Raw genomic sequence first — 72,089 nt, 5'->3', positions numbered from 1 at the left:
GGTAACTCAGATTGCCCAGCCAGACCAGAATTGCCTTTGCTTTCAATTCTCCAATTGAACCATTTGGAAGTAGCCGACTCACCAACCAGGTACTAACGGGCAGCTGCCAAACCTCTGCAGAAGTTCATCATCTGTTTGCCATGGTTACAAAAGTGAGCCGAGAGTAAATAATGTGCAACAGGAAGTAATGAATTGAATCATGGCTTTCACCAAGGACTTCACACAGAAATCTCACAATAAAGCAGGGGTAGATGAGAGGGAAATTAACAAGCTGTCATTGACATCAAAGATTAAGCCGCTTTGTGCAGTGACGCTCAGGTTGTGGTGTCAGGGTTTCACGGCGGCTGCATGAAGAAGAAGAGAGAGTCGTGACTCAAAAGTCATTGTTGTGAGAAGACTCAATGTTGTCTCCAGCACATTGGTCACTGCTTTCAATAGGACACAAATGACCCTGTCAGGTCGCAGATGAGCTGGACAGTGAGTCAAGCTGTCATACTCCAAGACAATTGGATTGATTTGTGTTTTTGTTCCCACTGTGGCTCTAACGTGTGTGGAAAATAAGGAGATGCTTGCCCACTACTCTCAACTGCAAGAGGCCGCTGTGCCTCACTGTTTTATGGTTACTCTTGGAAGTCTTGTGTGGATGGTGGCTGGGAGCTAAGGCTGTCCAGACAGGCCCATTAGACCCCTAAGACAGTTCACAGACTGCTCTGGCTGCATTGACTTGAGCAGTCTGTGGCGTCCTGCTAAATATTTTACAACCACCTCCCTGGTGGTGGTGGTGGTGGGGAGGTGGGCAGGGAATGCATCTTCAGATTTGTAGTGTTTCCTGATTTCCATGGTGTAAATATCTCTGTCAATGCTGATTTCAAGCTGCCAACCTGATGTCACTGAATGTACAGCTAGGAAGAGTGGTGCCAGTTGTCTCCTGGGGGCTGGTACCGGCAGCTGCAGCATGGCAACAAGCCCAACACACACACACACACACACACACACACAGCAATGGGTCTTGGCAAAACTGGGAGCTGAAAACATGCCATCCCGATCCCCGGTCATTGTGAGGTCAGGATGAGGGTATCTGTGCATGTCTTTCGTGCCTTTAGGGACAAATATTGATTACATTTCCCAGGCAGCAAGCTATGTGGTCCCTTTAATGGAATTAAAGATAAGTTTGGGGTGGGCATTGGCAGAGACGCTGAAATGCTGTTTGGGAAGCTCGCTTCTCAAATTGAAGTGTCTGGGTCCCAGTCCTGGCTCTGCTGCTGCTGCTGCTGCTTCCCTTTGAAAAGTATTCATTTATTTGGAAAGAAGAAAGAGGAGAGAGATATTAATTTTCCCTCTACTGGTTCACTTCTCAAATGCCCGCAACAGCTGAGGCTGGGCCAGACTGAAGCTAGGAAGCAGGAACTCCATCCAGGATTCCCACAAGCGTGGCAGGAGCACAAGCACTTGAGCCATCAGTGCTGCCTATCACACGCATTAGTAGGAAACTGGATTGGAAGTGGAGGAGCCAGGACTCGATGCTCTCCTCTGGTGAGCTCCACTTCTGATTCCAGCTTCCTGATAATGAAGCAGGTGATAAGCATTTGAGTCTTTGCCACCCATGTGGGAAACCCAAATTGAGTTCTGGGGTCCTGGCTAAGCCTGACCCAGCCCTGGCTATTGCAAGCATTTGGGAACTGAATTAGCAGGTGGAAAAGCTATCTCTCTGTGTCTCTCTGTCTGTCAAATAGATTTTTAAAAATTAATAAATAAGTAAATAGCTTAAAAGGCTTTTTGGTGTGAACAGTTTTTGAAATCCATGCATAATTTTAATAATATGCATTTCCATGAACTTTTTGAAGATCTTTCATGCACTTTATCACTTTACATGATAGTTCATTTTAAGCATCAAAGTGATGGCTTAAGAGCCACCTAGAAACTTGGCACTGCATTATTTGGGATGTGTCTGTAGGTGTGTTTCCAGAGGAGGTTGGTATGTGAGCCTGAGTGGATGAGGCAGGGAAGACCCAGCCACCCTCAATATGGATGGCACCATCCAGTCAGCTGGGAGGCCAGAGAGAACAAAGGCAGAGGGAAGGAGTGTGTGTCTATCCATAGCCTGGAGCTGGGGTACACTCCTCCTCCCCCACACAGGGGTGCAGAGCTCCAGGCCTTTGGACCCTAGGACTTGCATGGCACCCCCCAGCGCCCTCGGGCTCCTGATCTTGGACTGAGCATTCCCATCATTGGCTTCCCTGGTTTTGAAGCCTTTGGACTTGAACTTAGCCATGCTACTGGCATTCTAGGCTCTGCAGCTTGCAGATGACCTGCTGTGAAACTTCTCAGGCTCCATCATTGTGTGGGCCAATTAATAAATCCTCTCTCATCTGGCTATACACATAGCATACAGGTTCAGTCCCTCTGGGAACCCTGACGAACACAGGGATACTTATGAGATAAAAGGGGGATGATATTCACAGTTATCCCAGGGCAACAGAGGGTGTGCCTGGATGAACTGGGACGAAGAATGAACACCCAAGGGAGCAGGCCGCGTATCCATCTGCAGCACCCTCTGCATACTGCACCCCTGAGCTTGGGTCTCTGCTCCCCAGGGAGAATGGTGCTGAAGCCCCCACTCAGCCTGAGGCTGCAGCCAGTCTGGGAGTGGCAGGGTCTGTATAACCATAAAACAAAGTGTGCTTTCAGGATGATAGCTTCCCTGGCTGCAGATTTTCAACCACGGCAGATGTCCCTTCCTGACCAAGCAATTGTGTCAGCAGCTAAATGCTTTTTTTGTTGGTCTCAGTCCAAACTTCCTGTCCTTCTCATAAAAAATACAAAATATCTGAGATTTTAGAGGAGGAAAATAAAAGAATACAGTAAATAATCTTCTACTTACCCCACTGTGAATTTGCTTCTAGTCCTTGCTGATGCGTGTGCAGATGTAATTATTGATGGAGTTGAGATCAGTGTGTGTAAACTATTGCATGTTGTGCTTGTTTCCATTTAACAGTATTTCATTTACTCATTTCCATATATTGACACACTCCCTATAGTTATCATTTTTTATGGCAATATAGTACTCCATCATGTTGACATGCTTTGCTTTTACATCCTGCTCGCCTAAGATGTAATGACTTGGCTTCCTGCAAACTGGTTGTCATTGATGCAGGCTGGCAGGGAGAACTCCAGCTGGCTCACTTTGTGGGAGGTGCAGAGTGCAATGGTGAACAGGAGTCGGGGTTATCAGTAACTGGTGCTTCAGTTTTGGAGGTCAAACTAACTGGTCACTGTGACATGTGTTGGCACATGTCAACATTCACCAGTCTTCTGCTTTTATAAGTCATCTCTTCTAAGGTTCCAGATGACAAAATGAACCACACACCATTGGACACATTTAAGAAAGGGGCTGTGATAATATTAGTGTAGGCGCTGGGGTGACTTCTGAGTAACGTCCAGAAAGAATGCAGGCATTTAAGTTACACTGCAGCAGGAAGCGCCTGCCAAGTCTCTGTGGTTTCCGAAGGTCATCCAGGAGTCCAGGTGCTTCCTCAAAGGCCGCAGCAGCTGAAGGTGGAGGCCTGTGCCCCAGAGGCACAAGCTCTTAGCGTCAGGGCTGGACTGGGGACCCTGGGCTTCCGGTTGGTTTCCCCTTCATCCAGAGTTCAGGCCCAGGTTGGGTTATTGGCTTGAATGAGTGTGGCAAGACCAATGCACAGCATAAGGGAAGGGGGTTACCATAACGTACAACCTTTGGCTTTGAACCTAAGGCTGAGTGAGTTAAATTGCATTATCTTCTTATTGGGCTCAACGTCTTCTCTCTTGTGTACTGACCTGGCTTCTTTGGGGGTTTCGGAAGAAATGCTTGACTCACCCTCCATAGTGCTTGCGAGGTACCTGCCTCTGTTCTAAGCATTTGAGCACATTAACTCATTCATCCTCCAAACAACTATACAATAATTCCTGCTGTTATTATCCCCATTTCACAAATGGGAAAACTGAGGCACACAGAAGTCACAAAGCTAGCATGTGGTAGATCTGGAATTTGATCCCAAGTGGTTTGGCTGTAGCATCTACGCTGCACACTTCTGTGAAGTCCCAGTCCCATTCCCTTCATCCAGGGCTGGGCCTGATCTCCCCCTGTCTCTGGCCCCCTTCTGCCGTGGGCCAGAAAAGGCCACTTTCAGCCTCAGAGGAAGAGTCACAGACAGAGTGGGCCGCTTGCATCTATCTGAGCCTTGTGGCTTGAACAATAGAATGCACAGCTAAAAGAATTAACCCCAATTTTGCCTCCAATTTCCTTCCTAAATAGATTTTTCCCCTGCTGATGAAATCTGTCTCAATTCATTGGTGGGTGGGTTGGTGGGGGAGTCTGGACTGATTTGATATCAAAGTCTTACATGTCTACAGGGAAAAGTATGGGGAGGTTCTATTCTCCAAATATGTTGGGGAGACCACAGCTCCCATCAAGGTTTCCTACCTATCTATGTATCCGTCCACCCATCCATCCATCCATCCTTCAACATCACCTATCTGTCTATAGTCTATCAGTTGCCTGTCTGTATATGAATCTATCTGTCATTTTCCCAGGAGGTTGATAACAACAGCATTGAGAGAATTGAGCAGGATGATGCAGGTGTGCCGCCTGCCACAGCCCTATTTCGAGCCAACATAAAATGTCCGTGGCTAGTCCAACAGCTGATTTTCCAGGGTCTTTTTCTACTGTCTGAAGGATCAGAAAAAAAAATCTATCAGCTGGAGAAATTAAGCCATTTTTCTTCAGGGGAGAGAGATGGAGTAGCAGGCTTTCCACATTAAAATGCTACAGTGGATTCCAGATGAATGAAAAATTGGTCTGCATAGTAATAAGGCCAGGGGAGAGATTTGGGAGGTCTGTAACTGGCTCCCGACACAGGCCCCGGGTGGACTGGCACATCTGGCCGGGTACAGTCAGGCAGGCCTGGATCCTGGGACTCCCCTCTGGGGAGCAAGTCCCAGAGCATCTTGTACTTTCTCGTCCCTGCCATTTGTTTTTCCTAAAGGCTTCTTGTCCAGGTGACTGTGAGGAAGGGGAGGGAGCAGAGGCTGAGCTCCCCTCCCAGTCACACCCTTTGTTCCCATGGACGCCATGAACCTGGTGTCTGGCAAACCCTCCATCGCTCCACACCTCCCCTGGGCCAAGTCCATCAGAAAAGGGGTTCAGCCTTTGGGAGGGGAGGAGCCTGTCAGAGAGGGAGGACATTCACCCAGCCTCATGCAATGAACCCCAACACAATCCAGGCAGAACATGCTGACGGGCTGGAAACCTAGTCACGGGCTCCCTAAGGAGGCGGGGGCGGGGGTGGGGTTGTGGATGACTGCAGGAGAGCGGGCAGCCACAACAGTGAGAATCTGTGAGAGGATGCTCACCAGACCCTGCCCTTGCCAGGGATTAGCTCCTGCGGGGCTCAGGTTCCTCACCTTCCTGATTGGTCCTGCGGTTCTGGCTCCAAAACACAATCTCTCACCCATGTGGGTTTTGGGGACAGAGGCTACTTGTTGTTGTTGTTGTTGTTTTTAAGATGTATTTATTTATTTATTTATTTGAAAGTCAGAGTTACACAGAGAGAGAAGGAGAGGCAGAGAGAGAGAGAGAGAGGTCTTCCATCCTTTGGTTCACTCCCCAGATAGCCGTAATGGCCAGAGCTGGGCTGATCCTAAGCCAGGAGCTTCTTCCAGGTCTCCCATGTAGGTGCAGGGGCCCAAGCACTTGGGCTGTCTTCTACTGCTTTCCCAGGCCACAGTGGAGAACTGGATTGGAAGTGGAGCAGCTGGGACTCGAATTGGCACCCATATGGGATGCCGGCACTGCAGGCGGCGTCTTTACCCACTACACCACAGTGCGGGTCCCAGGCTACTTGGCTTTGTCCTTGTGTCTTCAGGACAAGTCTTGTGCTTCCAATCAGTGCTCACTTCCCAGTGAAGGACCCCACCACGGTGAGGGAGCAATGGGAGCTGAGGGACCGGAAGGCTAACTTTTTCCACTGTGCAGTGTACTTGCTCACCCCGCTGCCCTGCAGGTCAGTTTTATGATAGGCGAGGTGCAGATGGCCAGGCCACGCCTGCAGAGACGCTGCACAGACCTAGTGTGAGCTCAGTAAATGGCAGCCGCTGGTGCTTGTCTGCCTGGAAAAGGTAAGGGCCCTGAATTCCCACCATTGCCAGACATTGCCTGACACCATGTCTACAGAGCCACCGTGGTTTTCATTAATTTATCTCACTTAACTGCAGAGAGGTTCATGTGCTCTTGTCCCGCAGGTCCTCTTAAAGGACATGTAGTCATGGGTGAGGCAACAGTGCATCAAACTTGCTGCTTTGCCTTTCCACCAATGCATGCCTGTGGCTGTGGGGAGTGAACGCTACATCAGGCGGCTGTGTGAGTCTGGCACAGCCCAGCGGGTATGAAATACCTTTGAGCTTTTTCTCATACATTCATGCAAATCTGAAATGTACTCTGCAACACAAGCAGACACCAAATACTTTATTTATTATTATTATTCCTGGCACTGCAGGAGATAGTTGAGAATGGGGCCTCCCAGCTCTGCTCCCAAGCTCAGTAGCATCAGAATCACTGCAAGACTGTACATCTAAGAGCCTGACCACGGGTCTGGGCCAGACTCTGAGAATTTAGGCATTAGAGAGTGTCCCTAAGTGATTCTGAGTTGAGGCCAAATTTGGGGTCAGTTGTCCAGTGAATATCCCGTGAGCACTCAGAAAGGAGGCGAGAGAAGGCTCAGGTTTGTCAAATGAGGAAGGGCTGGCACCGGGAGATCAATCGGAGGGGCCCATGGAAAGCAGTTTCTGTGTCTGTGCGTTCTGTCTTAGAATCATCTGTACTTGTCTTAGTCCTGGCGGGCTGCTATAACAAAATGCCTTAAAAGGATCATTTTTAGATAACAGAAATTCATTGCTTTCAGTCCAGGAGGCTGGAAAGTCCAGATGAGGGGGCCAGGAGACTGTGTAGTGAGGGCTCATTCGTTGCTGTGTCCTTACGTGATGGACAGGAACAGTAAATTTCAACATGTAGATTTTAGAAAAATGCCAACATTCAGACCACATCAGTACTGGAATCAAGTTTGATCCAGGGCCGGCGCTGTGGCTCACTTGGTTAATCCTCTGCCTGCGGCACCGGCATCCCATGTGGGCAGGTTCTAGTCCCGGTTGCCCCTCTTCCAGTCCAGCTCTCTGCTGTGACCCAGGAGTACAGTGGAGGATGGCCCAAGTGCTTGGGTGCCTGCACCCGCATGGGAGACCAGGAGGAAGCACCTGGCTCCTGGCTTCGGATTGATGCAGTGCCAGCCATAGTGGCCACTGGAGGGGGAGGAGGGTGAACCAACGGAAGGAAGACCTTTCTCTCTGTCTCTCTCTCACTGTCTAACTCTATCTGTCAAATAAAAAAAAAGTTTGATCCAAGCCTTTGGCTTCTTGGAAATCTGAAACCTGAAGATGCACATTGTGTACGGGACCAAAAGGCACCTGAGCTGGGCTTGGGCCTTGTGCCCTGGCCCTGCTCACCATGACCCAGTCTAAACTTGGCATTTGACTCAGCCTCAGTGTGTGTTGGTCTCAAACAGCACCACTGGTCATACCAGCACTGCAGGGGCCACGTGGTTTTTCTTTTGGGGAGAGGAGTGGGGCACAGATAACACTACCTCTCAAAGGATAGCATTCTAGAAGTTTCTGTAGAATCCAAGTCCAGGATAGAACTTCCTAGAATCGTAGTCACAGCCTATGGGTCCATCTCTAGAAACTGTCCCATCTGGGTCCCCTGTGGGTGCTCCCTCCCATCCCAGAGCCCCCCATAGGCAGTAGTCCCCAGGATTGGCTGCCCCTTTTCCCGACAGTCAGACCAAGGGAAGATGAGGACGCAAGCAGGCTGTCCAGGAACTCCCATGTCAGGTTTTCCAGTTTGCCGAGCAGCTAGGCCCCAGGCTGGATTTCTGCTGAGGCAGGTGAACCCCTGGGACATGACCTCTGCCCCCTTGTCCCTCGGCAGGGCCAGTTGTCAAGGAGATGACAGGATTGGATTCCGAGTTAAGGGAACCAATCTTGTCTTTCTAATTTTATCTTCACTCACCCTTTCTCCCTCTCATCTTCTTCTTCTTCTTTTTTTTTTTTTTATCGCATACAGCTGTTAAAAGAATGGTCATTTTCTAAATTGTGGCCAAATCATTATTTTATTAAGGCAAGACCTTTTGCTGGATTTTTGGAAATCTCTGCTGTAGGTTTTAATTTGCATGAAGTGTATTTACTTTATCGATAGCTTTGGAGCACTTGGACCACCTCACCTGTAATCCTCACAACATTCTAGGCAGACTTTATTACTTCCCATTGTGTGATGCAAAAAATAGAAATCAAAAGGCAAGAGCCACAGCTAAGCCAGTGGGTGAGCTCAGTTGGGATCCCAGGTCTTCTGACCAGTGGTTTGGAGCTGGTCAGAGCTTAGGACAGGAACATCTCATCACGGGTGGGCTCCCAGAGGCACCATGCCCCTGGGGACAGCGTAAATACATTCAGTGAGCTGCAGACAGCTGAGCATTGAGCTCATTTTCATGCCTTGTTGAGACGACGTGGTGGAGGCGGAGAAGGAGGATGCTCAGCTTAAGGGACATGACATCATCTGTGTAATTCGTCAAAGGTTGTCACTTCTCACGACTAACCTGGAAACGGCTTTTGTTTCTCCTTTCAAAGTCCCTTGCTCCTGTTCACTCTAGGACAATAAAAATAGGAGACGTCACTAAAACTCCACTCATGTAGGAATTAACTTAGATCCTTGCAAGGAAATAAACACTCATCATGGCTGTGGGGGAGGGCTTAGCTTCTTCCTCCTGGAGGGAGATGATGGATCAAGTCCACAGAACCAGGGTCCTCATCTGTTTACCTGGAACTCTCTAGAATAAAACCCTCCTTATCTACCATCCTTCCACCTTGCAGCCCAGAAACATTTGTTTTGGTTCTTCCTCACGTTGTAAAGGATCATCAGCTGGAAAGAGCATGGCTATCCCAGGGCTAAGGAGGGCCGGCCCCCAAAGACTCCAGGCCAGGGAGGGAGGTGTCCTATTCTTTCTTGTCCCCACTCAAGCCTGCTGGTTGAACCTCCTGTCTCTGGCTTCCCCCCAGCTCCAGCCCCAGCCCCCAGCTGTCCATCCCTTGGGTCCTCGTTCCTGCCATGAGTCTCAGGCAGCCAAATGCCTTCTTCCTCCCCATGGAGGCTTTTCTGTGTCTCTAGTGATCTTCAAGAGCACAAGGAAACTTCTCTGCGGGAGTTTCTCTGCGGGAGCTGTCACAGGGCACAGTCGTCCCAGCACTGTCGCGAGCGCATGTTCCTGCTGTCTCAGTAAAGTGTGCACGATGGATTGCAGGGTCCCCCATGACTGGCCTCTTGAGGCAGGCCACCCTCGCCTGCGTCACCTATCACGAGTAGACCCTCGACGACATCGTGGCGAGTCACGTGCAGTGGGAGAGACGCAAGGAGGGGACCTCGCAGGCCTCTCGTGGGGCTTGGGGGTGACAAGCTCCCTCCTCTTGGTGTCCTCCAGCCGAGCACAGAGCTGCACACTCACCTTTGACCTCAGAACTCTTTTGTCTTCCTATAAATAACAGAGGGCTCCAAAGAGCTTCTGCGTATGCGGGTTACATGGGGGCATTGAAAGCTCCTGAAAAACGGGTACTGCAAGGAAAACCACGCACGGATTTCAAAAACGGCTCTGCACCAAATCCATTGCGTTTTTCCATGAATTTTTTGAAGTACCTTTATATCTAACGTACTTATGCATTGGAAATGAAAACACAGAAACTTTTAAAGTATGTTTTTTTTTTTTATTTGACAGATAGAGTTAGACAGTGAGAGAGAGAGACAGAGAGAAAGGTCTTCCTTCTGTTGGTTCACTACCCAAATGGCCGCTACAGCTGGAGCTACGCCGATCCGAAGCCAGGAGCCAAGTGCTTTTTCTGGTCTCCCATGAGGGTGCAGGGCCCAAGCACTTGGGCCATCCTCCACTGCCTTCCCGGGCCACAGCAGAGAGCTGGCCTGGAAGAGGAGCAACCGGGACTAGAACCTGGTGCCCATATGGGATGCCGGTGCCACAGGTGGAGGATTAACCAAGTGAGCCACAGTGCCGGCCCCTAAAATATGTTTTTAATTTATTTAAAACAACAATAAATGCATATTCCATGTCAAACTTGATAGCATTTTAGGGAAAAATAACTTATTCTCTGATATAAAGGACTATAGTAAAGAGACTGACTTGACTTAAATGAAGGATAAGCGTAGCATGGTTCACATTTTTGTCAGTCTCTTTGGCATCTGGCTTAATATCCATGAGCTAGATTCCCATAACTGTTTCTGTACTCCACCCCCATCAACACCCATCCCGTGGCCTCTGCAACACAGCCCCATGTGCTCCAGAGAAGATGAGAGTGAGGAAAACAAATGAAGCCCGGTATTAGCATGAGTGTAGATTTGCTCCTGTGGGCTCTGGGAAACATCGCAGGGACTCCCAGGGACCACACTCTTAAAACTGCTGTGCTGGGTGTCCGGCCAGCACGCGTTGAATAAAATGAATCTTAATGTGAAAAAATATGAGAGAACCACGGAAGCTTCTAGTGTGTGGGAGGAGGGATTACGGACACTTGCTGGGTGTTCCTACGAAAGCAGCTACCCTAGATGTCAGGTTGTCGTTCAAATGTTGGGAGTTGGGGAAGCCTAGGCTTGGTGGGTTTCACAAAAAAAAGAAAAAAACAAAAAACATCACGTAAAGAAACTCTTTTCTATGGGAAAAGGTGAAACGAAGTCCAAGCGAAGTCTGGCACACTTTGGGACGCCTTGACGTCTCTGTGACTCTCATCGCCGTGGGGAGCGGGAGGTGGGGGATATTCCGCCTCTTCCGGTGAAATGAGAGTGCGGAGCACACGCGGAAGGTGAAGAGCCGAGCGGAGCTGTGATCAAACACGGGATGCCCGCTGGGCTGTGGAGCCTCGGCCTGCAGCAAGAACCGAAAACTCAGTAATTTCCAAGCATCGAGAGCGTGTCAAATTGCTAGTTTGTACATATTAAAGAAAACACATCATTAAAAATGAATTTCACAACCAAAAGGTCCTTCAGCAGGGAAAAGAGATTTTAAAGATGGGCTCCATCCAGGTCACAGAATGTTCGGCACAGAAAAGAAACGGGCGCTCCAGCCCTGGAGACACACAGAGGACCCTTCCGTGCTGGGACTCAGAGGAAGCAGCAGCCCCAGCAGGCTGCACCCTGTGCATTGGAGGAAAGGCAAAACAGTGAGGACAGGAAAAAAGATCAGTGGTCCCCGGGGGGCAGGGGAGGGAGGAGGGGAGGGGTGAGCAGATGGAGCACAGGGCATCTGTGGGGCTGGACACCACCGTAAGGGTGACAGGAGCCGCTGACCCACGTGTCAAGCCCACGCACCTGGGCAACACTGCCTGAACCCTAAGGGGAGCTCCGAGCATCAGCATTGCCTCATCACAGGCAACAAAGGACCGCACTGCGAGATGTGCAAGACGCTAATAGGGCAAGTGTGGGGCTGTCAGGGGAGGGGGAGGGGGGAGGGGACTCCTACCCACTGCTCAACTCCCCTGCAAACCTAAAACTGCTAAAAAGAAAAAGAAGAAAGAGGAAGAAAGAGAGAGAGAGAAATAGGACAGGGTTCGAAACCTATTAAAAATCAATTTCAGCTGTTCATCGGTACTTTGACTAATGCGGCTACTAGACAACAGCCTAATCCCATAAGGCTGATGTTGGCGGCCTGCGCTCTCCGTTCCCATGGGACTGAGCTGCCGCCTCTGACAGGCGCTTAACAGCCGCTTGGCGACCAGGGGCAAGGCCCAGAGAGCCGGCCAGGCCGAGGGAGCTCCAGTTTTCAGGGCGCCGGTTTGGGGAAGAGGGGCGCCGATGCCAGAGCGTCCAGGGCCCCGGCTCCCTCCCCGCGCGGGGACGCTCTGCTGGGGCAGCGGGGTGGTCCTCTGCCGCTCACACCAGGTGGGGCTCCCGGATCCCCTCCCACTTCCCAGCCCCCACAGCTCGGGGCGCGGGTAGGGGAGCGAGGGGCATGCGCCCCCGGACCCCGGGCGTCCGGTAGGGGGTGCGCTTTCCCCGACTTCCCCTTGAGAATTCGGGACCGACCCAGGCCCCGCCAGAAATCTCTCACCCACCGGCTGCAAGACACACCGCCAACAGGTGTGTTTAATGGAGGATCCGCGCCTGTGCGGAGGGTCTCCGTTTTTATAAATCCCCAAACAGGCGGAAACAGCCTTCCTTCTGCCCGGGAGCGCCCTAAGGCTCAGCCCCTCTGGGCCAGTCGCTGAAGCTGTGACCCCTACTCTACTGCCCATTTCTGCCCCCTGCAGCCCAGGGCCGTGATGGGAAGTCAGACGTAAGATCAGGAGAACCTCCAGGGCAGGCGCTGGGATTCCGGGCCCCTTTCCCTCTGCAAGTGTCTGCCTTTGTCCAGTTCGACTTCAAATACTCCAGACACATTGGAGAGCACAGAGAATTCCGTAGGACTCCCGTGTACCCACCACCCACATGGGAAATGCATCCATGTTTTGAACAGGGCTTTGATCATTACTTTTTGAGAGGCAGAAAGACACATACAAAGAATGAGAGCAAGGCAGGCAGACAGATAGATCGGCTACCCATTGGTTCACAACTCAAATACTGAAAGCAGCTGGGGCTGGGCCAGGTCCAAATTGGGAACCTGGAACTCTGTCTGCGTCTTGCACACAGGTGGCAGGGACTGATACTTGAGCCATTACCTGCTGCCTCTCGAGGTGCACATTAGCAGGAAGCTGGCACGGACAGCACAGCTGGGACTGGAATGCAGACACTCCAGTATAGGACACGGGCAGCAGCGTAGGTGTTGTGCCAAGTGCCAGTCCATGATCATGTTTAAAGATATAATCAGGGCCGGCGCCACGGCTCAATAGGCTAATCCTCCGCCTGCGGCACGGGCACACCGGGTTCTAGTCCCGGTCGGGGTGCCGGATTCTGTCCCGGTTGCTCCTCTTCCAGGCCAGCTCTCTGCTGTGGCCAGGGAGTGCAGTGGAGGATGGCCCAAGTGCTTGGGCCCTGCACCCCATGGGAGACCAGGAGAAGCACCTGGCTCCTGGCTTTGGATCAGTGCAGTGCGCTGGCAGGGTAAACCAACGGAAAAGGAAGACCTTTCTCTCTGTCTCTCTCTCACTGTCCACTCTGCCTGTCAAAAAAAAAAAAAAAGAAAGAAAGAAAGAAAGAAAGAAAAGAAAAGAAAAGAAAAGAAAAGAAAAGAAAAGAAAAGAAAAGAAAAGAAAAGAAGACATAATCAGGAGGCTGGCGCTGTGGCGCAGCGGGTTAATGCCCTGGCCTGAAGCGCTGGCATCCCATATGGGTGCCGGTTCAAGACCCGGATGCTCCACATCCAATTCAGCTCTCTGCTGTGGCCTGGGAAAGCAGTGGAAGATGGCCCAAGTCCTTGGACCCCTGTACCCACGTGGGAGACCTGGAAGAATCTCCTGGCTCCTGGCTTCGGATTGACGCAGCTCTGGCCATTGCGGCCATCTGGGGAGTGAACCAGCGGGTGGAAGACCCCCCCCCCCCCGTCTCTCCTCTCTCTGTGTAACTCTGACTTTCAAATAAATAAATCAATCTTAAAAAAGAAAGACATAATTAGCAGAGTTGGACAGTGTCATCACCACCTAACTGCATGCTTTGCCTCCTCCCTCCTCCCAGAGGCTGCCTCTCTCCCGATGAGACTGGATTCCTTGGCTGCCCAGATTTTATACATTATCTGTGATGGAATCATGAGCACCATGTGTTATGCTGTCATCATGTCCAATAAATACCCAGTGGATGCCCAATTGGCAGTAGCTTCTGTTCTGGGCACTGAGGACAGAGCAATGAACAAATAGAATCCCAAAACTTGAGCATCAATTCTATAGAGAGAAACTTGAAAAACAAGAGGAAATATGGCAGAGAGAGGAGGTACCAGGTCAGCTGTCTGCCACCCTCATCAGCATGGGCCTTGTCCTGAGCTCTTGATCTCTCCTCAGTGGAGGTGGCTTTTCCTGTCCTCTTGCCCCTGGTGGATGGACATGCACAGACAGAGAAGTTTAGCATTTGCTTCTGTTACCAGCACCAGAGCCTCCTTGGTTTGGAGTGTTTTTGTATACATTCCTTAGCTTGGAATTTAGCCACCTTATGCTTGGTTCACTGGAGGACTTCATCCTTGTAGGAATTGGTCTTGGGGACAGAGTTTTCCAGTCTTTGCTTTAAAGAGAAGGCAGGTTTTCCACGGGCCTGGGTTGAGGCAGGGTCTCAGGTCTGCTCCTATGTCAAGTGAACTTGGGATGCAAGCCACGTGTGCCAACTTGAGCTCCCAGGCAGCTGTGGCATCTCACTCCGGTTTTGAGCGGATAAGCCCAGAGAGTTCCAAAGAAAGATGAAGCTCCATTGCCCATCTCTTACACAAGAGACCTTTTGCAGGATGATCAGGACCTTGCTATGTTCATTCTTCAAACTTGACTGAACCCCTCGAGCTTCCTTCCTTTCCGTGGCCAGTGTTCGCTCAGGAGGGTGGTGGGCCAGCTAGGGGATCCCCAGGTAGACAGTGGAGAGAGAACTGCTGATGGGAAAGCTTAGGCTAAGCCCCATTAACCACAGGGCCGTTAGTAAAACCTTTTCTTAGGGTCCCCTCTCTGGTGTTATTGTGAGAAGTAACTGTTTATTACCCAAAGGAAGCCCAGAGCTTTGCTGGGGCTTGAGCTGTTCAGAGGAGACTGACCTGTGTGCAGGCACCACGCGAGGCCTGAGCAGCCTGGAGCCACTCCACAGACCGGAAGTCCTTAATCTTTCGGCGATTGGCATGAATGACTGGTGGCAAAAGAACAACTTAGTTAATGAAAGACTACTGCTGGTTGTTAACGGCAGTGTAAACATAACCTAAATTTATGAACTTTGCTAAGAGATTCTTCTAAAAATATTTTAGCTCAAGTTTGGGCTGGAGTCTAAAGAGATTACAGGGGATGGGGAAGTTGGGGTGTAGCACACACAGGGAAAGAGGCTGGGTCCTAGCTCGGAGATGTGACTGCCCTAGACTGTATGAAGTTGAGAAATGTGGAGGATTAGAATTTGAGGTTGTATGGAAGCATCTTACCCTACTCAGGAAAGTCCCTCCTTTTATCTGAACCTTAATCCATCTTTTAACTGATTTGTCATCATGGCCAGTCTTGTTTTCCTTAATATTCAGGTTAGGAGGAATCTTGTCACTCAGAAAATCATAGCCTAGGACAAGCTCTCAGGTGACTCCTCATGATGAGGGCTCTCTCTGCCTCCCGGCCACGTTAGACAGAGCCCCTGGGGTTTGGCAGGATGCTGTCATCTTGGTCACATGGTGTTATGCTCAAGCCTTGAGACCTCCACCTCTAGGACCTGGTATCCTCCTGAAAGAGACACACCAGAACATTCTTGGAAGCTCAATGTTTGGGCATTGGTGTCAGCAACAGACTTTCACACTGTAGCTATTGCATGGAGCATGACTGTTGTCACTTCTAGTTTCTTTATCTGCTCCTGCCCCTTTTTTCCCCATAGGCATTGAGTCTGTGATGCCAACACGCCCTTCTCCCATCCTCCCTGGTTGTCTCTGTCATCCTGTGCTTACAGACACTGTGGCCATGAGCCCATGGGGCTGGCCTTCCGGTGATGCTAATTCTGGCCTCTCTCCTGTTAACCAAGCCCGGATGCCGGGCTTGGAGCCTGAGCCTTTGGAAAAAGAACCCCCACAGCACTCGCGGAGGGTCAAGCGCTAGCTTTTGAAGGGGGCTTCTACTGGGGCTGAAGGTTCTTTGTGCAACCCTAGCCAGCCTCTGCCTGGCTTTGTAGCTTTGTTCTCCTCACAGCTTCTCCAGCTCCTTAGACTCCCCTTCTCCTGGCTCTCCTTGCTGGACAGTGTCACCTGCTGGTTAACTTTATTTGCCGTGGAGCGTGGGTAACCTGGAGCCCCACCTGTGCTGACCTGTGCTGTGTGAAGCTAGCATCTAGCTTTTCAGCTCGGCCTTTCTCTAACCTCTGAAACGGCCCAGCCCTGCTTCATAAGGTGTCTGTGGGAGTGGAGGAAACTTTATCTCTCTCGCCTTCATGCTTCCCTTTGGTGGAGCAGTATAAGGGTGAACTCCTGGTCTGAGTGCCACCTCAAGGCCGTATCGTGGGATCAGCCGGATCGCAGCTCTGTCAGGCCAGTTTCCCGAGACAGGATCACTCCACTGAAAAACAGACAGGACGGGCCCATCTCTCGTGCTTCCTCCTAATCCTTCCCACTCTCCGTGACATCATGCTTCCCTTCCTGAAGCTTGGGGTCTCCACCCAGACCTGAGAATGTCAATTGAGTTTGGGTGGCAGATGGGGTGCCCTGGGGACCCTTCAGCCAGCCTTCCAAGAGCCTACTACTTTGGGTAAAGGAGCCACAACTTTTTTGGCAAATTGGGTCTAGTAGTCTCTTGGGCAGGACCTGGAAAGGAGTTACCGCTAAAGAATGGGGTCTCCTCGCTGCCTGTTACTAGCCAGAATTAAGATACCAGGGCTCGCTTGGTTGTTCTGCTGCTAACCCCCAGAGCTTCCTTTGTTTAACTCCCTCTGACGCCCTTCTGGTTGCAGCCCCCAGGACAATGAGCCTTTGACTTATAAATCCTAGTTTCTTCCCAGGGAAGCCTTCAGCTACCCCTTTGGGCCAGGGCCCTCTCCAAGGCCCACATAAAAGATGCTGTTGCTGGGTTATCTTCTGCAACATCACAGGCCCGCTCCCTCCCTCCCTTCTATTTGCCTGGCCCTCTGGAGCACAAGGTACCAGCAAGCTTTGGTCCCGAGGCACCTGCCATCAGCATCCCGCTGGACTATGACAATCACTTGTGCCTTCTGGGCGCTTGGTGTGGATGCAGGAGCAGGTGAATTGACCTGGGAAAGGTGTGGCTGCCAGTGCCACCAGGTCTCAGCCTGCCCTGTGATAACCTTTCCCACTGCTTTCCTGCAGACACAAAGCGCATGTCCCCAGAGACATCTGACAACCACAGCAGCCACCTCGGGGAACTTGGCCCTGGTTTTACAGGAGAGATTTCCCCTGCCCCAAGGCGGTGGCCAGGAGGGGCTGGCAGGGTCCAGGGCTCCTCTTTGTCCTCTCTTGTTGCTGCCTTTTCCTGACTTTGTTCTTTGTTTGAAAGGTCCAGGGTGGCAGAAACAGTGGCTGCTGTTGTGCAAGGCATGTAATTTTGACCCCCTCTGCTCCTAAAAAATCAATACTCCTTTTGAGTCTCTGTGAAGAGTGTTTTATAGACTCCCTTCTGAGCAGCCCCAATCTGTAAAAGCTGATATTATCTGATGACCCTTCTCATACTTACACATTTTTTTTCACAAAAATATTTCCAGAGCCTCGCCTTTCTCTCTGCACATGTCTGCTGTGTTGCATGTCCTGTGTCGCTCTGTGACAGACAAGTGTCGCCCGTTATATCCCTTTGGTTTGGAAGGAGAAGCTCCTCATTTGCATACCCGAGGGCACTGGGGTAGGGCAAAGGTCACAGGCTGATGGGAAGCCTTCAGCGAAATGGGGCATGAAGTAGGCCATCCGCATTACACATCAGGAACCCTGCTGCAGGCTGGACCCATGAGTGGAGAAAAATCCATCTCTTGAGCATGTCAGTCACCTGTTGTTGGCCCCAGCCCTTGGCAGTGTTGTATCAGATACAGAAAGCACCTGGGTTTGACCCCTCTTACTGTGCCTGTCACATGACAAGAGCAGAAACAACAATCTCCACTTGACTGCAAACTCCCAGAGCTAGAATATACTCCAAAGGTCATGCTATACAGCAAGGGTGTTGTGGCACAATGGATTGGGCCACTGCTTGGGACGCCCCCATCCTGGGGTGCTGGTTCTGGTCCGTTTTCATGCTAATGCCTCCTAGGAGGCAGCAGAGATGGGGTCAAGTGCTTGGGTCCCTGCCACCCCTGTGGGAGCCCCAGAGGGAGCTGCAGGATCTTGACTCTGGCCTGGCCCCACTCTGTCTCTTGTGGGCATTTGAGGAGTGAATCAGACGCTGGACGTGCTCTCTCTCTTTCTCCCTCTCTCCCTGTTTCCCTGCCTTTTTAGTAAGTGAAATACATAACATTTCTAAAACATAAAAACGGTCGTGTAATTCAGTTGTTGTGAATGCGTGACCAGGTTGGTCTCATGATGGACATGTCTTTTACATTTATTATTTTTTTTCTTTGAAAGGGAGAGAGAGAGAGAGTGAAAGAAACATGTACGTGTGAGCACTCCAATACCCTGCTCACTCCTCTAATGCTCATCATGGCTGGGGCTGAAGCCAAGAGATAAGAACTCAATACAGGGCTCCCATGTGGGTTGCAGAAACCCAGCTACCTCAGCCACCACCTACTGCCTCCCAGGGCCCGTCTTAGCAGGAAGCTGGAGTCAGGAGCCTGAGTTGGGCATTGAATCACTCGAGAGTGGGTGTGGATGACTTCACCACTGGGCCGCATGTCAGCTCCCAAGGCAGTGTCTGTTTTGATCCAGGGCTCTTTGTCATGCTGTTTCTGCTTTGTTCTTGGTTTGCTCTAAGCTGAATTCCTTGATGATATTTAAACACCAGAAGACGTCAAATAAAAATAAAGTTTGAGAAGATGTCTTGTTGTATTGGAAGCACTGGCAACTTCAGGCTCCATTTCCTAATGGGAACAAGAGAGACGTGGTTGCCCCCTTGCATTCCCCAGAGTCTGCAGCCCCTACCCAGCTGCCACGCTCGCTTATCACACATTCAGATACTGAAGGCACTTGGGTTGGGGATCCCTCACCCACAACCAACCCTCCCCATCTTCCCAAATGAAGAGACAAGAACCTGGAGGGTGGAGCGACTCCCAGGCTCTCCCACAGACTGAGAGGCAGGGCCCTTGCCACGTTTCCTTTGGTGGCTGGGAGCTGTGTCTGGTCCACCACGTGGGTCCTCCCTGTGCTACTATTTCCAAAGCAGTGGTTTCCAAGCCCTTTGATGAAGTAGCCTATGGGGCTGGCTTTTTATTCTTGAAGTCATACCCATACACTGAAGACAATCAAGTCTGCTTTCCGTGTTTGCTTTACCCCAAACACTATTTTCTTAGTGCATTTGGAAAGCAGTGCTAAGAGTTTGTCATCACCAGATCTGTCCTGCAAGAAATGTTAGAGGAACCCTTGGCCGGAGCTGTGGCTCAATAGACTAATCCTCCACCTGCGGCGCACCGGATTCTGTCCCGGTTGCTTCTCTTCCAGTCCAGCTTTCTGCTGTGGCCCGGGGAGTGCAGAGGAGGATGGCCCAAGTGCTTGGGCCCTGCATGGAAGACCAGGAGAAGCACCTGGCTCCTGGCTTTGGATCAGCGCGGTGCGCCGGCCGCAGCAGCCATTGCGGGGTGAACCAACAGCAAAGGAAGACCTTTCTCTCTGTCTCTCTCTCTCACTGTCCACTCTGCCTGTAAAGAAAAAAAAAAGAAACGTTAGAGGAAATCTATTCTTCAGATTGAAATGAGAGGAGGCTAAATAGAACTTCGAAGTCATGCAAAGCAATGCAGATTTCCAGGAAAGGTAAATGTGCAGGCAATTATGGGGCTGGTGTTATTGTAATTTTGGTTTGTAAATTCACTTTTTATTTTCTACATGATTTTACAACATCATGCTGATCCATCATGGAGAGTTAGAGATGAATGTGGCCAGTGCTGTGGTATAGCAGGTCAAGCCAGCAATGATGGCATCGCATATGGTTGCACCAGTTTGAGTCCCAACTGCTCTACCTACAGATCAGCTCCTTGCCGATGTGTGGGAAAGCAGTAGAAGATGGCCCTAGTGCTTGGGCCCTGGACCCATGTGGGACACCCAGATGAGTCCCAAGTTCCTGGCTTTGGGTTTGCCCAGCCCTGGCTGTTGAGGCCATCTGGTAGTAAATGAGCAAGTGGTAGATTTTTCTTCTCTGTCCCTCTTTACCTTTCAAATAAATCAAATAAATCTAAGAGACAGAGAGAGAGAGATGAGAGAAAACCCACACAGAAGACCGATTCTGCCTTATCTACCAGTTGGAGAAAACTGGGAGCAACCTTGTTGGGCTCACTTGTTATTCTGACACTTGCTTGGGCCCCTCTTCCATATACTCTTCAAATCCTCATCTACTTCACGCCACACTTTACTGGGGTCATGTTTCCATGTCACTAAATGTCCTTCTTCAGCCCACTCCCCTGGTGGGCATTGGGGTTTCTGCAGCCTGAATGGACCGTGGCTGCCTGGTGTGTGTGCAGGATGCCTCAGCCACTCTGCAGGACAGAACCATCTCGGCCCATGTTGTACGACTGCCCCCTGCCTCTCCCACACTGGAGCTCTCTCTCAGACCTCGCTTGGAATTATGAAGTCGACAATCTCACAGAGTGCCAGCCACACAGGGCCCCAGAGGCCTAACTGAGAATTTGCCTACTCTCTCCTGATAGGCCCCCAGCCTGGCTAATTCCCTCGATGGCTGAGTTGACTGCATCCTTCCTGGTCCTCACCCTAACACGTTTCACCTCCTCACCTGCAGGCAACATTATTCACAGAAGTCACTCACACAGCCTCCTGCAGGCCCCTGGGGGCAGCTGACCCTCTTTCACCATGAAGACAGCTCACTGCAGCCCCTGCTGGCCCACGAGGCCTCAGAGCATAAGTGCCACATGGCCTTGCACGGTGTCCTCTTGCCCTGGGCCCTGAGTGTATGTGACTGAAACACTGCGATCAGCCTCATCTGTTTAACATCAGTGTCACACGTTTGTCCATCTCCGGAATCCCAGGGTGGGATCCCTCTTTCACCAATGAGGTTAAGACGTGGACAGAACACTCTTTCTTTCCTTACCCCCTATTAATACATCTGTCAGGCAGAGTTGAAAGATGGTCCCTTCTAAGGTGAAACTTTTTTTTTTTTTGCTTTCTCTGCATCTATTGAGATATTCATATGGTTTTTCTTCTGCAGTTTGTTAATGTGGTGTATCACATTGATTGATTTGTGAACATCGAACCATCCCTGCATACCAGGGATAAATCCCACTTGGTCTGGGTGGATGATCTGTCTGATGTGTTGTTGCATTCTATTGGCCAGGATTTTATTGAGGATTTTTGTGTCTATGTTCATCAGGAATATTTGTCTGTAATTTTCTTTCTTTTTTTTTAACTTTTATTTAATGAATATAAATTTCCAAAGTATGGCTTATGGATTACAATGGCTTCCCCCCCATAACGTCCCTCCCACCCGCAACCCTCCCCTTTCCCACTCCCTCTCCCCTTCCATTTACATCAAGATTCATTTTCGATTCTCTTTATATACAGAAGATCAGTTTAGCATACATTAAGTAAAGATTTCAACAGTTTGCTCCCACACAGAAGCATAAAGTGAAAAATAATAGATGATTTTTTAAATGATGATGAAATCAGATCAGACCTATTGTCATGTTTAATCCCAGTGAGAGTCAAGTTGGGAATTGATAATTTCTTTTTTTTTTAAATTTTTTATTTATTTTTTATTTTTTTAACTTTTATTTAATGAATATAAATTTCCAAAGTACAGCTTATGGATTACAATGGCTTCCCCCCCATAACGTCCCTCCAACCCGCAACCCTCCCCTTATCCACTCCCTCTCCCCTTCCATTCACATCAAGATTCATTTTCAATTCTCTTTATATACAGAAGATCAGTTTAGCATACATTAAGTAAAGATTTCAACAGTTTGCTCCCACACAAAAACATAAAGTGTAAAATACTGTTTGAGTACTAGTTATAGCATTAAATCTCAATGTACAGCACACTAAGGACAGAGATCCTACATGAGGAGTAAGTGCACAGTGACTCCTGTTGTTGACTTAACAAATTGACACTCTTGTTTATGGCCTCAGTAATCACCCCAGGCTCTTGTAATGAGCTGCCAAGGCTATGGAAGCCTTGAGTTCACTGACTCTGATCATTTTTAGACAAGGCCATGGTCAAAGTGGAAGTTCTCTCCTCCCTTCAGAGAAAGGTACCTCCTTCTTTGATGACCCATTCTTTCCACTGGGATCTCACTCGTGGAGATTTTTCATTTAGTTTTTTTTTTCCCCCAGAGTGTCTTGGATTTCCATGCCTGAAATACTCTCATGGGCATTTCAGCCAGATCCGAATGCCTTAAGGGCTGATTATGAGGCCAGAGTGCTGTTAGGACATTTGCCATTCTATGGGTCTGCTGTGTATCTCACTTCCCATGTTGGATCATTCTCTCCCTTTTTGATTCTACCAGCTAGTATTTGCAGACACTATTCTTGTTTATGTGATCCCTTTGGTTCTTAGTCCTATCATTGTGATCAATTGTGAACAGAAATTGATCACTTGGACTAGTGAGATGGCATTGGTACATGCCACCTCGATGGGATTACATTAAGTAAAGATTTCAACAGTTTGCACTCCATAGAAACACAAAGTGAAATATACTGTTTGAGTACTCGTTATAGCATTAAATCTCAATGTACAGCATATTAAGGACAGAGATCCTACATGAGGGGTAAGTGCACAGTGACTCCTGTTGTTGACTTTACAAATTGACACTCCTGTTTATGGCATCAGTAATCTCCCTATGCTCCAGTCATGAGTTGCCAAGGCTATGGAAGCCTTTTGAGTTCTCCGACTCTTATCTTGTTTAGACAAGGTCATAGTCAAAGTGGCGGTTCTCTCCTCCCTTCAGAGAAAGGTACCTCCTTCTTTGAAGACCTGTTCTTTCCACTGGGATCTCACTCACAGAGATCTTTCATTTAGGTCTTTTTTCTTTTTTTTTGCCAGAGTGTCTTGGCTTTCCATGCCTGAAATACTCTCTTGGGCTTTTCAGCCAGATCTGAATGCCTTTAGGGCTGATTCTGAGGCCAGAGTGCTCCATTCTATGAGTCTGCTGAGTATCTCGCTTCCCATGTTGGATCACTCTCCCCTTTATTTATTCTATCGGTTAGTATTAGCAGGTACTAGACTTGTTTATGTGCTCCCTTTGACTCTTAGTCCTTTCATTATGATCAATTGTGAACTGAAATTGATCACTTGGACTAGTGAGATGGCATTGGTACATGCCACCTTGATGGGATTGAATTGGAGTCCCCTGGTATGTTTCTAACTCTACGATTTGGGACAAGTCAGCTTGTGCATGTCCCAATTGTATATCTCTTCCCTCTCTTATTCCCCCTCTTATGTTTAACAGGGAGCACATTTCAGTTAAATTTCAACACTTAAGAATAACTGTGTATTAATTACAGAATTAAACCAGTCATATTAAGTAGAACAGACAAAAAAAAAAACTACTAAGAGGGATAATGTATTAAGTTGTTCATTAACAGTCAGGGCTATGCTGATCAAGTCACCGTTTCTCATAGTGTCCATTTCACTTCAACAGGTTTCCTTTTTGGTGTTCAGTCAGTTGTCACCGATCAGGGAGAACATATGGTATTTGTCCCATTGGTTCACTCCCCAGAAGGCTGCAACAGCCAGAACTGCGCCAATCCAAAGCCAGGAGCCAGGAGCTTCTTCCCGGTCTCCCATGTGGGTGCAGGGGCCCAAGAACTTGGGCCATCTTCTACTGCTTTCCCAGATCATAGCAGAGAGCTGCACTGGAAGAGGGGCAGCCAGGACTAGAACCGGCACCCATATGGGATGCCGGCACTGCAAGATTAACCTACTGCATCATGGAGCCGGCCCCAGACAGTCATTTGAAAAGAGCCCCTATCAGAGCAACACGAAATTCTGCTAAAAGTGAAGCAAGAACAAATATCAAATTTATGATGAAACTTGAGTGGAGGAATGGCAAAATCATTGTTACAATTTACAAAAATGTTATGAGGACAATTCCCCAGAGAAATCAGCAGTTTATAAATAGATAACTAATTTTTTTTAAAAAAGCGACAAAATGATACTGGACATGAAGCTTGCAGTGGCAGACCATACATATCCATTTGTGAGGAGAAAATTAATCCTGTTCATACCCTAATTAAAGAGGACTTATGGTTAAAGGCAGAAACAAAACCCAACATCACAGACATTTCAGCTGTTTCAGCTTATACCATTCTGATTCAAAACTGTATTTTGTTGAGCAAAATTCCCATTTGATGTGTGTCAAAACTGTTGTGCCCAGATCAACTGCACACAAGAGCAGACATTTCAGGGGAAATTTTAAACAAGTGAGATCAAGATCCTAGAGCATTTTGGAAAAATTGCAGCAGACAGGACATGGCTTTTCCAGTATGATCCTGAGGTTAAAGCACAACCAAAGCAATGGCTACCAAGATGTGGAAGTGGTCCAGTCAAAGCCAAAGTGGATCCACCAAGAGTGAAGGTAAGGGTAGCAGTATTAAGATGCTCAAGGAATTTTGCTGGTTGCCTTTCTGAAGGGACAAAGAATGATGACATCTGCTTTTTCTGGAATGTTTTGAGATAGTCAAAAGCTTCAGCAGGGGCCAGTACTGTGGTATAGTGGGTAAAGCCACCGCCTATGACACCAGCAGCTTATAAAGGTGCCGGTTCAAGTCCCAGCTACTCCACTTCCAATATAGTTCCCTGCTAATGGCTTTGGAAAGCAGCAAGAGATGGCTCTAGGGCTTGGGCCCCTGATATCCATAGGAAGATCTGGGAGAGCCTCCTGGCTCCTGGCTTGGGCTTGACCCAATTCTGGCTGTTGTGGCCATTTGAGGAGTGAACTAGAGGATGGAATCTCTCATATCTCTGTCTGTCTGTCTGTCTGTCTCTCTGTCTTTTCTTCTCTTTCTGTAGCTCTGACTTTCAAATACATACACAATTTTTTTTAAAGTTTCAGCAGAGAAATACCAGGAGAACTTCACTAGAGAGTCCTTCTCTACCATGACAATGTCCCTCCTCCTTCCTCTTAACAAAAGGGGGAAATTTTGCAAGAGTTTTGATGGGAAATCATTAGGCGTCCACCTTACAGATCTGATTTGGCTCCTCTTGTCTTCTTTTTGTTTCCTAATCTTAAAGAATTATTTAAAAGTCACCAATTTTTCTTCTGTTAATAATGAAGAAAGGACAGCACTGACATGGCTAAAGTCTTAGGATCTCCAGTTCTTTAGGACTGAACTAAATGACTGGTATTACCTGTTTCAAAAGTACCTTGGACTTGATGGAACTTATTTTGAGAAATAAAATTTATATTTTATTTTTTCTTTTAATTCCATTTGTCATGGACTTTTTGAGTCCCTTCATTATAGCAGGGAGCCAAGCAGAGATAAAATCTCCTTGGTTCTCATTTTTTTTTCTAGCTGTATAACCTTGGTCAACCTCTTTGACCTTCAGTGGTCTCTTCTGCAACGTGGAAATATTGATATACCATGGATAGGAGATGTGAGGATAGGTGCTACTCCTGTGAAGTCTTTCCTGACACCCCATGCCTTGTCAGCAGAGCTTCCTGCCCTCATTATCCCCAAGAAATGTGACAACACTTTGCTTTGTATGATGTGATCCTGTAAATGTCTCTGCCTATACCTGTCTCACAATTGCATTTTGCCCCATTAAACTGCAAATCCAGATATCAGAAGCCTGTACCTTTTTGATACTCAGTAGGTTCTTTTGAATGCTTACTGAAAGCCCCCACTGCAGTAACTGTGATTGCTTATAATCAGCACGTTGGAATTAATGCATGCCAATGGTGCCACCTGCCACAGATGTCACCTTGGCAGTTCATCAGGGCCACCATCATTCAAGGCTGGTCTAGAACTTGCTTCTGAGTTTTGCTTTTGGATCATCCTTGGCTTATCCTCCCAAACCTGTCTTTTTCTGTGTTATCATGTCAAATTTTCTACTCATCAGAATTCTTTGTCCCTGTAACATACCCCAAGCCTCTGCAAAATCATTATCTAGCCAAATAGCCATGGCCAAACCCACCCTCAAGGATGAAAGACTCCCACCATTGGGAACTATCCAAAAGAATATTCAGCAAGCAATGAAAGAAGAAATAATACACTCTGAAAAATAGGGCTATCATTGGGAAAAAAAAAGTAATTTGAGGAAAAGGTTTTTCATTTAAATGAAGGCCTATAATTATCCTGTGCCTCAGGAAATAGAGGGATGGAAGGAGAGAGCTGGAGAAACAACAATGCAATTTCCAGAAATAATAAGACCCGAGGTGGCTTACATGTCAATCATTCTCCCTGCACCTTTCACTAGGAAGAGGAACAGCCCTTGGAGTGGCCTTCGTTTTACCCTGAGATAGTTCGTGCAGATACCTCCTGGAGTTCAGCTCTTCACAGAGACAGTGGGTGTTGTCATTCAGGCAAGGCTGTGCGACCCTGAACCAAAGCCATGGCCTCTGCAAACGGGACTGGAGGTGGAGCTGATTGTCTAGCTGAGGTGATGAGGCAGCATGAAAGACTGAGAGGTAGCCTTAGGGAGGCACCTAGGGCAGGACAGGTGACTCCCACCAGTGGGACAGGGAGGCACCATGAAGGAAACAGTGTCTCCACTGGGCTGGGACAACCTGGGGCCCGAGGAATGTGTGCATGGAACAGAGTGGGAAGGGAAGTGGGTCCACGCCCAGCAAAGGAGCAAGGCTAATTATTTATCCACTAGATGAGTCAACTAAAAACATACACAGTCAAGATATGCTTTGTGGATTATCCACTCACCCTGTTTCTCATTTTTTTCTTCCAATGTGGAAAGAGCATTGTGAATTCTAATGCAGGCTACTCATTCTCCATGTAACCTCAGGATGTCATATGCCCCTTTGTGTCTCAGTTTCACTTATTTAAGCAAGGGGAAGAATACATGACTTGTGCACCTCACCAGGGTTCTCAGAGGATGGACATTTTCCACATTCATTCCATTCATCCAGCCATTCATTGGAGTCACCCTCCAGGCTTCATTACAGAACACAAGGGGAAGGTGTGGATGTGGGATTCCCACAAGATCGAGAGCTCTAGCCATCTCTTTCTGGAGACAGAACTGGAGAATAATGGCTAGAGACGTTCAAGCATTGGCTGTGGAAATGCTCTTGGCCCTTAACTGCTGGTAATTTTGTCTTTTCTCTTTCTCATGGACTGTAAAAGGATAAAATCTCAATGCCGACAGAGAGGCATCTCCAGTGGACAAGAGCTGGGAGCAGAAGTCTGCTCTCAAAACTGGCCTCTGAGTTTGGGTGCCAAGGCACCCCGCAGCTGGGAGGTGTGCTCTGCTGCCTCTTCCCCTTGTACAACGCCCCTCACTCTGTGGGAGGAGATGGCAGTGCCTCTCACGTCTCTGGGTAAAATGGGAGAACAAAGCAGCATGGGCAGGTGGACACTCTGCCTTGATGCTGTGTCATCCCTGGTAGGTGTGTCCAGTGCCCCTGAGACTCAGCTTAGCTTCTTTAGGAAAGGTTCCAAAATGTAGCCCTCTAGCCTGTCTTTTCTTGATGAGTATTAGAAGACCTACTTGCTCTGAGGTCACTCCCCTCCAGTTTTCACCTGCGTTCTTCTGGGCAGGCCAGTTGCTAGGAGCGCCTACAGGAAGATTAGGAAGAGGTGAAAAGGTAAGGCTGAGGTAGTGTTTACTCTCCCACGGCAGCCTGTGTGACTGAGAGAGGGAATGGGAGGCGGCAGATAAGGTTAATCAGCAGGACACATGCTCATTGCTTCCCAGGACACTGCTTACAATCTCATTCAACCCTAAGAATGCTTTTTGATAAAGGGAAAAATCAGGTGGTGGTTTTCGCTGTTGAATTCCGGCAGAAAATCAGCCCTTTCCAGAAGATGGCTTGATGCTATCTGCAAACACAATTAGTCTAGGGTCCCTGCCACACGGTAGTAAAGATGCATTCAGAAACAGCAGGAGAGAGATTAAATGATTACATTAGTAGAGCAAATATATGTATGATAAAGTTTTATGAGCTCTTCTTCCAAGAAGGGCCTCCACCAAAGCAAGATTTTTTTATGATCTTTGTTCCAAGGCTCAGGAAATGTAGCTCCCTTGTTCAACTTGGCAGTTTGTGACCAGATTTATCTAATATGACTCATTTCTTTTTTAATTCTTATTTTCATGAAAATTCAGACCATGTATCTTATTAGTATTCCTAACAATATTTAGTGCTGAAACTTTTACTATCTCACTTAATACCATATATTCGTCTCTTCCAAGCAATAGCTCAAAATTTCTCTCAACTTTATTGTACCAAAGGAAATGTTAAAATATTAGTAGTGTATGATCTCTTTCTAAGATTACGAGGTTTCCTGTTTTGTGGGATTTTAAGTTGCTAACTGGCAAAAGCTGATGGGTGGGCTCAGTGATGTGCCGGCATTACTCTTACCTTTCTCCCAGCATGAACCCTGAGTACAATGAAAACTCCTGCTCATGCGTCCTACCCATCCTTGTAGCTAGGGCTTTACCATTCCAAACAGTGAATGGTTGTTGCAAATGACTTCAGGCTGTTCTTATTATGTAGCTAAAGTAATGTAATACAAGGTAGCCTTTTACATTTTGGTAAAAGAAATCATGTACCCACATCCAGAAGGAAATTAGGGGAGTCACCTGTCATTACTAATCGCTACTGGTCTTCCCGTTAGTTGAGGAAATGTCCCGAATGAAAGGTTTTTGTTGCTTATTTGCTTTGTCTTGCTGAATGACAAGACAAAGTTGGAAAGGTTGAGGAAGGGATGGTTCTAGGTCTTCCAGACCTCTGTCCCAATAATTCAGGAGGTGAGGGGGAGTGGAACATACTATCCAGAGTGCCATTCTTCTTCATTTTTAAAATTGTAAAAAGTTTCCCAAAGGTTCATTCCATTGAAACATCATGGAGATCCTACTTAACTGCATTAGTTGTCTATTACTCCATAGCAAATGACCCCCAAACTTACTGGCTTAAAACAACAATGAACATTTATTATCTCATACTGTGTCCATGGGTTAGGAGCTTAGGAGTGGCTAAGATGGTGGTTCTGGCTTATACAGTTGGGGCCGTAGCCATTGGAAGACTTGATGGAGAGCTGGAGGATCTGCTTCCAAGATGACATGCTCTCATGACTGGCAAGCCCGTGCCAGGTGTTGATGAGACCCCTCAGCTCGTTACCACTGGGACTTCCCCACAGGGCTGTCTGAGTGCCTTGGGAAACACAGCTAGCTTATCCCAGAGCTTGCAATCCAGGATAAACCATGGAAGAAGCTGAAACTCTTTCAAAACCTAGCCTCAGAAGTCCTGGTCCACCATTTCTATTCCCATTAGTCATGTGGTTTAGAGCTAGGTAGAAGGGGCTGCACAAAGATGGAAACACCAAGGGCGGAGGACCACTTGGAGGTCAGCTGCAGTATCAGCTTATCTGAATTTGTCTGTCTTCTACCCAGTGTAGCAATGTTTTTTCTAAATGCTGTTCTGTGGTTTTCCTCAAGATGTTAGTAGGCACTTAGCAAAAGTCACTTCCTATCCCTACATCACCCTTACAACAAAATATGTTCCAAGCAGAACCAAGAACAGCCTTCCATGGCCAAAAGAAACAAGGTAAACCACTTCTGGAGACTCACAACTCACTTGACGTCATCAAAGCTCAGAAGTGCACTCTAGGAAGAAGTGTTTGACTTGGACAGCATTTCTTAAACTCATTTGACCTTGGTTTCTCCTTCAAGGACTACGTAGTAAAGTCACTCAAAGCATTATGTTCAAAAGGCTGTAATTTGAGGAATAGCTTCCTGATGTTCCAAATTAAGGCTCAACTGTCTTTAGGTTTGCTGGTCAGTCTCCAAAGGAGGTTTCTATGGCCCTGTGACATTTGTGGGGAGTCCAGTGGGAGTGAGATTGAAGGCCTGTCTTGGAAGTCATCTGCTGTTCCCTACTTGAAGATTGCAGTTTTGGTGTTAACCCTTTCCTAGTCTCTTCAGGCAGAGACACCCAAAGAAGAGCTGAGGACAACATCTACTATCCGTCTTGAGGACAATAACCAAACTTGCCCTGCAGAGTTGTGAGGAGTAAATGATAGTAAGCTTGGGAAGTCCACTGCCCAGTATCAGACCCTTAGAGAGCACTCAATAAGCAAGAACTCCTTTGGGAGTGAGGGGTTTATTGAAAAGTTCCTAAAAAGCCTTTATGTCTCTGAGTTGCTGGAATGGTAGAGAAGCAGGAAAGAGAGACTGTTGACCAAAAAAGAACCCAGGAAAAACTGAGGGATGGAAGTAGGGTTTGGGTGGCAGGACGGGGTCTGTGAAAGGGCAGGCTTGTGTGGTGGATGTCACTGGTACCCAAGCTTCCACTGCTATGGTGATCGCATCCAGACAGGAACAGGACAGCCTGATTATAGAGCTGAAGGAAATGCCGGGGATCAGCCATGCTGAAGCCTCATTTGTTAGTTCAATGTACAGGGGACTCCAGAGGGTACTGCCACAATCCCAGGGATCATCTGACCCCAAACCGAGTGCCCGATTCTGCGCCTTGGGTCTTTTCATGCAAGTAAAACACAACTTATGTGGACTTTAATAACATGCTGTGAAGATTTTCCTGATAACACAGGCCCCAAAGCCATCTCTTGAATTGATACGCTGCATCATATCTGATAGATCCATACTCTGACAAATATCCTGGGCCATTGATGTTACAGGAGCTGACTGTGCAGACGGATATCTGCTGAGGATGTGGCAGGGCCTCAAGGCTGCCGAAACACAGGGGGAACTGTTCTTATGCGTTGCTATGGTGATATTAGTTTTTCCCCTTAAATCAACTTCATTGAAGCATAATTTACAGACAATAAATGCATGCTTTATTATTTTTAACTATTTATTTAGTGGGAAGGCATTGTGGCACAGAGAGAGGAAGAAAGATCTTTCATCAATTGATTCACTCTCTGAATTCCCACAGCCACCATGGCTGGCTCAGGCTGAAACCAGGAGCCACGAATTCCACCTGAGTCCTCCATGTGGGTGGCAGGAACCCACTTACCTGAGATATTATCTGCTGCCTTCAAGGCGCATTATCAGGAAGCTGGTTCTAAAGCACAGAGTAGCCAAGACTTGAGTCAGGCACTGGGTTAGGAATGGAGGCATACCAAGAGGCAAAGTCACCACTGGGCCACACCACCCACCGACAATGAATATTTTAATTGCATACTTGGCGAGTTCAGGAAAATGTGTACATCTCAGTAGCTACCGGCTCAGCCAGGAACCAGAACATTTCCATAAGCCAGAACGTTCTCTCATGAACCTTTCTGTCCATCAGCAGCCTCTCTCCCATATATGCAGCCTCAGCAAATGCTGATTTGATTTCACCTTTAGGTTTCAGCCAAGTGAAGGTGGATTTATCCTAACTTGGTCCTCATATCATTCCAGCTTCCTGGGAAGAAAAGGCAATGAGTGGCCGCTAAAACTCTGTGATCCACTGAGGAGCTAGGCTTGGGGCAGTTGAGTTGCAATGCCCCTTGTGTGTCAGCTGGCATTAGAATGACAGGGGATGGGGGCGAGTCTTCAAGTCTGGAGGTCATTATGTGCCCAGGGAGGTCTGGTGGCTGCGACAAAGTTCTGGGGAGCACAGAGAGTGTGTGTGGGTTGGTGTGCAATGGGGGTGTGGGGAAGAGGCAGGCAGCCCAGCAGGGGGTGGGGTGGCCAGGGCTGACCTCTGATGTTTACTGCCCTTTCGTGGACCTGAGCAGAGGTTCCTGGCTGGCAGGGAAGCTGGATTCCTGCTGAGCAGCCACGGAAGACAAGTGAAGCCTGGGATAAGGGGATCAGTTTGTTTCCATAATTATTGCATAATACAGCAAATGTTGCATTAACATACATTATTTACTAAAGAAATGCAGGTTGAAAAATGTGAGACTGCAATCTTGCTGTCCTTTTGCTTTTGAAAATGGCCTTGGTGCCTCTCAGCCCTTGGCCAGCTCTCCTGGGCTTTGAGGAGCCCGGGAGTGTGAGCGTTTGCCAAGCCTCTAATGACAGGGGCATTAGAGTACATGGCTGGATTCCTGGAACCACCAGGCAGATGGAGAAATTGAGCCAGAGAATTAGCTTGATGTGCGCTCCGCCAAGGAGTGACACATGTCCCCTGCAATGGGGACTCCCCGGAGGGCAAGGCAGCTGGAGTGGATGTGGCTTGGCCGTGTGTCAGTGCCTCCAACAGCAGCCTGGCTCTGAGCATTCCTCTGCCCCAGCCTGACTCTGGGCTGTCCCTGTGGCCACCAGGGCCCACCCAGTCAGTCACAAGGGGGCATTAGCAAATAGAGAAAAGGTGGAGAGGGGACACACACCTGAAATCATGAACAAAACTGAGACTTACACCTGCCAGGCCTTGGGGCTGGAGTGGGGAGTCAGACGCTGCTGCCACCATCAGTGACAGGGTTGGCAGAGCAAAGAGGCCATATAAAATCCATGGCCAGCATGATGTGATAAGAGCTCTATTAGAGGTTGCATTTTCTCCTCCTCAGAGTCGTCTGTTGAAGTCTTAACCCCCATGGAGTCAGAGTGGGAGCTCATTAGGGCAGGCCTACATGGAGGTGTTCATGTTCAAGTGAGATCATTAGAGTGGGCCTAACCAGCGTCCCCAAAAAGAGGAAATTTGGGCACCGGAATACACATGGAGGAAAGACACCATGCGAAGAGACACAGGGAGGGGGCAGACATCCACAAGCTAGGAGGCAGGCCTGGAGCAAGGCCTTCCTCACAGACCTCAGCAGGGACCAACCCTGCCAACCGTGACCTTGGGCTTCTGGCCTCCAAAACCACAAGGGAAGCCTCTGTTGTTTGAGCTTCCTGCCAGCAGCACTTTCTTGCAATTACCCTGGGAGACCAACACAGGCTCCCGTGGAGAACTGGAGAACGTGGGAAGGTCCTCCTGTGCAGAATGAGGCGTCAGCAAAGAGGAGCATCCAGCTGCGGGGAGAAGGTACAGCAAGAGGCACAGCCCATCCAACGGTCATGCAACCAACAGACCCTTTCAGAAATGTAAGTCTGAGTGGCTGGTGCCGCCGAGCTGAGTATGGAGGAAGAAGCCTGAAGATGCCCAGCCCGGGAAACAGGCCTGGGGACAAGAGTGGTCCATGGAAAGCGGATGGCCAGCCTGGACTCTGAAACTTGTATTCTTAGAAACAGCCCTGGTTGTCTCCTGACAACTTCCTCCTCCAGTGCTCACCCCAGATAGCCAAGTTGTAAACCTAGGCCACTGACTTGTCTACACATTTACCAATGTAGATCAAGAACAGGATTTTTTTTTTTTTTTGCCATAGTGATTGATTTATGTGGGTCTCTTGGATTGGGTTAATTGTCAACAGTAATGTGAGCTCCTACTGCAAGACTGGGAGTGGGGTTATCAGCACACGGAGCTACCTACGGGTCTTCAGCCTGAGCCCTAGGATGACGCAATCCAGTGTTGACTTGTGTCTGGCCCTGCAGGGCGGTTGGGATCACCTGCCCACGGGGGAGGAACGGATGACTGATTGCCTGTCATCAGTAATCAGTAATCGACTTGACACACAGCCAGCAAACTTCCAAAGTCAGATTAGGGAGTGAGGTAATTGGCTGAGGACTTTGGATTTTAGTTCATTAATGTCCAAATGATAGGAAAGCTTTCTGAATAGAAACAAGCCAAAATATTTGGTTTTCATAATCCTTTCTGGATGGGCATTAGTTAAATAAACCTGATAGGTGAAACTTATCTCCATCAAAATGCATAAACAGTGGGACATGCGTTTGGCATAGCTAAGAGGCCTCTTGGGATGATCGCACCCCACACTGGAGGGCCTGGGTTAGTTTTCCATCTGCTTTCGCTTACAGCTTCCAACTGTGTGCATCTCAGGAGACAGCAGGTGATGGATCAGGTAGTTGGGTCCCTGCCACTTACATGGGAAATCTGCACTGATTTCTGGGTACCTGGCTTCAGCCTGGCCTAGGTCCAGCTGTTGTGGGCATTTGCGGAGTGAACCAGCAGAAGAGAGATCTCTGTCGGTCTCGTTCTCTCTCTTTCCGCCTTTCGATTCTTAAAAATAATATTGAAAAAGGAAACATCCTGGGCTGCCAGAAAGACAGTACTCGCTCGGCAGAACAGTGGAAGACTTGTTAAACCTAAACATTTGGGTTGCAGTTTCTGTTTCTTAGGAAGGTCATGTGAGAATGAGCGATGAACTTTCTCAGGGCCAATTTCTGAACAATGGATCCTGTTTTATCGTCTGGAGAAGGGCAGGGACTATTCTCCAACGTTTTGTAGGCTGTCAAGAGGGAGGATAAATCTGAGGCTGCCTTTAAATACTGGGTTTCAATTGCAGCCTTCCTCTGTTGGGCAGATACACGGTCTTGTGGTGTGATTTAGTGCCCAAGCCCAAGGGACTGTTGTGCTTCTGCAGGATGGAGACAGGGCTTCCCAATTATTTTTGTGTCTCTGCCAAGGACAAGGTTCAGTCTCCAGCAGGGGGACATTCAGGGCTAGTTCTCCCATGAGCATTGCTGGCCCAGCTCCCTGCTGCTCCCAGGTTTGGGGAGAGGGCCCATATAATAATAATATAGTAATTGCTTTGGTCTTGCTTGAAGAGGTAGTGATGATAATCACATATGCTTGCTTCCCTCTTGGTTCTAACCAATTAAGGAGCTAAATGAATCAAAGAGTCAGCTGGATAACCTGTAGCATGGGCTTGCAGATCTAACTGGACACAGAGATCTCTTCTTGACTCCCTGTTCTGAACTCATACCCCAGACACATGACCCCTGATGAGAGGCAGATGCCCCCGGGGAGGGGACCAGGATGAGAAGATGACAGCAAGCTCTGCAGGAAGCCTGGCTGCTCTAAGTGAGGACCAGTAATGCCTGTCCAGGTTCCTCTGAGGGACTTGGATTCAGGAAAATGTGGCCCAGCGGATCTGCCTGATTCCCTGTGATCTCTCCAAGCAGGTGAATCTTCTTCCTCCGCCTGGAGTGGCATGTGATGGGCATGCGCAGCAGGACCAGGGCTATTTGTTCCAGTATTGCTCTCTGCTGGACACAGGGTGAGTTAGAAACATAAAGGGTAGGATCATAATCATGTCCCTGGAATAGCCACACTATTGGCAAGCACCTCCTGTGGGTCAGGTACTCTGGACAGCATAGCACACACATCAATCATGTAAGGTAGCTTTCCTTTCTGAACAGAGAACCGAAACCTTCTTCTAATTGTCACTGCCTCCTATCTTGGTGAGAGGGCTTTCACCAAGGTACAGTCAGGACGGACCCCAGCGGGCTGCCAGCTGGGACTGCTCTGAACAGTCAGGATCAGGAACTTGAGAAGAGAAATTTTGTGTAGCTCAGTGTTCCAGGACCCTAGCCAATGTAATTGGTTCAAGAATGGGGATAGATTCAAGTTAGACCAGGAGATGCGGTCGTGGGACTTTCTTTGGGATTCCCATTCTTCCGAATTTGCAGGTCCCTCGTCAGAGGAAGTTGCTGACGGAGTAAGTAATGTACACCCCCCAGGCCGGATCTCTCCACGGAGATACAGGAGGAGAAGCAATCCAGGCGAACCCAGAGCTCAAGTTCTGATGGATCCCGCAAAGCGCGAGCCAGGGACACATCTGGTTTACCAAGTCAGTCTGTAAGTCTTCCCTCCTTTCTGAGCTAGGTTTCTGGTGCATACAATCAAAGAGTCTTGGCTAATGCGGTTGTGTTGTCTTGCTGATGGATTCAACAGGTTTTAGGCAGTTGATTGTGGGAGAAAAAGTGAGGAACACCCACATCTAATGGATCATGAGCTTTCTCAGAGCCCAAAACAACCCATACCACTTCCAAGCAGAATCAGGGTCCTGGAATTACCATCATATTTACTCTTTTTTTTTTTTTTTTGACAGGAAGAGTTAGAGAGAGAGAGAGAGAGAGACAGAGAGAAAGGTCTTCCTTCCATTGGTTCACCCCCTAAATGGCTGCCACAGCCAGAGCTATGCTGATCTGAAGCCAGGAGCCAGGTGTTTCTTCCTGGTCTCCCATGCGGGTGCAGGTGCCCAAGCACTTGGGCCATCCTCCACTGCCTTCCCGGGCCACAGCAGAGAGCTGGACTGGAAGAGGAGCAACCGGGACAGAACCAGCACCCCAACTGGGACTAGAACCCAGAGTGAGTGCCGGCGCCGTGGGTGAAGGATTAGCCTAGTGAGCCACAGTGCTGGCCGTATTTACTCTTTTGAATCTAGGATTCAATATGCTAGTTACCTGTATGAGTAGCAGTCATGGATATCTTAGTTTGAACTGCTCAGCCTGGTGTTAGTCACGTATTAGGTGTAAAGAGAAAACTGTCCTGAAAGCCATGGGTATCTGAAGGCATTTGTCTCTATGGGATGGGGCTGGCAAAGATGTAGGTTATATGTTCAGGTGGCTGGGAGAGCAGTGTTAGGATGGAGGAGGGGCCCTGGGAGTCAAAGGAAGAGAAGGTGGAAAACACCAAAGGTGTTGTGTGTAGGGGGTCATGGCAAGTGACATGACAAAGTCTTCCTGGGTTGTGCCTTTGCCATGGGCCACCCTACCCCAGACAAGACTGCCATTGGTGCCCACGTGATAGGGGAGGAAAATGGATATTGACAAAGGCTGTTGGCATCATCTGAGTCACACACTAGTGTGATTGTGGGTGTGGGCATAGCCAGAGGGAGGAGCAAGAGTACATGATTGCGAGTGAGTGTAGCAAGGGAATGAATGTGGTCTGAGCCAGGCTTTGTGTGCCAGCGTGCAGTGGGGGTGGGAGGTGCTGACGAGAATCGGCAGGTGTCAGCCGAGGAGCACTTCCAGTTGTAATTGAGAAATGGCAGTGTGCTATCTCTCCCAGAGCGGGATGATAGTAATTAATTGTTCATTGATCCCGCAGGTCAGCTGGAGGTCAGGGAAGTTACTCCAGCAGCCTGCTAGTTTGCCAGACAGCGGGAGCAGTGGCTTGGGACCTCAGTGGGAACTGTCCTGTGCCCTAAACCCTGACGCAAGGTGAAGGGATAATTATGGTAACCTTGGTGTCCATTATTATAGATAATACACCAGTGAGCTCTTCAGAGAAACCACACCAGCACACTATTTGAGACTTGGAAGGAAGAGGAGGAAATGTGTTTGACAATGGACATTTTTCAGCACAGAATGAACGCTACAATGTGACGGTTATTACTACCACTGGAAAAAGCTCAGGCATCCATCTCGGTAGGAGGCCAACCCTCGCGGTTATCATTTTCCTGTAGGTGCTTGCTGTCTGCAACAGGGAGCTCTTCCACAGCTGAAGGGGCACACACGGGGAGCGGATAAAGCAGGGACCTGTCTAGGCCCCAGCTCTCCTGCAGAGTCTGTGCTCACTTGCCACGACCTCCAGCCCGCAGTGAGTTCCAACATGCAACAGGGACACCCAGCCTTCACCCACAGACTCTTCATTCAGCAGATAGGAATGATGCCGGCACTGGGCTGGGTGCTCACCAGACAGTAATGTTTCTGTGGAACTTGACCACATTCTGAATCATTTTCCCTGTCTCTGTCTCCCACCTCCGACCAAACTGTCAACGCTTCAAAAGCTGGCTATGTTGTGTATCTGAAAAACAGCCATTGAAAATATTGAGCGTTACATTGGGCCAGGTCCATGTAAAACTCCACAAAGATTAACACAGGGCCCCCCATGGAGTAGGCCCTCAACAAATATTGATTGCTTGAAAAACCGTGGCATCTAACTTGTGCTGACCATGGGGGTGGTGGGAACTGCTGCGGGTAAGCCTTGGTAAGTTTGTGGCTTCCTCCGAGAGCAGCCTGGGGCTGTTGTCTCCTCCAGATACCTGTACATGTGTGTTAGGAGCTGAGGGTGATTTTATTGATGGTGTCTATAGTTGTGCAAATTTTCTCCTTGGAATATGCTATTTCAGTTATGCTCAAGCTCATAAAACACTTTGGCACCAGCATTTCAGAGGCATAACAATTTTAACTCACGGCAGAGATGGTTGCAATAAAATCGTGGCTCTGCTTTTCTTCTGAAATGCTGATAAGCTTTCTCTTTGTGTAGCTGTCCTTCTCTGTGGGATAGAACTGGGTGTGGTTGCCTTTTGTGGCTCTTAGCTGCCCCACAGTGGGGCCATCACTGACCACTAAATCTCAAGCACCTCTTTTGGAACGTGGTGTGGCATGGGATCCTATGGCCTTCCTGAAACCTGCTGTAGTGCAGCCTACAAATCCAGGCTCTGGTAGTTTTCCTCCCTGATGTTCTTGGCATCCTTTCTGGGGTCTCCAGGTCTTCCCCCAGCTCATCCAGAGCTCCATTGCAGCTGCTGCCTATGCTGTCTATCTCCACGGAGATAATGTCTCCCTCAGGCCCTGCACACTGTTTCTTTGTACATCACAGGCAGTTATCTCCTCTTGAATGTCCTATATGTAACTCAAACTCAGTGAATACAAAAGGAATGCCTTCTCATGTCCCTCTGCCTCCCCGTCTCATCTCTACACCTGCCATCCCTTCAGTAAACGGCATTTCCACCCATGCTGGCCATGTAAGGAACCTAGGAGTCACCCCTGACCAACCATCTCTTTCCCGCCATCCTCACTCCCTGTTGGCCCCCAGGACCTGGGGTGAGTCTGACTCCTCAGTGTCCCCTGCACCTCTATTGCTTTTCCACCTCCTTAGCTGCAACCCAGTTCCTGCCTCATGCTCTCCTTGGAAGCCCATGGCAATGGTTGCTTCAGTTGCTCCCCTGCCTATCTTCTTGCCCAATTCTCATTCATTAAAAGAGGTCTTCTTTTTTTTAAATTTTTTTACAGGCAGAGTGGACAGTGAGAGAGAGAGACAGAGAGAATGGTCTTCCTTTTCCTTTGGTTCACCCCCCCCCCCCCACCATGGCTGCCACGGCCGGTGCGCTGCAGCTGGCACACTGCGCTGATCCAGGAGCCTGGTGCCTCTCCTGGTCTCCCATGTGGGTGCAGGGCCCAAGGACCTGGGCCATTGTCCACTGCACTCCCAGGCCACAGCAGAGAGCTGGACTGGAAGAGGAGCAACCAGGACAGAATCCGGTGCCCCGACAGGGACTAGAACCCGGGGTGCTGGCGCTGCAGGCGGAGGATTAACCTATTGAGCCATGGCACCGGCCTAAAAGAGGCCCTCTGGGGCCCTGCAATGTGGCGCAGTGGGTAAGGCCGCTGAAGGCAGTGCCGGCATCCCATATGGGCACTGGGTCTAGACCTGGCTGCTCCACTTCCGATCCAGCTCTCTGCTATGACCTGGGAAAGCAGTAGAAAATGGCCCAAGACCTTGAGCCCCTGCACCTGTGTGGGAGACCTGGAAGAAGCTCCTGGCTCCTGGTTTTGGATCAGCCTGGCTCCAGCCATTGTGGCTATCCTGGGAGTGAGCCAGCAGATGGAAGATTTCTCTCTCTTTCTCTGCCTCTCTGTAATGCTGCCTTTCAAATGAATAAGTAAATCTTTTTTTTTTTAAAGAAGCCTTTTAAGAAGTGCAAGTGAAATACCTTCTCTCCTTAAAGTCCACCAGAGTTTTCTAATATCTCTAGAAGGTCAAACATCCATCATGGTTGATGAGGCCCATGGTTGTTCGGTGACTGGTCCTCTCCGTCATCCGCTATGCAACAGCCAGGCCACACAACCATCCTGGGTACCCAGTGTCCCTTCCATCACCGAGAAGGGGTTGTGCACAATCGAGAGACAAATCCTCTCTTTTGTAAGATTTAGTCCAGGGGAGCCATGCATTATGCCTTCCCCATCTCCAACCCTCAGGCAGGGGGACAGTCTCTTTGCTCTCTCAAAGGTTTGCCAACACTTGTCACAGTAGCTTAGACTTAGGAAGCACCCACTGAGGGGGCAAGGTCCTGGGTGATTTTGCTTACTGGAGTTAACCCTCACAATCTAAGGCCGGAATCTACTTCTATTCTCATTGTACAGATGTGGAGACCCACGCTCAGATACTACTTGGAGCCCACACTTTCCACCCTTCTAAGTGTCCTTTAGCCCACTGCCTTGTCACAGTGGGTTGTCTGTGCTTAGAGATCTGTTGTCCCTGCTTTCAATCCTGTTCCCTCCAGGGCAGGGATTTGTTTTGCTTAATCCTGTCCCCACCCCCTCCCCTCTCCTAACTCCAGCACCTGGCCCAACAGAGGGGCTCGGGAATTTGTGAAAAGCAACTTGGCCTGAACCTGGCAATTTCAGATTGTACTTCATTTCTGATTGTGGTTTTATAACCTAAAAGGTGGGGGAAAAGTCAAGCTATCTGCATGTCCAAGGAAGAAAGAGCTTTGTGAAGCAGGGAGTTTTCTGTGCGTTACCTGGGAGTGACGGCCTCACTGTGAACACGATGACCCAGCATTCAGGGTTCTGAGGGCAGAGGGGTTGACCAGGCACCATGTCCTCCCTGCACAGGCCCCTTTGTCTGCAGGGAGCAGGCTCTTTGTAAAATTAGCTTCTGATTATGAACAACCCAGCTCTTTAAAGTTTAATGTCCCAGCCATGTTAATTGTTTCTTTCAAAGTCCCAAAGAGCAGCTGGGCCACATGGGCCCTCGTCACTTGCCAACTTTCCTTTTTGCAAAAACAGCTAAGCTCTTTCCGAGATTGAAAATCGCTCCATCTGAGACTTGAGCTTGGCGCCTACCTTTGCCCTAACATAAAAGGAGCTGAATTTTTGCTGTTAAGAAATGTGTTGTAGCAGGGATTTTCGGTTTGGGGTTTGTCCTTCTTCCTTTAAAAAAATTGATAAAGTAGAATAAAAATTTCAAAGTTTTTCTATCTTTTTCCTCTTCCAGTGTCCTTTTGCCTTTCCCTATTCCAATGGCCCTGAGGTGAGACCGCCAGTACAGTTTAGAACACCCAATAAGTGTGAATTTCAGAGAAACAAAAAATACTCTCATGGTCTGCCTATAACCCCTGCAATATTGGGGACATGCTTACATAAAAGTGTCTTGTAGTTTATTTGAAATTGAAACTTAACTTGTGTTTTTCCTCTAATTCTGGCAGCCCTAGCCTGGGTGTTTCCTGTTTTTTCACCCCATGGGTTCGACAAATGGATGTGCTAATCCATGCAAGAGGACAATATTCTGAAAATGAATGAATGAATGAATGAATGAATAAAGCTAATACCAGGACTTGGACTGTGCACACACACACACACACACACATGCATGCACGCACACAGGCCTCCACACTCCTGGTCTCTGACCAATTGTTCCTTTCTTGCAGTCTGGAGGGTTCAATGAATGTAACTGCTGGAATCCTATACCGTCTTATCGATGAACTTCATTATGGCACAGTCCCTGTGCCTGGGGTCACAGTCTGGCTTTTATGAAGTGAGAAGGAAAATCATATATTTTAGTCGCAAGCCTGACGATGAGTGAAGAGGGTTTCAGGGACTGGATAGAGCAGAAGAAGCCAGGGAGATAGACAGACAGATGGACAGATGGACAGTTAGACAGAGAGATAATAGCTAGAAACAGTGAGAGAGAGACAGAGACAAAGAGGAAGAGAGACACACCCAGAGAGACAACGACAAAGAGAGAAAGATGAGAGAGACAGAGACACAGAGGGAAAGAGAGAGGGAGAGCCAGAGATACAGAGAGGGAGACAGAGGGGCTGTGCGTCCCCTCTTCACCCTGCAGGTGCCTCTACTTCTCCCTCCCCCTTTCATCACCCCCACCGCGCAGATCTCAGGGCTGGGTGGGTTCTGGGCTCTCCCTGGGGCACCATGTGGCCGCGGGTCTGAAATTGATTCTTTCTATTCTTTCTGGGTTTCAGGGCAGCAGCAGCAGGCGAGAGCTAGGTTGTCACGCCTGAGACTTTTATAGGCTCTGACAGCAACACTGGCTCCCTGTCTTTTGTATTCTGTTCGTGCTTGGCCTCTGGTCCGCGTGAGGAATGGCATAAAGGGATCTACAGGGGAGGCCCTGCCCGTGGGCTCTATTCCACAGGACGGTCCTAGGGGGAAACTGGAAGGTTCTTCCGCCCTTCTCTTCTCCCCTCCCCTCTCTTCTCCTCCCCTCTTTTCCTCTTTCTGATTTATACACGTGTTCTGGGATCACCAGGAAGAGCTGCCTGGGCCTGCCGTTTGGGCATTTCCTGAGTGTGCCGAGAACTGTGGGGCAGGAAACAGCACCGGCGAGGGCAAGGGCACTGCGCTCGAGGCCCTTCTAGCTTGCTTGGGAACCGGCTTTGTAAAATAGATGGGTCAGCGTAGAAGGAGTCTTTAATGCTGGCTCGCATGACTTCGGGGCATGGAGCACTTCCCCAGGCCGGGATGCTCTGGGAATCTTGAAGAGGAGGGACTTGAGGAGGACTTTGGAGGAAAGCTGGGAAACAGATAGGAGAGGCCGGGACGTCACCCCAGTGAGGCAGGCCTAAGGGAATGGTGGGCAAGAACAGCCAAGGGCAGGGAGCAGGTGGCTGAGAAGTCCTCGCCCCTCTCCAGATGGTCCCCACTGCAGGATATGGGGCGCACCTGCAGGTGAGGGTTTCTCAGAATCCACCGGAAGTGGTGCTTGTTGAAATACACACCCCTGTGCCCGTCTCTAAAGCTTCTGGTGCATGGGTCTGTGGTCGGGCCCGAGAATGGCTATTTTCAGCAAGTTCCCTGTGAGGCTGGCGCTACTGACCCAGGGAACATACGTTACAAGCACTGCCAGGAGGACCAGAGCCACTTTCCTCCTGGTCCGTTCACTCTCCACTTCCTAGAACAGGCTCTTCTCCAGACCCTTACTCAGCATCATAGATGAGACTGGCTAATTACCTATTTGTGTTTTGTTTGCAGGAAGGTGGAGGAGAAAGAGGGCTTTCCAAGTGTTTTCTTCCATCTACTCCACCTTTGGAACTTCAGCTATCATTTCTTGGGTGCTATTCCCTCTCCCCAGTTCACTCCCAAGCCCCAGCCTGCAGAGAATGGCGAAAGTTCAGCAGGTCACATTCTTCCCACTCACCTCCCTTCTGTGACCCCCCCCCCAAGGAAGTGAGCACTGATGGGTGGTGCCCCCAAATGTCAGCGGTGTTCTTCAGGAAAACTGAGGCTGATCCCCACCCCTTGGAGCGACTCGAAATCACTGAACTCCAGATAGAAAGAGCAAGAGTCGGGTTCAAATAGGATCGGAGCTTTAGATCTGCAATCCTAGTTTCCTGAGTTTTAATGGTTGTACATCTGTTGTGGGTTGTCATCCATTGTGGGTGGCCATGGATGGAATGGGCAGGCTCAAGGACTGAAAAAATGAAAGTCTTCCAGTGGGGCAGAAGGAGTGGGCAGTGGAGTGTGGTCCAGCTGTAACCCGTGCCTCGGAGGAACCTGTGTTATTGACAATTGAAGAGGTGCCTACTCACTGATTTTCTTTTAAAAATTTATTTTATTTGAAAAGGAGAAAGAAAAAAAGAGACAGATCTTCCATCAATTGGTTCATTTCCCAAATGCTTATGACATCAAGGTTTGGGCCAAGATGAAGCCAGGAGCCTGGAACCCAATGATGGCAGGAAGCCAAGTATTTTGGCTTCGCCTGCTGCCTCCCAGGGTACACAGTAGCAGGAAGCTGGAATCAGAAGTAGAGCTGAGAAGTGAAACCAGGCACTCTGATACACAAAGAAGGTGTCCCAGGAGGCATCATAATTGCTGGGCGAAGTGCCTGCCCCTCATTGATTACATGTCTTATTGCTTCCTCTAATTTTTAACATCATGGTTGTACAAACCGTCATGTCATTATACTTCCTCAGAAATACTGAACAGGTATTAAAAGTGGGGAAGAGGCTGCTGAAAGATCACGTTTGTCGCTCCCCGTCTTCATGGGGGAACGACACTAAACCCTGCCTAGGCTTCATATCCGAGTCACGGCACCATTATGTCGCTCCCCGTCTTCGTGGAGGAACGACACAGGACCCTGCGCTGTTCTTTCGTCTGCTCGGCCTTCCCCGGGTTTGCTGCTGGTTCTTCCCGGGTTGGCTACTATCCCTTCCACCTCCGTGGAAGGGCAGTTCCCCCTGGCCGCATTCCCCACTTCCGCAGGGGAGCGGCACACCGCCGGCCGGCTTTCTCGGGGGCTGCACGGGTTCCCTTAGATGTTCCCCATAGATGTTCCTGGTGCATGCCGTCTCTCTCCTCCTTTATAGTCCTCCTCCGCCAATCCCAACTCGGCTGCCCACACGCCGAGTACGCTGCTCTCCAATCAGGAGCAAGTCCTACAGTTTATTAGTTGAACTGGAGGCAGCTGTGCGGAAGCTGTTTACTTCTCTCCCAACGCCATGTTGTGGGAGAGCAGATGCATAGAATAAGTCTTAATTCCAGTAACTCAGTCTAGTCCGGTTTGCTCCCCACAGATCCCCCTTTCTTTTTATTTTTTAGCGTTGATACGCGCCTGTCTTCGGTGTCCCGCGGCACACACTCTGCTCTACTTGCTAGAGTTGCCACAGGCTCTTACAAGTCCTATCAGGCAAACCGAATCCGGGTCCTCTCTTCGCCATGTTGTGAGGAGGTTTTTAGGTGCTGATGCGTGCCTGTGTTCGGTGCCCTGCAGCGCATGCTCTGCTCTGCTAGAACTGCCTGCAGGTGCTTACAAAACCTATCAGGCAAACCGAATCCAAGCCTTCTCATTGCCGTATTGTGGGGGAGACTTATTAGTGTTGGTTCGTGCCTATCTTCGGTGACCTGCAGCTCATACTCTGGTCGAGCTGCTTGCTGGCGCTTACCGCCTTAATCAGGCAGACCGAATCCAAGCCTCCTAATTGTTGCATTGTGGGGAAGCCTTACTGATGTTAATTCGTGCCTGTCTTCGGTGACCTGCGGCGCATAAGCTGCTAGCCGCCGCAGGTGCTCATCGTGCTCATCGCCTCACTTAATCAGGCAGACCGAATCCAAGCTCTCACAGTGCAGTGTTGTAGGGAGGCCTTTCTATTTCTCTATTTCTCTATCTCCGGGCATTCCTATTTCTCCCATTTTACTTCTATCTTCCAGCATTCCTATTTCTCTCACTTTTACTTCTAAACTTCTGTTTCTCTTATCCCTGCGGCTTCCCGGCGGCGCTCGCCCCGCGGCAGCTTCTCGGCGGCTTCCCGGCTCTGAGCCGCTTCAGCCCGCGCTTCTCCGATCTGCGCGGCTTCCCGGCTTTGCGCGGCTTCCCGGCGCCTCGCCCCGCGGCAGCTTCACGGCTCTGCGCGGCTTCCCGGCGCCTCGCCCCGCCGGCGGGTTCCCGGCTCTGCGCGCACGCTCCGCGGTCTCCACGCACTTCACGCCCGCACCACGGCCTCGCGCCAGCCCCGGCGTTCCCCATCTATTCACGCCCCGTGCTCTCTCTGCACGCAGCGGCTTCCGCGAATGTTTCCGCCACCACCGGCATTCAGTCCAAGTTCCCCGGACTAACCTGGCGAATTCCAACCTGGCGGCCCACGTCTCTGCCTCTGGTTCCAGATCTTCGCCTCTTGCTCCCCGGGGTGACTTGAAGAATTCCAAGGTGGCTTATGTCTCCGCCTCGGCCTGCACTCGCGGCTTCATCCTCCCTAACATTTTTCTCTACCCGGTATGTTTCCCTAAGTTTTCTTCCAACAATATTCCTCTCATTTCTCCTGGCTTCTCCCCACAGTCCGTATCCGAGTCCAAGCCTCCTCCAGGTTTCACTTTCGCTTTCAGTCTCCTAGCTTCCCTGCCATAGTCCGCATCTGAGTCTATGAAAGCTTTCACTTTCGCTTTCAATCCTAACTTCTTTCCCACAGTCCATATCCAAGTCTATGCCTAGGCTTTCAATAGCTTCTTCCGGCACCTTTCTCGTCCGGCTTTCCCCTAGGCTCTTCGCTAGTCTCTCTCTCCGGTATTTTCCTGCTTCTTCCCGTTTCTTCCCTCCTAAGTTTCCTATCCGTCCTAAGTTTCCTATCCGAGCTAGGTTTCCTATCCGAGTCACGGCACCATTATGTCGCTCCCCGTCTTCATGGGGGAACGACACTAAACCCTGCCTAGGCTTCATATCCGAGTCACGGCACCATTATGTCGCTCCCCGTCTTCGTGGAGGAACGACACAGGACCCTGCGCTGTTCTTTCGTCTGCTCGGCCTTCCCCGGGTTTGCTGCTGGTTCTTCCCGGGTTGGCTACTATCCCTTCCACCTCCGTGGAAGGGCAGTTCCCCCTGGCCGCATTCCCCACTTCCGCAGGGGAGCGGCACACCGCCGGCCGGCTTTCTCGGGGGCTGCACGGGTTCCCTTAGATGTTCCCCATAGATGTTCCTGGTGCATGCCGTCTCTCTCCTCCTTTATAGTCCTCCTCCGCCAATCCCAACTCGGCTGCCCACACGCCGAGTACGCTGCTCTCCAATCAGGAGCAAGTCCTACAGTTTATTAGTTGAACTGGAGGCAGCTGTGCGGAAGCTGTTTACTTCTCTCCCAATGCCATGTTGTGGGAGAGCAGATGCATAGAATAAGTCTTTTTTTTTTTTTTTTTTTTTTTGACAGGCAGAGTGGACAGTGAGAGAGAGAGACAGAGAGAAAGGTCTTCCTTTTGCCGTTGGTTCACCCTCCAATGGCCGCCGCTGCAGCCGGCGCACCGCGCTGATCCTGGCAGGAGCCAGGAGCCAGGTGCTTTTCCTGGTCTCCCATGGGGTGCAGGGCCCAAGCACCTGGGCCATCCTCCACTGCACTCCCTGGCCATAGCAGAGAGCTGGCCTGGAAGAGGGGCGACCGGGACAGAATCCGGCGCCCCAACCGGGACTAGAACCCGGTGTGCCGGCGCCGCAAGGTGGAGGATTAACCTATTGAGCCACGGCGCCGGCCCTAGAATAAGTCTTAATTGCAGTAACTCAGTCTAGTCCGGTTTGCTCCCCACACACGTTCTCTCCTCTGTGGTCAACACGGAGGCAGGATCTTCCTTGCTGGGCACTGCAAAGCTTTTGAGCCACAGAGCCAGTGGGGATCGCCTGCTGGGGCTGCCAATGGCCACAGCGGATCTGGCCTACATGAAAGGAGACCAAAGAGGAGGGAAGCAGCATGGCCAGAAGCAATACTCCAAGGTCACTGAGAGCATCAGCAGCGCCATGGGCTAAGGTTCGAGGGTTGGCAAACCGGTGGAGTCTGGGACTGAAGTCAGCTTCCCCAGCACTCTCTACTCTCAGGCCATAGTCTCAGGCCTCCCTGCCTCAGGGCAACTCAGGATGGTTGTCTCCCAACCTCTGAAGTGTTGCCGCATCCAAATCGGGAGAAAGAACTCCCTGACACACAGCTATTTCACATGCGTAGTACACTATCGGTTGCACCTTAGCTTGCGTTGCTCTCTCCTTTGGCCCCTCTTCACTTCCCTGTTGCTCTAGATCTTGCAGAGAAAGCAGCCTCCTGGCTGGTGGAGTGAGTAGAAGGGCTGCAAATGTGTTCACGTGGGCACTGTTTGCTTTAGGACTGTAAGAGGTTACTCCTGGGTTTTGGATATTGTTGCTACTGCAAAACCCTCCTTTTGTATTACCTTCATGGACTGCAGATGGAATGTGGACTGAATACAAATGGCTGGAAGTCGCCATCCTTCTCAAAATGGACAGAGTCCTGTGCTGGGAGGCTGGAGACCTGTGGTCAACTCCTGACAATTCACAGAACCCAAAGCATGGCTGCGGGTGGCTCGCCTGGCCTCCTTGGGCCTCAGTGCCCTCCTCTTCTTGAAATGCTCACTGTGGCTCCATGGCAACAATGGAAACTGTCTCGATTCCACCACTGAAATCCCCTGGTGTGACCCAGAAGGGCTGGCTGGCTCCTCAGGCCCTCCTCTGTTGCACACATTGGTTTCTCCCACTGGTTCACTGTATCCAGACACTGAAGAGAGGAGGAGATCTTTGAAACCAACAGTTGGGTTTTCATGACTGCACATCCACCTGGGAGAACTGAGGGGGCTGGCCTAGGGGGTGGCTGATGGGATCAGGAGGCACTGGGCTGACCTGCAGGGAGAGATGCTGAGCAGACAGAGGACTCTGCATCTCTGCCTGTCCCTGTGGCTCCTGCCAAGGACTCCTCGCTCACGAGGGAGATGCTGTCTGCAGGCATTGATTCAGAAATACCGTCTGTTTCTGGTTATCAGTCAGCGTGCCACACTGACAACCTGAGTGCTCAGACAACCACACTGAGTGGACAGATGCTTTGGGCTGAAATAAAAAAATTTTTTTTGGCTAGTCTCTCCAGCTTACTGTGGATAATAGATGATCCCCCTCCTCCCCATTTTCAAAGATTGGGAGTGGGTGTGGACTCAGGCCTCCGAGCACTGCCAGGGCCTGGGAAGCTCAGGTTGGGAGAAGGGTGCATTTATAGATGGAAGAATTCTCCAGGGTAGGGAACGGGCAGGCCCAGCTGGGCTGTACTGGGACCAGGGGTCTCCAGGGCTCTGGCTCACCTCCTGGAGCTTCTTGCCCCCATTGTTGGTGCAGGGAGGGGCAGTCTGTGCGGGGCCACCATGCAGGCACCCCCCTGGCACCCAGCTTCCGGGGCCCCTCCGCACGTGGTCTCTCCTACCTGCGGCTTGTCATGCAGCTCACCTCCCTGGATCCCTGATGCAGGCTAATTGCTTGTAACAAAACTTGGCCTTAGAAATGTCAGGTGTAACGGGAAGGGGAGGAGAAGGGGGAGAGGAATCAAAACAACAAGAATTTGGCAGACGCCGCTGTGGAAGGTGCAGCCTCAGGGGCTCCGGGGGCGGCCAGGTTTATTAAGTGATGCCAACTCAGAAGGTCACCACCTCGCACAGGCAGCTGCTCCAGCTCGCCGGAGCCCAGGTAGCAGCTGTCACGAGAGCACGGTGCAAAGGGCGGCAAAGTGTCAGCGGGCCCCTCAGCGCTTCCGAGCGGCTCCGAGGCCAGGCCAGGGCCTGCCCTCCTGCAAATGCCAACGTAAAACATTTATTAAGCCCACTGCTTCCATTCCAGGGGGCCCGCTGATGACAGGAGGCAGCCTCCTTGGGAAGCCAGGCCTCTACTCTTGAAGGCCACAGGGCACCCTCCTGGCCTTTCACCTCTGCTGTGGCAGCTCTGGGAGCTGAGGAATGACAAGCGTGACCTTGGCTCGGCCTCTCCCCGCCACCGCAAACCCCATTTTCAGCCCTTACTGCTCTCTGTTGTTCGAGTCCTTGTTTTCAAAGCCTCCAAAGATCGGGGGAAACTTGTATACGCCAAAGCCTTGAGAACCTTGGCATTTTCAGAGGGAAAGTTCTGGCCAAGGACATGGCCCCAGGAAGAGTGGCTGTGAAGGGGGCTGCCAGCCCAGCCTCAGGCCTCCGTCAGCTGCACTTCCTCTCCTGCAGCGGCCCCGCCATCTTCAGCCATGAGCCCAGCCCAGTGCTAGCCCAGTGGGCTGCAGGGGCCCCCACAGTGGTACAGAGAGGGAGAGTGTGTGAGTATGTGTGAGAGAGGGTGATTCAGTCCTCTCTATCCAAATGTCAGTCAATCATTTCTTTAAAAACATGTATTTATTCCTTTGAAAGGCAGAGTTACAGAGCGAGAGGGCGAGAGAAAGAGAGAGAGAGAGAGAGAGAGACATCTACCTGCTGATGCGCTCCCCAAATGGTCACAATGGCAGAGGGTGGGCCAGGCCAAAGCCTGGAGCCAGGAACTCCATCTTGTCTCCCGTATGTGTGGCAGGGGCCCAAGGACTTGGGCCACCTTCCGCTGCTTTCCCAGACACATTAACAGGGAACTGTGGAGTAGCCGGGACTGGAACAGGGGCTCATATGGGATGCCGCCGTCGCAGGTGGCTGCGCCACAGTGCCAGCTTCAACGTCAATCATTGCTGAGGTCAGCTCCTCGCCCCTTTGCCCCTGGTGTGTTCACAGCACATCCTTGGCTCACAGCCGAAGCCACGGAGCTTGAATCCAGGAGCGCAGGCAGGCAGCCACTCTGCCTGGGTGTCCTCCCCACCTCTGCCACCTCCCAGCGGCAGCCCCCTTCACTCCTCTGCACCCTACTTTCATCATGTAAAGTGGCAAGCGTAGGGTTACTGTGAGGATTAAATGAGTGGAAACCTGAGACGCTTAAAAACAGGGCTTGGCATTAGCTCGCCCTCTGCTCATTTTCTGTTGAAGTCTTTGTACTCTGCCTATCCAAGGTGGCTTGGGCCTCCCTAAAAAACCACCCACCGGAGAGGGTTTGCTGCCACCGGTCATGCAGTGGTGGTTGACCAAGTGCCTCCCACGTGCTGTTAAGTACAGCCCTTACCAGAATGAACAAGACCTCCTACACAGGTAGATGGAAGCAGTTTTGGATTCGCGGGCTTCCAGTGAGCATGGTCAGAGCTCATGGGGTCTCCTGGTTGCTTTTCTATTATAAAAGTGAAAGAGGCTTAAGAGATGCAACTACATCCAACATGTAAACCTTGCTTGCATCTTGCTTTGAACAAACCAATTGCAAAGCCACATTTTTGCGACCGTTGGGAAAACTGGGTCGGAGACGGGTTATTAGGTGTGACAAGGGTATTGTGGCTGTCTCTCTCAGTGAGATGCACACTTTGGTGGTTACAGATGAAGTGATGTTATGTCCAGAATGCACTTTAAAATAGTTCAGTGGGGGCGTGAGGGGACCAGAGCGACATGAGACTGGGTGAGTGGGGATGGGGATGGAAGCTGGTGACTCCAGGAGGGATTCGGAGCATGGTTCTATGATCGTGTCTGTTGGAGAGTTTCCACACCACAAAGTCAAAACCACAAAGGAAATGCAGCTGCCTAGGGCCAGGTGGGGACTCCTGGGGGCCCAGGAGACTGACCGCCCAGCACAGGCTGTTCCTTGTGTCCATGGCCACACCCTGTCCCCTAGTCTGTGTCCTTACCTTGGAAAGGACATTCACCAACTGTGAAATTGGTGGCTTTGGGGACCAAGCATTCAGTCTTGCGGAGACCTGCAGGTGAATCCTAGCAACTGGGAGAGTCCGGTGTGGCACTGAGTCACCACCCAGACCAGGTGGCTCAGGGGTGGGGGGTGGGGATTTTCTCTGGCACCTCTGGTCTGGTGACTGCAGACATTGTAGGCCACAGAATTGCTTTCAACAGCCTTGGGCATGCACAGAAAATTTTTCCACTGCCTTGAAAGTTTCCTGAGTCCTCAGCTCCTGTGCTGTGCTGTTAGAAAAGCCCAGAGCTGCAGGAGAAAAACAGGCCAGGCCCAGCCCATTCCAGTCTGAGGGCTCCTTCTCCTGAGTGTCAGGAGACCACTGCCACTTTCTAGCTGTTTGCACGGCTGGCGCACTCTGCCCAAACACCCCTGAAATGCACCAGAGCGTCCTTTTCTTTCGCCTCTCTCCTCTGAGCTGCTGCACACGCCTGATTCTGAGCCTGGGAGAGCAGGTAGCAGTCACCGCAGTGTCTGGGAAAATTGGCCCTGCTGGATGCTGGGAAGCCGTGCATCAGAGGCCAGAGCTCCGGGACTCAGAGGCAGCTCTTCTGCTCTCTGGTTGGTGTCGTCTTGGACAATCCCTTTGCTAGGACTGCTGTCTTTTGGAAGACTGTGGTGAAAGGGAGGACCTAGTCCCCAAATCAAATACTTCCTCCCTTTTAAGAGTAACTGGAATGTTCCATTTGAGTGAGAGTCCCTCGAGTGGTTGCCAGTGGTCGCACAAGCTACCACAGCAACACAGGTCATCCCCAGGGCCCACAGCAGGGTGGGCTGCAGGACCTGTGCAGGGCCCTGCCTGGCTGCCATGACTTCTCTCCACCACAGGCCTTCGCGGGCAGGCGTGAAGTGGTGCCCAGGCTAAAACTGCCCCTTGTGCGTGTGGACAGAGGAGCTGGTTCTGTCAAGTCTGCCAGAGTCTGCATTCTAGAGCCTTCCTCGGGATGTCAGCAAACCAGTTAGAAGCTTTGCTCAGGACTGCTGCTCTCCAGTGGGCAGGTTCTATTTCATGCTGTTTGCAGTCTTTTATATTGACCTGTAATTCTGGTTTCTGGGGTCACACCAGCTGCTAGTGGAAGAGGAGGCTGGGATGGACACCCAAGGGTGTCTGGCAGGGTCACCACCCATCGCCAGTTCAGTGCCCGGGGCAAGAGAAGGGCTCTGGAGCCTCCAGAGTCAGGACTCCAGGAGACCAGTTCCTGCTCAGCTGCTGGCCAGTTCTGGGGACAGGGCCTGTTATTTAGCCACTCTAGGCCTCAGTTTCCCTGTTTATGAAGTGAGGATCATAATGTCCTCTACCCAGTAGGTGTGTTTGGTGATAGTTAGGTGAGTCAAGCTCTTAGCAAAATACCCAGCACACCATAAGGCCTCAATGACTGTTGGTGACAGGGTGTCCTTACTGCTGGCCTACTACTGAGTGGGTTCCCACTGACTCTGGCAGGTGGGATTGTGGGATGGAGGCAGAGTCACTGCATGATAGGAGCAAAGAGGAGAGGGTGTCAGATTTTATCAGATCATAAAGAGAAGAAGCCTGTGTTCTGGGTTCTACTCAGCACCCTGGAAGCAGCCCAGGTCTGCATTGTGCCCTTGAGGCTCATGCTTGCACCTTCCATGGCCGGGAGAGTCCAGGGCTGGGTGAAGGGCAGGGCAGCTCTTTCTGCTGACCACTGTATTAGGTCCCAATGGGCTGGTGCCCCTGACTTTCTCCCTGTGAGGACCAGGAAAGCTGCCTACAAGGGGAATTCATTCCCTGAATGGCTCACTAGCTTGATGTCTGCTTTGTGCTCCCATGTAGCCAGGTGCTGGGATCCATGACTGCAGGAGACAGAGACCCAAATCTCCCCTGACCTCAAGGCCCACTGGGCCCAGCTGCTCTCAACTCCTCTGCCTGACCCTCCCTCCAAGGCACACACCAAACACCCACTTGACCCTGAACCTTCACCCTTGCTGTTCCCCGAGCTTGGAATCTCTCCCTTCCCACATATTCATGTACAACTCCCTCCCTAGCTTTGTACAGGTCTATGCTCAATGCCACCTCCCCAAAGAAGCCTTCTATGATTTCAGTCTTCAAATTAGCCCACACTTCAGCCTTTCCCCTGCCTTTGGTCTTCAAGGCACATATCAATTCTTGCCCTTATGATATGTTTTCATGTGATTTGTTTCTGGCCTGTCTCTCCCAGACTTGAATACTATTGTATAGCATGACTCAGTTAATCATCTGGTGATACCTACAGATTCCTTTTCAGAATAAAATTTGCTAAATACATAAGGTGCAACCCACGGGATTACAAAAGATACCAACTGCAGTGAAATATGGTTACCACACCACAAAAGAACCCACAAATTCACAGTGTAGGGATGCATGTGTTTCTCCGTTAACACATAAAATGACAGTAGCTAAAAATGGCCCATTTGAAGCAAGACTATTTTTAACCAATACTTCTAGATACCTGCAGTAACCATAGAAATATTTATTTCTATTGGTGACAAAGCCACCATCTAGTGTGGTTTGTTGCCTACATTCATAATGGAAGTAAATCCTACATTTTGGTTAGTTTGGTGAAAAGAAAGATGCTTTTCTATTCCCACCCAAGTTCATAGAATGCCCTTGAGTTCTTAATCTTATATTGAATTCCTTAGGCTATGGGCATTGTTTGCTAGACTATTGGTACCCAAAAAAAGCCATGCCTGGCATATTACAAGCACTCAAAAAATATTTCTGGAATAAATACACCTGCCTTACAATCTAGTAGGTAAAGAGTTAGTGTTTGTTCACCAGCCTTCCACATCCATTTGAATAGTAAAATGACCATAGCTACCATTTAATAATCATTGGATTCATGCCAACACTGCTTTAAAGACATTATCTCATTTAATTTTTCCAACAACCCTGAGCTATGTATTATTAATACTCCCATTCTATGGTTTTAGAAATTGAGCCAGAATTTAAGCAATCTAGTTCAGGGCCACACTGCTTGCATTGGAACACAGAAATGTATCTGAAGCCCATGTTCTTAACTTGTTGAAGTAAACTTTCCCAGGCCTTGCTGCCCTGGGGACTTACCTCTCAGTCCCAAAAGGTTCTGGCCTGGTTCCCTTCATTGACTGAGCTTCCAATCAGCTCTCTTTCACCCTCATCTTCTTAGGTTACCTGTGGTGCCAACCCAGGGATCTTAGTCATTTGTTCAGCATTACCAATGGCCTCACAGGTAGGCAGCACCAGGCTGGTGTCTCCAGGACCAACTGCTCTTCTGCTCTCCAAAGCTCAATATCCACCTGCCCACTGGACACCTTCTTCTGGATGTTCTTCAAGCCTCTCTATGCTGGGGTCAGGGTTACCTTCTCTGTGAGAATATTCCTGACTCTTCCCAGCTAGCTCTGCCCACCTGTGTCCCCACTGCAGGTGCCCATCACCCCCTGGTTATATCAAATTTCCCAATTTGTTCATCTGCCTGATTTTCCTTGCCTCTCTCACAGCTCCTGGAGGACAAATGACTATTTCTGATTTTTCTTGAATTCCCTAGGACTTGGAACAATGTCTGACACATTTGGTGACCATGGATGTTTTTTGAATGGTTGGACAAATGAATAACTAAATGAATTATATGCACCAATCACACTTAACGTTTTGGCTGCTCTGATTATTACACATAACCAAATATCTACTACCATGAAGAAAAATGGATTCTGAAGATGCAAGGATAGAGTTCCCCTTTATCTCCAAATTCAAAGTCAGTCTTTGAAGTAACTAGATCACAACAGGGTACACTATCTATTTATTTTAGTTCCTCAAATCAATTCAAACCCCGTTATTTCTTAATTGAATCCCTGCCTTTTTTTCCCCCCTACAACATTAACAGGTATGTTATTAAGCTGTGGACTCATCCATAATTGGTCATCTCTCTGTGAATTAAATTTTAAAAAGGAAAAGTAAGATCAAGGAATAATCAGATTTCCTATTTATGGAGGGGCAACTGAGTTAAATTACATTTACTTTCTAAAAATAGATTATTTTCTTAAGAATCAAGCATTTATTTTGATCTCAAACGATCTCAATATATCTTATGTAGAGTTAACAAATACATCCCAGGTAATAGTATTACATATTTAATAGATTTAGCATGGATTGAATGATGTTTGTGTTCAAGCACTGAGCTGGGTCCTGGAGGAAGACAGATGGATTGAGTATAGGTCTTCCCTAAAAGGAGCTCGTGAACAACAGCAGGATATGAGCCTGAGCAAGGGCTGAGTGAGGCTGACTTTGAAACTTATGATTCAAAGACCAAACTGAAGCTTTGAGGTCTTGGCCAAGTGGCACAGCAATGGTAGAGAGACTTTTGGGTCTGAAAATAAATAAGGATGAGGGAGAAAGGCTACTTTAAGACCATATTTCCTTTTTAACACCCTGCACTGATGAGCAAATAGAGTGAACCCCAGTTTCCAGTTGCCACAAACAATATTGTGATGAGCATCCTTGTCCCCTTGGCCCTAGGCAACTTCTCTGGTACATATACTCAGGGGTGGTCCAATATGAGAATGTCTCGCTCTGTCCTGACAGTACATCAGATCTCGTTTAGGCCATTGGTTCTCAACCAGGGACAATTTGACCTTCCAAGGGACATTTGTGAATGTCTGGAGACATTTTCAGTGTCACTGCTGGGAGAGATTTTAGTGGATAGCAGACAGGGATGCTGCTAAGCATCCTACAATACACAGAACAGTCCCCACAATAAGCTTCTGGTCCAAAATGTCAATGTACTGAGGTTGAGAAACTCTGGATAGGCATCTTACAGTGTACTCCATACACTTTTTCCATGACCTACTGGGGACTTGAGCAATTCCATGAACCTCCTGAAAGTCTATAGGAAATTTTTTGTGCCTTAGATATGTAGTGGGTTGAATAGTCTTCCCCCAGAATTCATGTCCAACCAGAATCTCAGAAGGTAACCTTATTTGGAAATAGGGTCTTTGTAGATGGGATTATTATAGATCTTAAGATGAAATCCTCCTGGAGTTAGGGTGATCCTAAATATAGCGACTAATCTCTTATAAGAAGAGAGGACAGAGGGATGCACAGAGAAGAAAGTCATGTGAATATGCAGGCAGAGATTGGAGTGATGCTGCTACAAGCCAAGGAATGCTGGAAGCCAGGAAGAGCTGAATTAGGCAAAGAAGGATTCTGTTCTAGAGCCTTCCATGAGAGTACGCTCCTATTTGCATTTTGATCTTGTGTTTCTCTTCTCCAGAACTTCAAAAGAATAAATTTATGTTGTTTTAAGCTATCTGGTTTGTGGTAATTTTTTATTGTAACACTCAGAATTGAATCCAAGGTACATATATTTTTATTAGGCAAAAAGTTTATTATTTGCCTGCCTAACATATGTTTTAGTTCCTTTTGGTAACAGAACTCCAATTTCCCTCCTGTTTGTTCAGTTCAAGTATAATCTAAGTTTTTTTTATAGGGGAATTGACTCTATCCCCAGCTTTGTGGACCAGGCCAACCAGTCTCCCAAATGATTGGTCAAGATTTGGCACATGACCCAAGTGATATCTGTGACTTTCCATGAAATCAGTTCAGCTAAAGTTGCCATATTGATATACAAGACTGCTCTTACTGGTAGCTGTCTTTGCCACCAGGTGGAGAAAACTTGCTGAGAACACTCATTAACATCAACACAGATGAGGGAGAGTGAGAGCAAGAGCAAGACAGAACATCCTCGCTGTCTTTGAAACCCTGGACCAGTCTGTTGATAAAGAGGCATCTCTTAAACTTCCCTGCATCATACAACCACTAAGTTTCTGCCAACCTTTTTTGTTTGTTTGTTTGTTTGTTTACTTAAGCCACGATAAATCGGGACTCTGTCATTTGAAACTAACTAAAAGGGTCGAGCCTTGGGTGATTACCGATGTCATAAATAAGAGTGTCAATTGTTAAATCAACAACAGGAGTCACTGTGCACCTACTCCCCATGTAGGATCTCTGTCCTTCATGTGTTGTACTATGTGAATTAATGGCATAACTAGTACTCAAACAGTACTTTATATTTTGTGTTTCTGTGTGGGTGCAAACTGTTGAAATATTTACTTAGTATATACTAAATTGATCTTCTGTATATAAAGATAATTGAAAATGAATCTTGATGTGAATGGGATGGGAGAGGGAGTGCAAGATGGGATGGTTGCAGGTGGGAGGGAGGTTATGGGGGGGAAATGCCACTGTAATCCAAAAGCTGTACTTTGGAAATTTATATTTATTAAATAAAAGTTAAAAAAAAACAAAGAAAAATAAAGTCACCAATTTTCATCAAAATTGTGATAAAAACAGTGCTTCCCCCAAATGCTTAGGAATCACCAAGCTTTTACATTACTCGAAGAAATGTGTATGGCTCTGTGCTTAGAAGGGACAGTACATGGTCATGGTAGTATTAGGACACTCTCAAACCCAGGGATAGGGTCTCTTCAGCTATCTGAACTTGGGATTTTGAGAAGTTTATCAGGTTCCTAGGATCACAGAAAGATAGAACTGAAGATAATGTCAGAGATTACCTTGATTTCTTTTTTTGCACAGATAGAAGCACAAAGGAAGAAGATATAAATTAATGATCTAGATCATTAGAAATTTATCTCAAGGCTCCTTTAAGCACTTTCCTCTGTGCGTCTAAAATAAAATCTATTCAGAAAAATGCTTCTATATAGTAATTCTTTGGAATCAGTTATATAAAGATGGATGAGTTTGTAAATGACACACTCATGTCTTCAAATGGTAACTGAAGAAAAAGATAAACTACTGGTTTGGGTCAACATCCCCTTTCTGAGATGTCTGTCTCACTCCTCCCTGATTTGTGATTCCTCCAATGTACCCAGAAAGTGTTCAATACCAAGGTCAATACTTCTCCATTGATTGCACTTCCTGTCTCTGTTGATACCCTTCTTTGTAGGGATGCTTGGCAAACATCCATTGGGGAACATGAAAATAGTTATATTTGGGTCCATATCTTGTTATTCAAGGAATACATAATGCACATTTGAGGTTTTCATCTCCAGGTTGCTCTTCATGTTTGTGGTGGTGTAGGTTAGGTGTAGGCTGCACTTCATTCTCATGTCTCACCTGACACATCTGCACGAGGTCTTGTTGAGAGCCCCTCAACAGCATGATCATGCAACCTGACCCCTATAACACTGCAAGGAAGAGGCAGCAGCACCTCCCTCATCTGCTGTAATGAGCAAACGAGATGCACTGGCCAAATTCACTCTAGCCTTTCTCCCCAACTTTTCATTAACATGGGAGGTATCTGATGTTCTCTTGGGTAGACCTCAGGGAAGAGACTTAAACTACACTTTTCTTCCCACATTCATTTGAAGAATGACCTTTGGATTCTTAGCAAGCTGCTGCTATGTCCTTGTACTGGGCAGCCTGAGGGAGAGGCTGCAAGTGCAAATAAACCCACATCCCCATAGCTAAGATAACCTCTACAGTCCCTGTTGGAATTCAAGGATTCTGAAATAGTCCTAAAACTATAGCCAAGTAAAGTAAATCCCCAAGGACATGGACTTCAGGCACGCAAAAGTAGTCCCAATGCAATATTAGCTGTTGAAGAACCAAAACCACTGTTAGAGAAAAATGGCCCCGCACTCCCATGTTCTACCTCTCTTACTGGTGATGTGCATGGGTACTGAATCAGAGATTCTTAGACAGTGATGTGGCCCAAGAATCTCATCCTGTCTGCTAAGAAACCAAGACTAACAATGAAAAGGTATTCCCGCAAGATGGCACAAATCATCAGAGATGAGGCCCAAGACAGGCATTCTGACTGTAGTGGTTACAGAACTTGCCCCTCCCCTCTCAGTTCTTTGATGTTCTCTCTGAGAGTGGAGGTCTATTTCCCTCTCCCTGAATTGGCTTCCCCTCTCAGTTCTTTGATGTTCTCTCTGAGAGCGGGGGTCTATTTCCCTCTCCCTGAATTGGCCTCAGTGATTGAGTGACCAATATAACATGGCAGAAGTGATGTTGAAGCAGTTTCCCAACCCAGGACTTGGAGAAACTGACCGCTGTCACTTTCTGTCTCTTGAGCTCATACTCTTGGAACCCAGCCACCATGCTGTGAGGAAGCCCAAGCAGCCCATGGAGAAGGCCACGTGGAAAGGAAACAAGACCCCTGCCTTCAGTCACAGTGGGGCTCCTGGCCAACAGCATTCCAACTTACCAACATGTGAGTGAAACATCCTGGGAGTGCATTCTTCAGCTGCACTCCACTCCAACCCCAGCTAGTTCCCTGCTCAACTGTACTCAGATTGCAGACTGCTGAACCAGCGAAATATTTAGTTTTAGACATCTAGTGGTTTTAAGCCACTAAGTTTTGGGGTGACTTGTTACACGGCCTCCCTGTCTAATATAACCTCACTTATACCACCAACCAGCATCTCTTGGGGAATGGGAGATGATGCCAGTGTCGGGAAGGTCCCACAGAAGTGGTGCTTATACTTGACCTGGGAAGCTTGTCTAAAATGCAAATCACCTATCTCAGTAGAACCTATTTCTGGGGTAGGGCCTAGACCTTGCATTTCTAGCATACAACCTCGTTGTCCAAAATACACTGTGTTGCCATTGTCACTTAAATTACAGTTACTCTAATAAAACAGTAAGCTCACTGGCCTTGGGAAAATTACAGCCATCTTCTGCTCTACCTTCTCTTCCACCTTCATTACTGTGTAGCTTGGAAAAGACTGGTGGTCTGCATTCTACGAAGAGGGACAAAATAGTGCTTAACCTCCTCAGTCATGTGTGTTAGTGCTCCACGGATGTGGAACGGAGCAGTGGCATACCTCACAGGTCTTTCACACATGTTCAGAGCTGCCAGCCCACATGTGTGTGTGCCTTTCAGCAAGTGACTTCCTCTTTTCACATCTGGTAAAATCACTCTGCCCATCATACAGGATTGCTGTGAGGATTAAATGACTAAGGCACATCAGGTGCTCCACACAATACCTGGCACACGGGAAAGGCTCCATGAACTCTGTTATGCCTTGTCCAACAAAAGGCGAAGAGGAGGGGTCACTCACTGCCTGCATTCAGACCCAGAGGCAGGGAAATGGACCAACCCAGCGCTGACACATGCTGATGGGAGCCAAGGCCAAATCTCTGGGCAACATTTTAAAAACACAGATTCCCAGCCGGTGCTGCAGCTCACTAGGCTAATCCTCCACCAGTGGTGCCGGCACTCTGGGTTCTAGTCCCAGTCGGGGTGCTGGATTCTGTCCCGGTTGCCCCTCTTCCAGTCCAGCTCTCTGCTGTGGCCCAGGAGTGCAGTGGAGGATGGCCCAGGTGCCCAGGGCCCAGGGCCCTGCACTCGCATGGGAGACCAGGAGGAAGCACCCAGCTCCTGGCTTTGGATTGGCGCAGCGTGCTGGCCGCAATGCGCCGGCCATGGCGGCCACTTGAGGGGGTGAACCAACGGAAAAAGGAAGACCTTTCTCTCTCTCTCTCTCTCTCTCTCTCTCTCTCTCTCTCTCTCTCTCTCTAACTCTGCCTGTCAAAACAAATGCAAATTCCCAGGACCCAATCTTCTTGATTCTGAATCAGTAGATGAACTTGAGCCCATGACTGCAAATGTCTGAGGACTGTCAGGTGTGGACTCAGGAGAGCACTCCAAGTTGCTTGCTCCCGTTCAGGCTGAGTATCTAAGACGTCAACATGATTTGTGCACTATTGTTCTGTTCCAGTAGATTTTCATGCATTTTATGCATCCCCAAAACCCAGACTCCGGTGCTGTTTTAGCAAGCATGAGCCACACAGACCTCCGAGGGTTAGTCCTGTGTTCCACTTCCAAAGAGGCCACAACCACAGTCTGTCTGGGACACAGCCTCAGAGTGAGGGAAGGCCTGGACAGCGCAGCTTCTCTGACTTCTCGGGAAGCTTCCTGCCGGCCACCTGCATGCCTGGCCCAGCTTCCACCCGCAGAATGGAAGTAGATGCCACTCCCAGAGTTTCTAATGAATCCTCTTCCTATTTTTTTTTTCCTTTTGGGTCAGACTCCTCGGTGTCTATCACCTTGATAGCACTCTGGGGAGTCTTTTGTTCTGAATAGGTGAAGAACTGTACCCACAAAAAGAGTTCCCCATCCGATCAATTCTCTCTAACAACTTTATTGATTAGCTGCAGGAACATTTTTCATTTATTAATTATGAAGAAGATGTTTTGGGGATTTTTTAAAAGTTAACTATTGTGATTTTTTAAAAATACTGAGTTACCTTTGACTGATTTGACTCAGACTGCTTAACAGGGCCCAGGGTCCTAAAGCAGGGGTTTGGAGTACTGGCAGAGGAAGCACGTGATCATAGGCAGCGGCCTGAACCTTCATCTGGGGCTGATTAATTGATTACTTGGGGAAAAAAATGCCATGGCTTGTCCTTTTCAATAATGTGTTAGCATCAAAATATCATCCCGTTGTGATGTCCAGGCTAGTGATGGTTAATTAATTAATTGCTGCCAGTTAAAAACAATGTTCGACCCAGGTAAATCTCTCATTTATTAAAATCAATTTTGGTAATGGCTTTGCAAAGGGGTTTGGGAGTTGAGTAAGGAATCTTGGCTGGCTCCTGCTTCCCTTCCGCTCTGCTTTTTCTCCCTTCCCCCACTGCTCTGTCCCTGCCCCCTTCTTCCTCCTCAGGTCAGCTCCTTGCCTGCTGAGGTGATGGTAGGTGTCTTAGAAACCCGTTCAGCAGAGGCTCCCTGGGCTGTGCGCATGCTCTGTAAGTTGCAGGCTTCCTCCACCCCCTGAGCTGCTTCCACCAGCTGGAGTCGCACCATGGGGCTGCTGGGAAGACGGGGAAGCTGGACCCGGAAGCATCTTTAGCCTTGCCCTTTGCCAGGTCCTTGCTGGATTTCGTTGATGGCCATGAATTTTAATCTTGCGTGATGTGTCCAACCATTCGTTTTCATTCCAGAAGCCTGCATAGGAAGGCCTGGGAGCCCAGGCATTGTGCTGGACACAACATGAAGAAGAGCCACCTGTGCCCGTGGAGTAAATTTGGGTCTATGGGAGGATACAGTCTTCCTCCAGTTCTAGCAGAACGAGGGAGGCAAACGGGTGGAGGGTAGGTGAGATGGGGACAAGAGAAGACACCTACCTTACCTCATGTACCTCCGTGGAAAAGTGGGTTCGATCCCAGGGTAAATGTTTATAAAAGGACGCATTTTCTTGAGGAATAAGAATGGATAAATAAGGATGAATTGATGATGGAATCTGAATGGTGCCAGTGAAAATGAGAAGGGCGAAACAAAACGAAATCCCCAAACCATGCTGGCCGCTCAGGGAGCTGGGGGCAGGGTTTCAGAGTTGTCGGAGAGTGGAGGGGGGCTCGCTCACCATGGGAGGCAGGAGGGCTGGGTTGGAGGGGTCTGGGGTCCTGAAGAGCTGAGCGGAGCATCAGGAGCTTCAAACCAAGTATTTGGCAAAATACACATGAGGGAGGGAGAGGCCCAGGCTTGAGAAGACTGATGGGAGACATTAAATAGGGGCACACCTGGCTTCTCCAGTAAGAGCCAGTTTTCTCGGCCAGCGCCGCGGCTCAATATGCTAATCCTCTAGCTGCGGTGCCCGCACAGCGGGTTCTAGTCCCGGTCGGGGCACTGGATTCTGTCCCGGTTGCCCCTCTTCCAGGCCAGCTCTCTGCTGTGGCCCGGGAGTGCAGTGGAGGATGGCACAAGTGCTTGGGCCCTGCACCTGCATGGGAGACCAGGAGAAGCACCTGGCTCCTGGCTTCGGATCAGCGCGGTGCACCGGCCTCAGCGGCCATTGGCGGGTGAACCAACGGAAAAAAGGAAGACCTTTCTCCCTGTCTCTCTCTCTCTCACTGTCCACTCTGCCTGTAAAAAAAATAAATAAAAAGAACCAGTTTTCTCAGTGACCATTGACGGGGACAGCTCAGCAGGAGGGAGTTTTGAGGGACATGAGAATAGGTGACCACCAGGAATGCACTGATGTCCCCAGAAAAACTGTATCCCAGTTCTCCTAAAAGAACTTGCAAATCTGACCTTAGTGTTCCTTTCTGTTGTTCAGAAATTAAGGAAGAAGCACAGGAAAACAGGTATCAGTAAAAGCCCCCATTATTAAATAAAAGAAAGAGTAGGTTCTGAAGCTTTAAACTTGAACCCCTACTACCATGCATGCATAGCTCCTTGGTAAAATTCCAGAACAGATTTTTTAAAAAAATTTATTTATTTATTCAAAATGCAGGGTTACAGTGATGGAACAAGGACATAAGCCTCAGACATTCTCCCTCATTGCCCAAAGGAGATACTTCGGAATGTATTCCTTGCCCTTGAATCTCAATTGGATGTCACACCCTATTGCCTTCATACCCCACCCCCCATAGCCACCAGAGAGACCAGTTGCTCTGAACACCTGAAAGACCAGTTCCAGGAATTCTCCTCTGCCTGCTGCCCCCTACCCCACCCCCATCCCCAGCCCTTCTAAAATATAAGAAGGCCTGGCCCCTGAGGTCTGGGCCTTCTGCCCCTGTTCCATCAGTGTGCACGTGGGCAGTCGGTCACCCACCTCTATGGATTTATTTCCCCTGAATAAATTTGGTCTGGCTGTAAAATCGTACACTGCCTCCTCTCTATTCTGAGCCTCTTTTCCTAACATTTTGGTGCCCCATGTGAGGAGGCACCCATCTGCACCTCTTTTCCTAACACACAGAAAGAGAAGGAGGGACAGGGAGAGAGCTCTTCCAGCCGCTAGTTCACTCCCCAAATGGCCACAATGGCCAGGCCTGGGCTAGGCCAAAGCTAGGCGTGCAGAACTCCATCCAGGTCTCCCATCTTCCACTGCTGTCCCAGGTACATTGGTGGGGAGCCAGATTGGAAGTAGAATAGCCAGGACTTGAACTAGCACTCATGTGGGATGCCAGCATTATAGCCGTGGCTTAATCCACTGAGTCACAGTGCCGGCCTCCAGAAAACGAGATTAGGGGCTTTTAGAAATGAATCCAGAGGTTCTTAGTGGCTAATACAAAATTGCTGATAACAAGCCAAATTACCCACATTGCCTTTTGATAGGGTTAGAGACATGAGTACCAGTGGAACAACATGGCCATGGGCCATTTTGAACCTAGCAAAGCAGCTCATCACAGTAGTGGGCGATTTTGTAAGTGCTTGGCAGAACTGTGCAGGAAGTTGGTCTTCCTATCATGAAGATTCTCACTGAAAGCATCTTGATTATTGAATAATGGAGGAATGTCACGTGGAACTCTGCTCCTACTTCTACCTCGTTCCACATTTTTCTATAAGAAGCGAATGAAGGCACAGAAGACGTGCTTATCAGATTTCCAAATATGACTCATGTCTGGCAGGAATAGATCACAAAACAAAAGAGCAAATCAATATGCAAAGTTACTCTGTTAGGTTGGATTATGGAACTAAGCCAACAGTATAACAGGAACAGACATAAAGTCTGAGTTTAGGTTTTAAAAAAAATCAATAGCAAAAGCCCAACATTAGGAAAGTATGGTTTGGTAGCAGTGGGTAAAAAGTTGGTGTTTTCTCTAATCATAAGATCAGGAAAGGAAATGTTCTAAAGAACTGCTAAGAAAGATGCAATGTTTGGCTCTGTTTTAGTTCGGGTACCCTTAGAAGCAGAACCAGAGATAAGGGTTCTGGTAAAATGATTGATTTGGGATATAACACCAGGAAGCCACTTTCTTTCTGGAGTAAGTGAGAGAAGAAAGGAGCCAGCCAGTAACCACGAGGGGCATAGGGCCCTGGCGCTGCCTGGGGGATGGAGGGTAGAGAACACAACTCCCAGGGTCACCCCAGCTGAAGTGTGAGAGAGCTGTGACATTTAGACTCCAACTCCCATCAGTCACTGGTTGAGGGCAGTGTTGATTTGTTGACACTTCTGACTGTGAACAGAGTGGCCTCTGGCAGCCAGAGAAAGGCTTCAGGCGAAAATATACAGGTGCTCAGGGAAGTCTGGCTGGCAGGCACTAAATTGGCAAGGCTCCAGGGAATATGGGCTGGACACCAGTGACCTCTGCTACAGTATCTAAGAACTGTAGAGCAATCACACGCCCGCATTGCTGATCAGACATTATCTGAAATATTCTACTTAATTCTGGGTGCCACCCTCAAGAGAAACAGAAAAATTGGAGTTTTTGTTGTTGTTGTTGTTGTTTTGTTTGTTTGTTTGTTTGTTTTTAAAGAGAAGAGCACAGAGGATAGGAGTTTGATGACCATGTCATTCAGGGCAGGAACCAGTGGTTCCACCAGGAGAAGGAAAGCCCTAGGGACAGATAACTGTGCCGATCTCATCTTGGGTGTCTTAACAGATGCCATAGGGTTTCTCCCCTCAAACCATGTTTGAAATAATACAGAAAATACAAAAATGCAACAGAATCCTTACTGCCACCCCTCCCTCCACCAGTGATACTCCTGTTCCAGGGGTGTGATGGAAATGCATGTAGAAGACCCAATCCCAAAAGCCCCAAATATGTAGGTGCAGACACACACACACACACACACACACACAAGTGATTTTAAAGTCACACTGGATTTTGATATTGAAGCATGTTGTTGAAATAAAACAGCCCTGGCTGTTGTGGCCATTTGGGTAGTAAACCAGCAGATGGAAAATTTCTGTCTGCCTCTCTCCCTCTCTCCCTGTCACTCTGCCTTTCAAATAACTAAATCTTAAAAAAAAATATAATGCGTATGTACTATCTCACTGTTATTGTTCATTTTTAAAAAAGATGTATTTATTTACTTGAAAGTCCGAGTTACACAGAGAGAAGGAGAGGCAGAGAGAGAGAGCGAGAGCGAGAGAGAGAGAGAGAGAGGTCTTCCATCTGCTGGTTCACTCCCCAGATGGCCACAACAGCTGGAGCTGTGCCAATCTGAAGCCAGGAGCCAGGAGCCTCTTCTGGGTCTCCCACATGGGTGCAGGGGCCCAAGAACTTGAGCCATCTTCCACTGCTTTCCCAGGTCACAGCAGAGAGCTGGATTGGAAGTGGAGCAGCAGGACTAGAACTGGCGCCCATATGGGATGCCACAGAAAGGCAAGGACTTTGCCAAGAGGGGCAAGATTTTTGCCACAAAAAGAGCCAGAAGCGAGCTGATGGACTTCTGCAGGTTTTACTAAAGTCCCACATGCAAATATCAGGGGAGGGGGAGCAAGAAGTGCACCTGATGTGGATCTATTTTCTGTGAGGATTCGAATCTTGTGGCGGCCTGGGCCATATGGATCTCCAACCCCTCACGGCATGCCATGTTGTGCTTACAGTGGGATCGTCCTGGGCTTAAGCAGAGACTTCCACCACAGGGGAAGCAGGCTGGCCCTGGGCTTCGAGAGGACACAGAAGGTTCTGTGCTCTATTCAGTGGGGCTCCTGACAGCCTGCATGCTGGAGGTATTCGCCAGTTCTCCTCTTGCATTTCACTCTGTTAGCACAAGCCCAGCACATCTCATGGCTTTGGGCTCAGAGAGAATCAGTCCCATTTCTCATTCTGCCTGGCTGGTGGAGACCCCGAAGGATGGAAAGCCATAAGGCTGCAGAATTTGGGCAAGCTCATCCTCATTCCTGGCTCCTAAGCAGGGTTCAGTGTGACCTCAAGGCCAGGCTATGAGTACAGATTTCTTCAGATCCAGAACTTTCAAGAGAGACGGTACAGAGTGTGGTGGTTAGGTTTTTACATTTCTAACTGCTCTTTTTGCACTGGCTAAAGAGGGGGGACCAATGACTGAGAGGCTCCATAAGCCCAATGTCCAGCTAACTCAACAGTGGTACCTAGAATCTTTGTCCTATACCTCCTGTGAAGAGCTGCAGCTTAGCTGGAGTCACTTTCTCCAGAACATGGACTTCATAGTATCAGAGCCTCGGGATTTGAAGTGAGGAAGAGAGGAACATGGAAGAAGCATGGGGAGACAAGGTGGAAGCCTCACCCTGGGCAGCACAGACGAGGGGGTCTTTGCAAGGAGGGGTACTGGGTGCAAGCAGACACTGGGAAAAACCTTGGTGATTATGCTAAAGAGGAAGGCACTGAGGCCTAGCAGGTTCTGTGGCTACTCAAGGAGCAGGGCCAAAGTGCTTGCCTCTGATTTGTTTTGTAGGGAAGAAAGGACTACTCTTTGTGATGTCACCAAGGAAAGTTAACACTTGACTTGGCCAGGTGTTCTTTACAATTATCAAGGAAACCATTTAGGGGAAAAGCCAGAATGTCCCTTGGTCGGGATTAAGATGTGAAACTGGAAATGGGCATCCAGTTTGTTCTCATGCACAGGACTGGAGCTCAGGCCCTGCCTAGCCCCTAACACTAGACCAGAGGGTGTTGGGACGTTTTGAAAGAGCAAGCAGGGATCCAAGGACTAGAACCCTTCTTCTGGATAAAAAGGGTAGAATTTGCACAGGGAAGAATATGGTGCTCCATGTTTGGAGACTTGAAAAAGAGAACTGTGGACCAAGAAGCTCACTTAAAGTGGGAGATCTGAGAAAGACAGCATCCCAGTCGGATGTCCTGAGCCTTGGCTCAAGGTAGAGACTGGCTTCTGGGACCTGTGCCTCTTGTTCAAGCCTGAATTCCTCACTCTCTTCTGTCCGCCCCTGGGTTTTTGTTTGTTCCATTAGCCTGATGCTCTTTGTGAATCTAAGACATTCTCAGAGTCAGCCCATACAATAGGCCTGCTGTTGCCTTGCCCTGCAAAGCCAGGAGGCAGGATGGAAATGTGGTTCAAAGGAAACTCTGGAGGTGGGCATTTGGCACAGCTGTTAAAACACCACTTGGGATGCCCATATGCCTTCTTGGAGTGTCTGGGTTTGAGTCCAAGCTCCACTTCCAATTTCACCTTCCTGCTAAAATGCACCCTGGGAGGCAAGATGGCACCTTGATGCTGCATCCTCCAGAGGGGAGGGGCATTGTGTTCTCATGGCACAAGGTTGAGCTAACTGAACAATGTGGGAAGCCTTAACCCTATCCCCAACACAGGATCCCTCATGGTCTCATCAGCTCTTAAAGACCTCAACACTTAACTTTATTACTTAGGGGACACCTGAATGTCAGAGGGCACCCACTCAAACTGTGGGAGTAGGGTGTGGGTGAAATCACCAGACTTCCCCATAGTTCTTTAACATTTTTTAATGGAGAAATTCAAGTTACCCTCCAGCTAGATGTCACTGATGGAGCTTGCCCACACCCCTGCCCTTTGGATTTGGACTGTCCTCTTTCCTTTGCAGTAGTTCAAGGACTATTAAGTGGCCCTGATGCCACTTGTCATTTGACCTCAACTCCAGAGATGGCATAGATGGTGGCAATTTTCATGAATCATCAGAATTTACTCGTTCCATTTCCCAGTTCTTCAGAGTTCTGACAGATGATTTCCCACTGGCTGTGTTGTGACTGCAGCGTAGGAAATACTGCATCGGGTCTTCCAGGGGCCAGATGCTTCCCAGAGGATGGCCCAGCAGTGGGACTCGGCCATGTAGGGGCTAGAAATAGACAAGCAAGGCATTTAACTTGCCTCACATCTCATGAATGAGGATCATCACAGCCAGTATCTCCAGGAAGAACCTGAAGAAAGGGACATGGGTGGACATTGTGTGTGTCAGGGGGTAGGATGGGGAGGGGAGAATGTTGGGAAGAAATAAAGCCAAAAGGAGATTTTAGTCCATGGCTGGAGTTTCTTTAAGCCTGGAAGAGAGTTCAATCATTTCCTTTAATCAACATAAAGAATTCCATCAACTTAATACTTTATCCCTTTTAGTATTTTTTAGTATTTTTTTATATTTTTTAGTATTTTTTTAGTATTTAATACTATTGGTTGAACTCTTTAATTAACATACAATTACTCTTAGGTGTTTAAATTTAACTGAAAAGTGAGCTTTGTTAAATATAAGAGTGGGAATAAGAGAGGGAGGAGATGTACAGTTTGGCACATGCTCAAGCTGACTTGCCCCAAATGATAGAGTTAGAAACGTGCCAGGGGATGCCAATTCAATCCCATCAAGATAGCATGTACCAATGCCATCTCACTAGTCAAAGTGGTCAGTTTCAGTTCATAATTGATCATAAAGATAGGATTAAGAGTCAAAGGGATCACATAAACAAGACTAGTGTCTGCTAATACTAACTGATAGAATTAAGAAGGAGAGAATGATCCAACATGGGAAGGGGAATACAGAGCAGACTCATAGAATGGCAGATGTCCTAAACAGCACTCTGGCCTCAGAATCAGCCTTTAAGGCATTCAGATCCAGCTAAAAAGTCCATGAGAGTATTTTAGGCATGGAAAGCCAAGACACTCTGGCAAAAAACAACAACAACAACAACGACAACAAACTAATGAAAGATCTCTGTGAGTGAGATGCCAGTGGAAAGAACAGGCCATCAAAGAAGGAGGTACCATTATCTGAAGGGAGGAGAGAACTTCCACTTTGACTATAACCTTGTCTAAATGAGATTGGAGTCGGTGAACTCAAAAGGCTTCCATAGCCTTGGCAGCTCATGACAAGAGCCTCAAGTGATTACTGCTGCCATAAATAAGAGTGTCAATTGTTAAGTCAACAACAGGAGTCACTGTGCACTTACTCCTCCTGTAGGATCTCTGTCCTTAATGTGTTGTACTATGTGAATTAACGATATAACTAGTATTCAAACAGTACTTTACACTTTGTGTTTCTGTGTGGGTGCAAACTGTTGAAATCTTTACTTAATATATACTAAATTGATCTTCTGTATATAAAGAGAATTGATTATGAATCTTGATGTGAATGGGATGGGAGAGGGAGTGGGAGGTGGGAGATGGGAGGGTTGCAGGTGGGAGGGAAGTTATGGGGGGGAGACACTGTAATCTAAAAGCTGTACCTTGGAAGTTTATATTTATTAAAAGTTTTTAAAAAGCATTCCATCAATCTACAAATCTAGGGACTTCCCTCACTGCTGTGTGGGAATGAGATCCCTAAAGAAGCACAAGCTTGGGATCTGGAAGGGATGAGAGAGAGTGTGTGTGTGTGTGTGTGTGCATAAGGGACTAGAACATGTCTTCTCCACTAAAATACAGCAGAATAGACGAGGACAAGAATCGCTGAATTCTAACGACACATTAGGACTTAGTTAGTTTATGCTGAATTGTCTCCTTGGAGGAAACTCTATGCTCTTACTGGTAATGGAGAAGAAAGATGAGACCCAGACAGGACCTTTAAAAGGGAGATTTCTGAAAACTGAAGGATTTCCTAAGAAATGCATTACGACCAAATGTTGAGAAAAATCAAATCGGTGAAGAAACGTGGGGGAGAAATGAGTGCTCTAAGAAAATGAGCTCAGGAGACTCAGGAAAGCACTAGAACACAGAAAATACAGCAAGATCTACAAGACAGAGGTGAACTCAGGGACCTGAAAGGGGGCGATGAGAGGAGTTGTGTTGGGGAGAAGAAAGAGGGGAGGAGGGAAAGCCATCTCAGGGGAAGCCAGAAGTAGCCTGATCATGCAGGCATGAGAGCAGAAAAGCCAGACACGCTTTTAGGAAATTTTATCAGAAGTGTTCTTCATTTACATTACACAGAAGAAAAACCAGGAAAGCACTACCCCCAGTGGACGTGAGGGCAGGCAGGTACCAGAAGCATTCAAAATAGTAGAGATTTTAATGTGTATTTTTACTTCTGCCTTTATCAAAACTTGTCATATTTTAATGTAAGGTCTGTGGGTTACACTCAGAAAGCAACCACAAGCAGACATTTTGTCTCGTCTGGAACCAGTTCCCAATAACTCTCAAGATTTCTGATTCTCAGTGCTCCCCATGGCTGATGCGTCTCCTTAGAGCCTGCCTTTGTGTTTAACCCTTGGACTTGTTTTCCAGGCAAGGAGTCCATGTCCCGCTCCGCCAGGGCCAAGCCTGACCAGGGCCAGAATACCTGGAATAAAGCAGAGCATCTCTGCACAGAGCAGTCTGAAATGAAACCCCCGGGGACTCCCAACACTGAGTTGAAAGGATGTGGGGAATTGGCAAGGGCCACTGCGGAGAGACCAGCAATTACTCCAAGCATCTGCAGAGAGGGGGCATCCCCTAGGAAGCTTCACAAAGAGCAAATGTGATGCTCATCTTTCAGGAAGCAGCAAAAGATGACCACATTCTTTCTAGCACGATAAGCTTAACCTAGCTTCCAGGGAAGATGCTAGAACAAATCATCAAGCAATCAATGTGCAGTCAGCCAGAAGGGGGCAAGGCCTGGGGAGCTTATGGCCGCAGCCCTGTAAGGAGTAAATCAAGTCGGGCCAATTTAATTTCCTTCTATGATAGAGTGACAGGCTATGGAGATAAGGTGGAAGCAATAGATGTAATCGGCCTGAGACCTCAGCGAGGCATTTGCTTCTGCCCCACGTGACGGGCTCCGTGACAAGCCTGCTGGGGATGGTTCAGTCCCAGGGTCACTGGCCCCAGAGCTCCTACACCAGCTGGCAGGGGGTTCTGTGCCTGCCTGTGCTCCTCTCTGCCCCATTACTGCAATGAGTTCAGCAGCACACAATTCTACAGCACAAGCATTCATTTGGTGCCTCCTGGTTTGATGTGCTATTGGTACTTAATGAAAGTTTGTTGAGTGAATGCATGTGTAGGCTTCTGAGCAGTTATGCCAGCAGACTGGCACAAAGAAACGTAACCCCAACCCACCTTGCCCACTGCCAACAGATACCCAGCAAATCCTCAGCAATCTGCTCCTCTACCCCTTGAAAAGGACAGAATCAGTCTTTGTATTTATACCAAACTAAGACTGGGTGTTTGCAGAAATGAGAGCAGGATCTGCCTCCCATTGCTTACCATTTTCTCAGCAGAGAGAGAGAGAGAGCATGTGCAAGAGGGAGAGAGGAAGAGAGAGAAGGGAAGAGATGGTCTTCAGGTTACCCAGTTTCTCTAGCAGCTGAGGTGACAGAATGGTACTGATGTGAACTCCACCGTTGATAACAAAGTGGATGAAGTTGAACCTGGCACAGGAAACAGCTGCAATGGGTACACAAGAAACAAGACTCCAGGATGACAGTGCACCGCTCGGAAGCAAGACTGGCCTTTGTCCAGAGGGAAGCTCAGATGAGACTCCCAGCTGCCAGGGGAAGCCATGTGGCCTCCAGGAATGGATGGCTAAGGGGAATGCCACCCCAACAGGAAGCCAACACCCTCCAGTGCCTGCAACGCCGGCCTACCCATGAAGCTTCCAGACAGTTCTTTAGAAGCAAGAGGAGCAACGGGAGGGAGTGCAGAGGGAAAAGTGACTGACAAGACTACACGGAGGGGGTACTATCACAGAAGCAAAAGAAAGCAGTAAGGCAGGGAAGCTAAAGGGAGGGCTCTCTGGTCTGACAACCA

Source organism: Oryctolagus cuniculus, chromosome 10 (assembly GCF_964237555.1).
Source record: "Oryctolagus cuniculus chromosome 10, mOryCun1.1, whole genome shotgun sequence".
Taxonomy (NCBI): domain Eukaryota; kingdom Metazoa; phylum Chordata; class Mammalia; order Lagomorpha; family Leporidae; genus Oryctolagus; species Oryctolagus cuniculus.
The sequence above is the reverse complement of the archived record's forward strand: the minus strand, read 5'-3'. Positions refer to the sequence as shown.